The 56726-nt window shown below is 42.8% G+C and overlaps 1 pseudogene; it reads left to right on the forward strand.

Moving 5' to 3' along the window:
• Window positions 1-31302: 31302 nt before the first annotated feature.
• Window positions 31303-31871, forward strand: LOC116555820 (annotated as a pseudogene).
• The last annotated feature ends 24855 nt before the right edge of the window (window positions 31872-56726 follow it).

Here is a 56726-nt window from a genome sequence, read left to right on the forward strand (position 1 = left end):
TCAATGTTTTAACTTGGCAAAATTAAAAGTTGTCAAAAAAAAAAATAGCAATTCCTTGTCAGTCCTCAAAACTTCTTTAGAATTATAGAGGTCTATGAAATTGAAAAGATTGGAACCACCGGGTTGGATGGTCTCTAAGCTCCCTCTGGCTGGAATTCTCACTGTGTCGGATTGCCACACTTGTTGGTGGGAAGTCCAACACTGCCCTTACTAAGAAAAGTAGTTGTCAGTTTTTCTGTTTTTTACTGGTTCTCAACTATGGCTGCACCTAGATTCACATAGCAGCCTTTAAAATGATATTGAATCCCCAGCACCCCTCACCCAAATAAATGGGATGGGAGTCCCTAAGATTGCAGTCCAGGAATGGGCACTTTGCTAAAATCTCTCCAGGTAGTCATACAAATGTGCAGCTAGGCATAAGAACCACTGACTGACAGCTGGGCATCGTGGCTCACGCCTGTAAGCCCAGCACTTTGGGAAGCCAAGGTGGATGGATCACCTGAGGTCAGGAGTTTAAGACAAGGCTGGCCAACATGGTGAAACCCCGTCTCTACTAAAAATGCAAAAATTAGACAGGTGCAGTGGTGTGTGCCTGTATTACAAGCTACTACTTGGGAGGCTGGGTCAGGAGAATCACTAGAACCTGGGAGGTGGAGGTTGCAGTGAGCTGAGATCATGCCACTGTACTCCAGCCTGGGTGACAGAGAGAGACTCTGTCTCAAAAACCAAGAAGCACTGACTGCGATGTTCACAGGCCTGAATGTATAATAGAATAACTTGAGGTAATTTTATAAAAATTCAGATTTCTAGGCTCTACTCCAGACTTACTAAGTCAGAAACTCTGGGGCCCAAGGAATCTCCATGTTCACAAGGTTCCCAAATAAATTTATTGCAGTCAGGCCTTAGACTGGTATTTAGAAATCACAGGTAGCTGCTACATGTTAAGTTGAGGGGTCCCAGGAAGACTCACTGCTCCTCTATGCTTTTTTTCTGACAAAAGGGTCACATCTGAAATATCAACATCTAAGAGTTTTTCATTTCCACACAGCATCCTCCATAGGAATGTCTCTGTCCGGGAGTCCAATAACTTCATCCAGTCCATTTCATCTGAATGAATTTAAATTGAAGAAAGGATGACTAGGTAATGCAGAAAGAGGTGGAAAAATGCCAAAAACACAGGTTTCTCTGCCCGCTGTCTTGCCCTGCCTGGCTCTGGATATGCCACATATTTGAGCTGCTTTTCAGGAATGGCAGCCATGACATAGACTATCCACAAACCTTCTTTAACAGATCCGCAGGTCCCCTAGCACAATACAGATAGGTCACTGGCCATCAAGGATAGAGGTGACCTCCCCATGAGAGCATTTATGTTAGACCATTGCTCTGCATACCCAGAAGTGAAATGTTCAGCACTGTTCCAGCTGTCTACAATTCACATTTTTATCAGCTTAAGCCTTCCTTTGAGATGCTGAGAACTGTGTTTGCTATGTTCCTAAGCAAAGCCCAAAGGAGTTGGAAACCTTCACAAAATAATATTAAGCATCCAAAGGCTTTTGCATGAATGAAATGGTTGAGACAAGATCTACTATAAAATAGACTAGTGATAAACGACAGCAAATAAATGCACCCAGAACACGAAGACTGTGCTTGTGCCTCCAAATCTCCATGAAATGCTCATGAAAATAGCCAGGGTTGGAATCCAGGAGGAATTACTACATCCAAAAGCTTCCATCTAAAGCATCAGCCCTGCATGTCTGCCCTTCCTTAGCCCAGCCTCCCAGCCCAAATTTAAGACACGGTTGTTTTTGAAAGGGAGTAACAGATTGGAGGACACTGAGCTAGTCCCTGAGAGGATAAGTGTTAAATTGATGCATTCATTCATTCATTCATTTAGTTAATAATAATGGTAATAATCAATATTTATTGAGCCCTTATTGTATAAAAGACACTATTCTAATCACTTTTTTACTTTTTATTTAATTTTAAAAATAAAGACTAGGTCTCTCTCTGCCACCAGGTCTGGAGTGCAGTGGCATGACAATAGCTCACTGCGGCCTCAAACTCCTGGGCTCCAAGGATCCTCCCACCTCAGCCTCCTGAGTGGCTGGGACTACAGGTGTGTACAACTATGCCTGGATAATTTTTTTTAAACATTTATATTTGTAGAAATCGGGGGGGTCTCACTTTGTTGCTGAAGCTGGTCTCAAACTCCTGGCCTCAAATGATCCTCACACCTGGACCTCTCAAAGTGCTGCGATACAAAGATTCTCTTTTTTTTTTTTTTTTTTTTTGAGGTGGAGACTCACTCTATCACTAGGCTGGAGTGCAGTGGCACAATCTTGGCTCACTGCAACCTCCGCCTCCCAGGTGTAAGTGATTCTCCTACCTCAGCCTCCTAAGTAGCCGGGATTACAAGCATGTGCCACGAAGCCCAGCTAATTTTTGCATTTTTAGTAGAGATGGGGCTTCACCATGTTGGCCAGGATGGTCTCAACCTCCTGACCTTGTGATCTGCCCCACCTCGGCCTCCCCAAGTGCTGAGATTACAGGCATGAGCCACCGTGCCCGGTCAGATTCTTTAAAATAGGTGCCATGATTCACTACATTTAGTAGGTAAAGAAACTGAGACACAGATGGCTAAGTCACTTCTACAGGAACACATAAGAAGTACCTGTAAGAGTCAGGACTCAAACCTAGACAGCCTGGCTCCAGGAACATGTGCCAGGCACTGGGCTAGACATTTGGGGAATGTGTAGAGTGCTAGGATGGTGAAAGGTTAAGTTTGAGGCTAGGAAGGCTGTGGGAGGGTTGTGGGAGGTAGATCTCCCACTGATCCACCAGTGGCTTTTCCCCTCTGTAGGCTGTTCCCCTGTCTGTAAAATGTAAGGATGACCTAAATATTCTCTAAGACATCCATAGATCAAAAAGGATCAAAAACATAAAGTAGTGGACTAGGCTGAGAAACACAGTGGATAGGAGTTTCTGTATGTGTAGAGAAGGAGTGTTTTAAAGAGGGCAAGCAAGCCCCTGAAAAAAGATGGAAACACCCATTCTGTCCTGCTCTATAATCTGGGGGATGGGGGCGGAGGAGGCGGAGAAGGAACCACCCAAAGCCTCCTGCTCTATAATCTAGGAAGCTTGTGCATAACCAACGAGAGAGGGCAAAGTGGAAAAAAAAAAAAAAAAAAAAACAAGAATAGCTTTTCCTCTGCTCCCTAGTGAGTTTTCCTTTAAATGATGTATCAGCTGTCACTATAAAGGGAATTAGAGACACAGGGAGTTTGAGACAGGAACTTTGCTGGTCATTTCAGTGTACATGTTTCCAACAACCAACAGCATCAAATATTCATCCCCATCTGAAAGCAACCCTGCCAAGTCATCAGAACAGTGTATTTGCTAAATACCTAAACATCTGGACAGCAGGCTTTCCAGAGGAATCGGAGCCAGAGAGAGCAGAGCCACAGAGCTCAAAGTGACAGAGTAACTAGCTTAAGCAGACGAAAGGACAAAGGTAGCCAGGGCTGCCATTGAGTGGGGCGGGCTGGTACGAGAAGAGCCTTGGCAATGAGTCCCTGGTTTACAGCAATGGCCTTGGCTAACAAACAAAATGTGTTGGTCTCTCCATCTTGCTCCAAGGTCAAAAATGAACCTCCTGTTCCGTCTTTATCCCAATCAAACAATCTGATTCTAGGCCACTCTTTGAGCTTGGCAAAGCACAACCAACACCCTTGATGATGTGCTGCACTTCTGCAGATTAATTTGGATCTGCTCCCATGACGGCAATCAGCCTGGGACCTGATGCTTTTGACTGAGCATACTTTACAGCTCCCAGTAGCACCAACAATATGAACCTCCCTCTCTTCCCCTCTCTGTCTTTCTTTTTGTTTCCTCTCTCTCTCATAAAGCTACCACGAATTTCTTTAAAATGAATACATTTTAAAATGCTGTGCTCTAAAAGGTAAGCATAGTATTACCATATGATCCAGCAACTCCTTTCCCAGGTGTATATACCCTCCAAAATGGAAAACACATGCCCATACAAAAACTTGTGCTCAAGGGTTCATAGCAGCATTCATCTATTAAAATAGCCAAAGAGGGAAAACGACCCAGATGACCATTGACGGATGAAGAAATAACAAAATGCAGTAATTCCATACAATGGAATATTATTCAGCCATAAAAAGAAATGAGTTACTGATACATGCTACAACATGGATGAACCTTGAAAACATTATGCCGAGTGAAAAAAGCCAGTTCCAAAAGACCACATATTGTATGATTCCGTTTGCATGAAATGCACAGAATGGGTAAACCTACAGAGGCAGAAAGTAGATTTGTGGTTGCTTAGGGTTGGGGTGATGGTATGGGGGAGTGACTAACTGCTAATGCATATGGGGTTTCTTTTAAATGAGATAAAGATGTTCTAAAATTAGATTGTGATAGTGGTTGCACAACCCTGTGAATATACTAAAAAACATTAAATCATATACTTTAAATGGGTGAATTGTATGGTGTATGAATCATATCTCAATAAAGCTGTTTTAAAATGAATATATTCCTTAAATATGCTTTATAATGCAATATCATAAAGCTCAGGAGGTATTTAAGTGGACTACATTTTAACACAGCCCTAGAGAAAGTGGAAGTGAAAGTTTTGATGATCTCCTTCCTCCTTTTCTTACTGCAGAGAGATATTCTCACAGAAGTGGGAAATAATTGCCTACTACCTTTCACCTCACATTCCAGTCTCAAGCAGATGTAAATCAGGTGTTTTTAGAGCTACAGCGGTCCTGGAAAAGGATAATGCTTTAGCCAAAAACAAGAATGATGGAAATTGGAATATACCAAAAAGGTTTTTTCTTTTTTGACATGATGTGATAAAATAAAAATGCAATCAACTATAGAAGTCTCACCCCTAAAGAACAATGGAAAACAGGAGACAATCTTTGGTCGTGTATTGTTAGACAATTGCCTGCCGAGAGGCAGAGAATGTGTCCTAAATATTCTTCTCTTCTAGTCACACTTCCCTCAGGCAGGGACAAAGGGTTCAGCTGGCCTCCCACAGCTACTGAAATGGACAATGCCGGGGACCTAGAAGACCCTTGGGTTCTGTCTTCATTGTGACTCCTATATTCCCTGGCAGGATTGCTTTCTGGGCCATTTGCAGGGCCATTTGGTGCCATTGGTGCTATAGAGCCTTGGCTGTGTGACTCTAGGCAGGTTGTTTGACTTTGGCGGTGCTCAACTTCTTAACAGGAAATTACTTCCTGCCATGCCACCTCTGAGGTTTGTTCTGAAAATTAAGTGAAATCATGATGGGAAATGCTTTGAAGACTGTAATATACTCTTCACATGTAAAAGTCGGTTCTAACTAAGCTCCATCTTTGAAACAATGCGAGTACTAGCCATAGGGCATTAACTCTCAGACCTGAGGATATCTGTGGTCACATGGAGGCCATGCTACTGCAATGTGGGGAAGACCCATCACTATTCAGAAAACCATAGCCTCTTAGAATCAAAGAATATTGAAATCAAGAGGAACTTAGAAAGCATCTGAATCAGGGGTCCCCAAGCCCTGGGCCATGGATTGGTACCAGTTTGTGTCCTGTTAGGAAGCAGACCACATAGTAGGAGGTGAGTGGCAGGCAAGCAAGGAAAGCCAGGTTCCACCTCCAGTCAGATGAGAAGTTGCATTAAGTTTTCATAGGAGCACAAACCCTATTGTGAACTGTGCATGCTAGGGATCTAGGTTGCACGCTCCTTTTGAGAATCTAATGCCTGATGATCTGTCACTGCCTCCCATCACCCCCAGATAGGAACCATCTAGTTGTAGGAAAACAAGCTCAGGGCTCCCACTGATTCTACATTATGGTGAGTATGTAATAGTAATAGAAATGAAGTGCATGATAATGTAATGCATTTGAATCGTCCCAAAACCATCCCCCACCCCTGCACCATCCATAGAAAAACTGTCTTCCACAAAACCAGTCCCTGGTGCCAAAAAGGTTGAGAACTGCTGATCTAGATAGTATAATAGAATTCCTTATTGGTACTTAAATCTTCTCCATAACTATGATGACAAATAATTCAGAGTCAAATCCGTGGACTTTGTGCTCTGATCAACGTAAGCACAATTTTTTCTACTTAAGAGGTAGATCCCAGCAGACCCACCTGAGAGACTCAACTAAATTAAATCCAACAAATCATTTGTGTCCAGACTTGGGCTAGAAATTGTAGGTAGATACCTGCCATGTTGGAGCTTTGAATCTGGTTGGAGAAATAAACTTCCCATATTTTAGTCAATCAGAAGACAATTCGAGGCAGTGTTTAAGTCAAACACCAGACGGCAAGTAGAGTCCCTGTATTAGTTTCCTATGGCTGTTGTAACAAATTACCGCAAACTCGGTTGCTTAAAACAACACAAATGTATTCTCTTACAGTTCTGGAGGCTAGGAGTAAAAAATATGTTTTATAAGGCTAAAGTCAAGGAATTGGCAGGGCTCGTTCTTTCTATACGCTTTGGGGAGAGAATCTGTTCCTTGCCTCTTTCAGCTTCTCGTAGCTGCCAGCCTTCCTTGGTTTATGGAGGCATCATTCCAATCGCTGCTTCCCTAGTCACACTGCCTTCTCCACTTCTGCAGTCACAGCTCTCTCCGCCTACCTCTTCTAAGGACATTCACGATTACATATAGCACCACTCAGATAATCCAAGATAATCTCATCATCTCAAGATTCTTAATTTAATCACATTTGCAATGTCCCTTATGCTATATAAGGTAACATTTGCAGGTTTGGAAGATAAGGACCTGGATATTTTTGGATGCCACAATTCAGCTAACCACAGTCCTCAAAAGCACCAATGGTTGTGGTGGGGAGGGGCAGTGGGGATAAATCAATTTTGGCTAGGAAACATGGCTTGAAGATAACAGACTTAGAATCAACTTAAACGTGGATAGAATTTGATCAGGAAGAAAGAAAGACGAGCACTACAATGATCAATAAAAAGAATAAAAATAATCAATTAGTCTCATTAAACATCATTTATGAGCTCATATTTGTGCTAAGTTCTTCCATCTGTAGGGAAATCAAATTCCCAAACACATGGTCTCTGTCTCAAGAAGCCTTTAATGTATTAGGAAAAGAAACATATATGTGCACAAGGCAGTGGATACACCACTCAGTGCTTTCCACTGGGAAAAGGAGTTCAGTGTCAGCTGTGGTCAGGGAAGCCTCACTAGGAGAAGGGGGCCCTACATGGGTCACCCACTCTTTCAAACTGCCAGTAGGGATGGGGATGGGCAGAAAAGGATGAAGGCTGACACAGGCCAGGAAGCTCGGCAAGAGGCTGCTCACCCGAAACCAGCACAGTTACAGTAGAACAGCAGGACCGAAGCCAGGCTCCAGCAAATCAGGAGAGAATGGATGGGTAAGAATTGGAGGCACAGCAAGAGAGAAGGGGAGAAAAATAAGAAGAAATGGTCATTAGAAAGAGTGACTGGTCAGAAAAAGTCAGGTTTTGTTTGGTTTTGTTCAAGAGAAGAGAAATCTGATCATACTTGAAAGAGAAAAAGAGGAGGAAAGGGCAAAATCAGAAATCCTGGAGAACGAGGTGATACTCGTGAACTGCAACTTGTAAAAACGTCTTTGGTCTGGCACACTGTTCTCAGGAATAGGAAAGTAGCTGAGGACACAGCTCCAGGGTCAGCCCTGAGGCCACCCCTCCCTTCTTCATTGGTCTGCTGGTGAGAGTAGAAAGCTGCATCCTGCTGGGTTACTTTGACATTTCCCTAAAGTTTGCAGGGTTTATTTAGAAACACTTTTTAGCTGGCAATAGAAGTAGGGGAGGTAAAAATTATCCCTCCAACCATTTCGGGCCGCATTCCAGTACTAATGAGGTGTCAAATCATTAACAGGTGGAGAAGCTTGTCAGCCTTGGCTTTAAGTTTTTGTAGATAGTAAAATACTACCCTTAAGCATTCTGTCCCATTTGTTAGCAATGTCCATCTTTTTCAGTTCTCTCTAGGAGACATGAAGGCATGGTCTCAGAGGTAGAGAAGAAGAGAAGTGAACTAGAGGGCAGACAGGAAGGTAGGTGTCCTATGATCTCTGCTGAAAGGATGAAACCTAAATATAGGACCCCTAAACCTTTAGCTCTCAGGTCATGAGAATATTTCAACACAATTCAACAAGGAGTTATTGGGACCTGCTGTGTGCCTGCCACTCTGCTGGATGTTGACACAAACATGGTTAGGATTTATTTCCTGGCCCTTAGGGAGGTCATGCCTTTTGGAGGAGGTAGAGTGAAAACAACTACATCCATCAGAATTTTATTCTTCTGTATGCAACACAATTCTGAAAAATAGGGAGAGATAATCAGGGCTATTTGCAAAGAATTCTGAAGAAAATCAGGATTTGTAGCATGAAGAGAGACAGGAAGAACACAGATTTAGATGGACAACTAACCAGGCTGCCAGAACAACCAACTCTAATACAGTTTGGTGGGGGACTGTACCCAAAATATGAATCAAGTGATATGGAAGCATAAAAAATGGAGAGATTAATGATCACACAGCGGTGGATGGGAGCACCTAATATGGTTGGCAGAGACTTTTTTTTCACCATGGAAAGTAGACTTGAGCTAGATATGAAGAATGATCAAGCTTTCACCAGGTTAGAGAAGAGGATGCCCCCTGCATTTGGAGCCAGGAGCACTGAGGTGGGGAAGCGCCTGACAGATTTGGTGAATGGCAAATATAGGAAGAAAAGAGGTGGTGGGGGCTGTGGCATATGAGGGTGGAGAGGAATTTGAAGGGTATGCAATGCCATGCCAAGGAGTTTTCATTGTATCCTGCATAAAATAGAGGGTCGTAGAAGATTTTTTTAAGTAAACTAATGGGACAGTAAATATATCAGTTAGCTATTGCTGCCTAACAAATTACTCCAAAAGCTCAGTAGCTTAAAGCAAAAATAATATACTATACTTGAGTTTGCAAATCAGCTGGGACACTGCTCAAGGCTACATTTGCTGATCTAGTCTCAGCTGGGCTCGCTTATGCATCTGCTGGTTGACTGGATCACTGCTCTAGGCCAGGCTTAGTTAGGGCATGTTAGGGAGGTTCTGCTCCATGTGTCTCTCATTTTCCTAGAACCCATGGGCTAGCCAAGGCATGTTCCTCTCCTAGCAATAGCAGAAACACATGTAAACAAGAAGGGAATGCCCCTTCTTAAAGCCTAGGCTGGGAACTAGCACATCATCACTTTCACCCCATTCTGATAGCTAAAACAAGTCACATGGTCAGTCCCAAAATCAAGCAGTGAGTAATATTCTCCTCCCTCTTTTTGGTAGGACCTGCAAAGGCTGAGGCAAAGGGTGTAGGTTCAGGGAGAGGTGAAAAGATGGGGACATTAATGCAATCTTCCAAGTGTGTCTTTAAAAAGATGTGTCTTAAAACATAGGCAGTCATGTAAGAAGTGACTGGGAGGAAGAAGAAAATATAAGTAGAGAAACTAGCTTGGATTATGGTTATAATTCATTCAGAAGATGACAAAAGCACGAACTACAGCAGTGGGACTTAGTGGAGGAGAGAACAGACTGAAGATGTCTTAACTGCTTCTCCTTTCAGAGAGTTTCGACTTTGAGAAAGAACTAGATGAAAACCCATCAATGAACATTGCTTGGTGATACCAATTGAGCTGTGTTGGGCTATCAATTCCTAACATTTCTTTCTCCGTTTACAAGACATGACTATTTATCTTTTATCTTTGAAACTAGGCAGGATTATACTGGGGTTTTTTTGTTTGTTTTGTTTTGGTTTTTTTTGAGACAGAGTCTTGCTCTGTCACCCAGGCTGTAGTGCAATATCGCCATCTCGGCTCACTGCAGCCTCCACCTCCCAGTTCAAGCAATTCTCCTGCCTCAGCCTCCCAAGTAGCTGGGATTCCAGGTGTATGCCACTATCTCCGGCTAATTTTTTGTATTTTTAATAGAGATGGGGTTTCACCGTGTTAGCCAGGATGGTCTCGGTCTCCTGGCCTCATGATCCTCCCACCTAGGCCTCCCAAAGTGCTGGGATTATAGGCATGAGCCACCGCCCCCGCCTGGCAAGATGATTATTTGCTAGAAAAGAAAAGTCTAAGAGAAAAGGTTCCACCTGCAGGTGGCCATGCAGCAAGTATTATGCCAGAGCTGCTGCTGAGGTCAGAGGCTATGCCTCAATTCCTTTGATTCTTCCTTGATCACTTTTACTGACAGGTGTCAGTCGCAACCATACTCTTGACATTGATTATTTTCTTCCTCATTTTCTCATTGTCTGTGGGCAAACCTGGTCTCATCAAGTATCTTAGCTTCCTCTGTTACACAGACGCCTGCTTCTCTTGTTAGACACACAGTGTAAGTACAATAAAGATTTCTTGCCTTGATTATCATCTGTCGCTCCAGTTACCCTGACTGTATCATAAGGTCAAGTGTTATTTACTAATTTCTCCCACCTATGGAGCACCTGTTAGGAATTAGATTCAGCAGCCAGAATGTCTTGGAGAAACAGCAATAGGCCCCCGTGCTCCCTGGGAAAACCATGTTCATCAGCCTGCCTTGGTGTTTCTGAGACCTGCTGTTTAATTTATTAACTACTCTTCAGTTTGGTGATGGGGAAGAAAGTAAAATTAGTAGGTTCACTCCCTATAACTGATTTTACACCTTTCTAAATGGGTTGGGATCAATTTAACAGCAGGTTTGGAGAGGGGTTCCAATCCTTACCAGGCCACTTAGTAGCAATAAGATACTGACGTCACTTAATATTATTGAACTATTTGTGTGTGTGTGTAAAATGGGGATAATGATAATTTGCACTACACAGTGGCTGTTGGAGTCAAATCAGATGAAGTGATGTAAATGATTTGTAAATAGTACTATGCACAGGATCATTATCAATGTTTTCCAGGAAACCTATGGCCTTTCCCCATATCCTAATTCCTTATTCCTTAAATCTCAATCATAATGATGATCATCAAAAAAGGTCTTCTCAACAAGTCGAATCCAATCTAGTCTCACTGCAGTGTACTCATATTTCTTGTTCTTTCTAAAGCAAGAAAAATAAGATTTCAGGTTATGCTTCTTTCAAAAGCAGAAGTTTATATTTTATATGGTTTTCCATTCCCAACTCCACAGCATATGAGAGGGATATTGATAGAGAATCAATTTAGAGGAAAGGGTTCAAGATGGCATAGATGAGTGCATTGAAAGAGCAGAGAAAACTAGTAAAAAAGAACATTATTTTGCAAGAGGTACAATGATAGCTAAGGTCAGTTTCTGAAAGGACCACTATGAACCCGAAGGGTCATTTTTTTTTTTCTATAGGCCCTTGTCTTAACTCAAGTTTCCTAGGAAACAGAGAGCCTGAGGTAAGGTTTAAGGGTTGAGATTCTATTTGAGAGGTGCAATCCCAGGGCAATGAGAGAGGAGGAAAGAGGAAGTGATTGCTGTCTGAAATGTTAATATGCTATGTGTTACCACATATCATGAGCCATAGAGAGACACAGCTGATCACTTGTTCAATCCACATGCTTCGTCACACCGAATCTTTTCTTTTCTTTTCTATCATCTTTGAGATGGAATCTCACACTATCTCTTGGGTTGCAGTGGTGCAATCTCGGCTCACTGCAACCTTTACCTCCCGGGTTCAAGAGATTCACTTGCCTCAGCCTCCCGAATAGCTGGAATTACAGGCACCTGCCACCACGCCCAGCTAATGTTTTGTGTTCATAGTAGAGACAGGGTTTCACCATGTTGGCCAGGCTGGTCTTGAACTCCTGACCTCGTGATTTGCCCCCCTTCAGCCTCCCAAAGTGCTGGGATTAGAGGCATGAGCCACTGTGCCCAGCCAGATCTTTTCAAACAGAGATGATGGCAAAAGTGTGCCTTGAAACGGTCTGTGAGAGGAAGCAACAGAAGGATATTTACCATCCTATCATCTGTTTGCATTGGTCAAAATTTGACCATAAGGGGAATTAAGTCCCCTGCATGTCCAGGTTGCATCATGCAGCCCCTCAGCAGGTATTTGGGATGTCAGATCCCACACCTTATGGTAGAGCATTTCACCTAAGACTGGAAGGGGTAGGAGTAGCCAAAACTCTAGATGTGTAACTGGTTGGTCAGGCTACAAAGCAACAGCAAAAGGAGATGGGGCCACTTCCTGGACAAGCGACTGGTGGGCCCCAGGATATGAAACCATATACACCATGCTGACTCAGCTGCTGTAGCAGTCATTCTCAGAGTGGCCTCTACTATGAGTGGTCTCTCAGAGAAGGGCAGACACAGTGGTGGCTGAGATGGACAAGCAGCTGAGGGTCCGGAGACTAGGGCAGTAAGCGATCTGAAGAGGTACAAAAGAGACATTCTATACAGGCTCCTCTGTTCAATATCTTTTGGTGCCCACTATGTACCAGGAACTTGCTAGACCCTGAGACGACAAAATAAATTAACAAATCTCACTAAGTCACAGCTGCTTCCTCAAAGGCGTGCCCAGCTCAGTAGACGCCACAGAGACATGAGCAAATTATGGCAATATAAAATGATAAGCATGGTACATAGAAGGCATAATAAAGAGACACGCTAGGCCAGGCGCGGTGGCTCACACCTATAATCCCAGCACTTTGGGAGGCTGAGGCAGGCAGATCACAAGGTCAGGAGATCGAGCCCATCCTGGCCAACATGATGAAACCCCATCTCTACTAAAAATATAAAAAATTAGCCGGGCATGGTGGCACGTGCCTGTAGTCCCAACTACTCAGGAGGCTAAGGCAGGAGAATCGCTTGAACCAGGGAGACAGAGGTTGCCAAGACAGTGAGCCAAGATTGCACCACTGCACTCCAGCCTGGGCAATAGAGCGAGACTCTGTCTCAAAATTAATAAAAATAATAATAAAGAGAAATGCTAGAACATTATTATTATCTAGCATTGTTCTTTATTATTATTTTTTAAATATTATTATTTTAAAAATAATAATAAAGAACAATGCTAGAACGCTATTGTTCAAGCAGAAGGGGAAAGAACCTAGAGAGCTGTACAGATGTGGATTGGGCTGCTTCACAAAGCAGTGGATTTCCTGTCCCTGAAGTGTTCAAACACCAGCTGGCCAGTCACCAAGCTAATATGCCATATGGAAGACAAAATCATCCAGTAGATGAACTAGATGAGGCTTGAGACCACTCCAGTTCTGGAGCGCTATATTCTTATGGTAGATTTATACTTGACATCTGTAGCCAGACAGTTCCATTGGTTAGAAACTTTCCTTAAATATCTACATTTGAGGGTTCCATATAACCTGGTAGTTTTGTTTCAGTTTTGTCCAGATCACACCCTGAGCCCCATCTGCTTGTGTCATAAACACATGTCTTTGGTCACCAACGGGGCAGGATGAGAGAATATGACAGATTGCCTACTGCTTCTAGTACAAAAATAAAATAGTTTATACCAGGAACTGCCAACTAGAAAATATGGTAGAACATACAATAGACAATATAGCAGCAAAGCTATAAATATCTCTAAACTAATCCTACAAAGAATACATGGAATACACAGAGTTTTCGTGTATTCCAAAAATTTAAACAATTAAAGGTGTTAAAGAAGACATGAAAAAAGTAAAGAGCTACTCCACATTATTAGATGGAGCGACTTAGTGTAGAAATGTCATTTCTCACTAAATTGATCTATAAATTCAATGCAATTCCAATAAACATTCCAGCAGAATATTCTGAGAAACTTGAAGACTTGGCTGTAACATTTATATGAAAGAATAATGGTGCACAAATAGCAAAATCTATTCTGAGAGCAAAGAGAAGGTATCTGCTCTATATGATAGTAAGATACACTGCAAGTCAAAACATGTTTTCATAAAAGGTGCTAGTGACACAGTGGCAAAGAAAGAGATCAATAGAGCAGAATAAAGAACTCTGAAAAAAAATCATATAAAATAGGGAAGCATCTCAAACCAGTGAGAAAAGGATGGGATGTTTGTTCAATGTTGTTGAGAAAACTGACTGATTCCATGAAGAAAAATTAAATGAGGTCCCTGCTTCACACCACACATAAAAATAGTCTCAGACATGTTAAGAACCTAAATGTGAAAAGTAAGATTATTAAAATAATACAAATAAATGTAGGGAATATTTTTGTGACTTTGAGGTGGAAAAGGACTTTTTCAACAAGATTCTCAAATCATAAAACATATTCAAATTTGATGCATTCGACTATATCAATGAAATTATACTTGACTAACAACCCCACAAAGTTGATAAATACATGGCAGAGTGGAAGTTTTTTTATCGTTTAGAAAATATATGGCAATCTACACTATAAATAAAGAAGAAAATAGAAAATGCAATAAAAAACAACAAAGAATATAAATAAATAAGCGATAGAGGGGTAGGGTAGCCATATCATTTATTAACTTAACCGGGAGACCTTAACAGCAAAAAAGGGCACTTTGAATAACTTCGCTAGGGCAACAGCCAAAAACCTGGACTGTACCAAGCAAACCAGGACCTGTAGCCACTGGATAGAAAAGGAAACTGTAATAGCTCATAGCAGAGAGATAAAGAGATGCTTAGCCTTATTAGTAATAATATAATTAAATAAATGCAAAATAAAATAACAATGAGATACCACTTTCTACCCATTAAGGCTGCAAAATTTAGAAAACCATTCAATACCAAGTTTTGGCTAAGATGGGTACCATTGGCCAGCATTAAGTAACGTAATTTATCTAGCAAACAATCTGACAGTACAAAATGTGATTAAGTCGATTTACATTCTACCACCCAGTAATTTCCTTCTTGTATATATGCCCTGGAAACATGTACAAAAGACCAAAAGTAGAGATGTGCAAGGATGTTCTTTTGGAGCACTGTGATAACATGCTGTTAGAGGCTACCTCAGTGTCGATCACAAGGGGAACAGGTAGCAAAAAGTAATAGATGCGTATGGTAGAATCAGATGCTTCAGAATGAAGCCATGACCTGGATGTGTATACAGCAACACAGATGTCAAAACCATAATGTTGAGTGAAACACAGTCAATACAGAATGAGATTAACACGAGGACATTTGTGGAAATATAAATACATACATAAACAAAACAACAGTGTGTTTTCAAGCGATATTCCAGGTCATATATAAAACACATTACAGTGGTTGCCTGAGAAGAAGAAAGGACGAGGAAGTATGGAATGTGAATTGGAAACAAAAGGGTGAAAATGCTAAAAGAAAAAAGAAGAGGATTTTTTATCTTTGCCCATCATAAACTGAAGAGTATGATTAACTTAACAATCAGCTGCTGAGTTAAATAACCAGCCAACAAAAACAAAAATCTGTTTCTCCCCCATTGAGGATAGGTCCAGCATGTCACTTTTTAAGATAAAGTCCCTGGGTCCCCAGTGAATCTTATCTTCTTTAAACCTTCATTAGTCCTAATCCTCCAATTTCTCTTTCTCAGTCAGAGTTCTTTGTCTGCATAGGAGATGAATTCTTTCAGTCTAGGATTAGGAAAAATATGACAGCTTAGAAGAAGTGTACAGGAAATCTATCTCACCAAACTCAAGGGCATGCAAAATGCCAGACAGGCTCACAAATGACAGTGACATGGGGCCTACGTTATTCTCCCCAGGACTGTGTAGTCAAGCTCCCTGTCTACACAGTTGCCTTATTTGCTCTCTGCAAACTGGTTTTCTCTGCCCCTCAAAGACATATACCCGTCTTTGCTATGGCTTCTACATGTACATGTTATCCTTTCAAGAGACCAACTAGGCATGACTCTGTCCCAAACCAACATCTGAAGGAGAGAGTATCCAGTTGGTCCAGCTTAGTCCAATCCACTAGTCAGGCACACAAGACTGCATAGGGTCTAATCCTTTGAGTGATGGGGATGAAGGGCAGTGTTCAGGAAAGAGGCTGTCGGGGGAAGCTGAGGCGGGTGGATCATGAGGTCAAGAGATCGAGACCATCATGGCCAACATGGTGAAACCCCATCTCTACTAAAAATACAAAAGTTAGCTGGGTGTGGTGGCACATGCCTGTAGTCCCAGCTACTTGGGAGGCTGAGGCAGGAGACTCGCTTGAACCAGGGAGGTAGAGGTTGCAGTGAGCCGAGATCATGCCATTGTACATTGTCAGCCTGGCAACAGAGCAAGACTCTGTCTCAAAAAAAAAAAAAAAGAAGAAGAAGAAGAAGGCTCATATACTCTCTTTGTAGATATCCCATCACACAACCAGAGGAAACAGGTTTTGATCAGGTTAGCAGAAGAGGAATTGATGAAAGTGATGTCATCTGAGGTTCCATTGATCTTTCCATCCGTTGCATATCTTAGAGGGTTTAATTAAAGAAAAATTAGAAACTTAGAGATCATTTAGTCTCAGCCTATCATTTGCAGGTTAGATCGCTGAGCCTTGATGGTATTAAAAAGCAGTTCAAGGTCAAGAACATGGACCCACCAGCTGGATCTCAGACTCCTAGTCCCAGGGTTTTCATCTCACCTTGAAATCACAGTATTAGCCTAGAGTATCTTTCATCCAACAAACAAAATAGACATCAAGCCCCTTGAATAGGAATTAAAATCAATACAATATTTCTATATACAGATATATGCTGTATCTGTAGTCTTCATCACTATTATGTCCTGAGGTTCATGACATATTTAAAGAGTCCCTCAAGGTTATAACCCTAGTCTGGTGGACTGAAAAAATTCAGCTAATGCTTTGGCTGAATCCCAGTGGAGGTGATTATAATCACCTGCCCTCCAAGCCCAAGAGAGCCTCTCCTGTGTGCATCCCCTCTTCTCTAATCATGTGCTTCCTTCCCACCCTGCAACCAAGGGTGTCTTCACTAATAGGTGCATTGGGTGCAACGTTACAGTTGGAACATTTTAGAGTTGCAATTTAGAGTTGGGAGGGTACTTAGAGGTCATCAATCAAGCTCTCTGAAATTTACAGATGGTGAAATTGAGGTTCAAAAAGAAAGAATCAGAGGCCCAATGGCACAGAAAAAGCTGTGAAAACATAAGAAAAATATATCATTTCTCTATGGTGCCATTTCTATGACTGCACCCAATCTGTTTCTCTCCTATTTCGGCAGACAATTCCCTTATCAGCAGCCAAGGACCCAAATGAATAAAAGCAAAACTGTGGGGTCTTGAGTGGTTTCAGGTGATCCACAAATTTGACACAAAACCAAAACCAAAAAAGCTTATAAAGGAAGGACACTATGTGGCAAATGCTGTTAATTCCCCACCCTCCCAATACCCTTCAGGATGCACCAGCCTACGTCCAGTTGCCAGGACCTGTACCTTTCTCCAGCTGCCTTACTCCAAGGCACCATCAGTCCCCAGTGCTGGGGCAGTAAACTTCCACTCCCAACAGCCCTCAAACAATGACTTACAGAAGGTGATGTATACATACCCCAGTCCCCTAGCCCCTCAATGGGACAACTAGGAGGCGTTTCTACACTGGTTCAGTTTCCTTGCAGGATCAAGCTCCTCCTTCACAGAGGTAGCTGTTCTTATAAACGCCCTGTACTGGCTCATTTCCTTTTCCATCTCACTCTCTCTCTCCTACTGGTGTTTCCTACACCTCCCAAACAACTACTTGTACTTGATTATTCCTTGTCTTGAGGTCTGTTTCTAGGGAACCCAAACTAAGAAAGCTTCATAAAAGATGCATTCTTGGCTGGGCATAGTGTCTCATGCTTGTAATCCCACCACTTTGGGAGACTAAGGCAGGAGGATTGCTTGAGAAGTTCAAGACCAGCCTGGGAAACATAGCAAGACCCCATCTCTACAAAAAAATTCAAAAGCTAGTCAGTTGTGGTGGTGCACAACTGTAGTCCCAGCTACCCAGGAAGCTGAGACAGGAAGATCGCTTCAGCCCAGGAGTTAGAGATTATAGTGAGCCATGATTACGCCACTGTACTCCAGGCTGGGCAAAAGAATAAGACCTCATCTCTAAATAAATAAGTACATACATAGATAGATAGGTAAAGTGCATTCTCTCTGGCCTGGAAAACAAAGTGCATTATCAGAATAGGCTAGTTTATATTACTGTAACAGAAATAACTTCAGTGACTTAACACAAAGTTTATTTCTCCAGTCAAAGAAGATTTGGTAACTCTTCTCAGGCAGCTCTCCTTCCAGTGGCGACTCAGGGATCTCTGCCAGGTCCATGTGTGGCTCTAGTATCTTGAAGCCCTTCTCCTCCAGCCTTGTGGAGGATGGAAAGAGGGAGGATGGAAAATTACAAGATGTTTTAAGGGGCAAGCTTGGAAGTATTCTACATCATTTCCACCTACGTTCAGAGTTTAGTCACACGATTTTACCTAAATACCTTTTGTGTGTCTGGGGGAAAGTAAAGGGGTCAATGAAAGCATCCCACTGTCTTCTCCATACAGATATACAGGGCATCTGGCTGGATTCTAGAATGGGAGAATCCTGACTTCCAGGCCATAGCCCTGGTCAAGGAAAAGGTATTGGCCATCAGCAGCAACCTCTACTTGGCCTTTGTCTTCCCTAGCTCCTGAAGCTTCATCTCCTACTGATCCCACCTGCAGACCTTGGCTGGCTTCCGCCATTCATTTAACACACAGTGTGTGAGCACCTACTGTGTGCCATACATTATGCTATGCACTGGAGATAAGCTGGTTCCTGAAGCACTGGTCTTGGCCACAGCAATAGGTGTTTCAATAGCCGTCACCCATTGTTCAGTGGGAACTTAGCATCTGTGTTATTCAACCAGATTCCCTGGAGCCAGCCCTTGCAGGGCAGATCTGAGGTTCCAGGGATCCTCCAGCACTGCACATCATCTCACCCCCACCAGTTCTCTAAATCGGGCTGTTTAGGAGCCTGAACTTCTGTTGAGCTTCCCTCTCTGGGGTTTGCCAATTTCCCCAGTCTCCTCTAAGATGGCAGTTCTCAATCTGGGACCTACAAACCTCGATGGTAAACAAGGGTTGCATTTTTATTCTCCTACCCTCTAACTCATGGGTTGGCACATCATAGCCCATAAGCCAAATCTGGTTGGCTCGCCACCTATGTTTTCTTAGCCTGTGAGCTATGTGTGTCTTTTACATTTTCAAATGGTTGGAAAACAAAATCAAAAGAGAAATAATATTTCATGACGTATAAAACTTGTATGAAATTCAACTTTCACTGTCCATAAATAAAGTTTTATGGGAACAGAGCCATGCTCATTCATTTACATATTATCTGTGGCTGCTTTCAAGCTATATCAGCAGAGTTGAATAGGTGCCGACAGAGACCATATGGCTCACAAAGCCTAAAATATTTACTATCTGGCCCTTTACAGAAAAGTTTGCTGACCTCTGCTATAACTGAATGTTACCGTTTTCTTCAATTAGCAATAAAGGCAACAACCAGAGTGGTATTCACAGTATCTATGACATTGTTACCAATAGAATTCACAGATATTTTCATAACATTGCATTGTTACCTATTTTGAAATATCATATATACTCATCATTATTTCAGAATTAGAGCAGTTATTAGGCCCATGATTTTATCTTGTCATTTTAAAGCATTTAAAATGAAACACATATATTACTATGTCACATAATTGTGGGATTTTAAATTTTTTTGATAGCTATATTTCATTATAATTGTGATCTTATGTATTTTGATTTAGGTATTTTAAAACATTATTTTGAAAGGGGTCTATGGGCTTCATCAAACTGCCAGAAAATTTACAACACAAAAAGGGTAAAAGTCCCAGTTCCAGAAGAAAGAGGACCCATCTGGCAAAGTCCGGATTTCCCACCCAGCTCTGGCCAGCTCTCTTATGCAGAGGGTTGGAGCCACCTCCCTGCATCCCATCCCATCAACTCACTGGGAGCGGAGAGGTCCCAGACAAACAGGGAGTTTGTATTGCTTTCCTGGCCCCCTGTTAGCACTTGACGCCTGAATCCTCGGCAGCCCTTCTTTCTTTCCCCAGTATTGCCTGACCAGCAGTGCCTTTGCCACGCCTATGGGGCCTGCATCTTGAGCTGCCCAGCCACCCTTACCCAGCCAGCCTTAGGATGGCTTCAACGTCAAGGCCCAAGGACTCTATTAGAAACCTTGGAGGTTCAGTTTCAGGATGGAGGCTGGGGAGGGATGGCAATGCCAGGGGCCAGGGACTAATAGCCCAAGAGGACCCTCTTGCTCTTTCCCACTCCTGTTTCCTGCCAGAATGTCGTCTTTATTAAGTTAGCTCCATGTTTCCTGCCCACCCAAGAAAGATGGGGGAGCTCATGTTGCTTCATACAGGAAGCACCACATTGGACGTTGTATGGAGAGACCACATTTACTGCCCTTAAAGTCTCAGCATCTATAGGTCCTTGATCCGACACAGGCTTTGAATCTAAAATTTCCACTTGGGAATTTGGGAGAGTTTAAGGCACTATCCTGAAAAGGCTACATGACTTTTGACTAAGCCATATACACGTGGAAATCTCCAGAATAAATATGGAAGACATGACCGGGTTCCACACCATGCTCCAATTGGGAATATGGATAAGATCTTCAACATTTATATTTTTCATGAAATGTACCTGAACTTTCCAAGCAAGAGAACATGACCACATAACTATGTGTGTGTGGCCCACATATGTGGGATGGAGCCAGGGCCCTGAAGGAGATATCTGAAAGCAGACACTGCCAGCCTGAGGAAGGTAGGTTGCTGTTGAAGGTTAACTTCCCAATCCCCACATTCTTCAGGTAATCTCCTCACAAAGTCTACAAAGTTCTCTTTCTCCAGGCCTTTCTGAAAAGAAAAAGCTCCCAGAATGGTCTCGGTGATGGGAAGTTAGGCTCAGGGACCACCAAGGATTCCAACATTCATACATCATCCACTAAACATTAACATATTAACCAAGAATCTCCCAGTGAACCCATCAGTGAACGAGGCCTGAGAAAACTATCCACAGTTTGCCTGGGCTTGCTCGGTCCAGGGAGGGTGCGGCTATGGAGCACAGCTTCAGAAATGGGTGACCAGCCAACTCGTTTTCCAAGAAAGCCCCAGGAAAACTGGAACAAGTTGGTCACCCTACAAGAGACCTTCAATTCTGTCTTCTAGATCTTGCCAGTTGTCTCACTGGGTGACTTCGAGCAAGTCTTAATTTCTTCATGTATGATATGGCAGCCTGTCATCTTATTAAAACCAAGCAGCTAAACATGCTATTGAGTCTGTTGGTTTGTACTCCAGGGTCGATATTTATGAAGAACAAAGCTGGTTTATATCACTGCTTTGATATACACCATCATTATTGCCTCTTGCATTTCTCTACTGCATCTCCTTCCAAAGGATATTCACAAGCTGTGAATATAGTTTCATTTTATCCTAACAGCTTCATAAAAGACAAAAGATAAGAAGGAGAGATCTAAACTATAGTGATTCCCATTCTACAGATGCACAAACAGGATCCCAGAAAGAAGTGACTTTCTCAAGGCCACCCAGTGAGTAGGCACATGGTTCTGTTCTCTGGATAGCCGCCCAGTTCCTTTCCTTACATCCTCACACTTGAGCAACTCTGCATGCTGATGATATTCAACCCCACAATGTCTCATGTACCACCTACCCTAGTTCTTGCCTCTCTTGTGAGAATAGGTCCAGTGTTTCACGGATATCACAGACTTACAATCACAAAATGGGGTATTGCTATGAGGGATATTGATGAGACTTTAAAGATGGAATAATTGGATGATAAGATAATGAGCCTTAAAGTAGATAATAACATTGAGCTCTAAAGGGGATATTAGTATTGATCCACCTCATCAGGCCTGTTGGGAGAATTAGCTCACTGGCAATTGTAAGAAACTTTGCAATGAAGGAGCACAAATTTTAGCACATTTGAGACTCACCTTATCCCCTTTGGGATGCCTCTCCCTAGAGTGGTTTAAGTAGTCATCTGGATGCCATAGCAACCAAGCCCTGCCTGATGGAACCCTTCATCCCTATGCTTCCTGTGCACTTCTGTATCCCTTAACTCAACCATAAGGTGAAGACTTGCCTTTCTTCATAAAACAAGAGTGCAGCAAAAAGCACTTGATTTTTGGCTCCTAAAAGAAGCAGGGGCATGGCAAAAATGTAGGATGCTTTTAAGAACTCCAACTAGATGCAATACTCTTATCTGTAACCACAGAAGTCATGGGTGGAAGAGTCATGCTTAGAACAATCAAAGATGGCCAAAGGGGCTTTGCCAAGTAGGGGCTCAAGAGAGGCCATATAGAAGGCATTGATTTTGTGGTTCTGATCTGGAGTTCTCTTTACTGCCGTTTGGGAAACATTAGCTCTCTCTCACCTGCTCCTGAGCCAGCCCATGTGGAAAGAGGTCTCTGGGTTGTTTTCATAATGTCATTATTATAGTAATACTGGTTTCAGGGTAGGTGTTTAATAAATGCTGACTGGTTGATGTTCTGGTGTTTGTGTGTGCATTATGTGCTTACTCACAAGCAAGCTTTTCCAATTTTGTCTTTGCTTTGCACTGAACCACATGCTTTTCGTCCCAAGCACCTTGTTAAAAAATAAATGAATGAAGAAGTGATTTGCTCAAGGTCATGTAGCTTAAAAATGACAGAACAAAGGTGTCCCCAGAGATTTTGACACCAAGCCTAGAGCTTCTTCTATTCTGTTCTCCTGTCCTCCATAACCATGCTGCAATCCAATCACAAGCCCTCAAGGGGAAGGGACTTCCAGCCTACGCTTGTTTTTATTTTCTCTGTGCTCTAACCAGCTAAGTGTCCACTCAGCAACAGTCAGTCATCAAGGAAGGCCATTGTGCAGGGGTTTCTATTGACTGTGCTAGGAGCAGCCCAGCCTCCCCACTGCCCCAAGAATACCTCTACAGGACATCTGCAACCCTTCTTTAGCACAGAAAAGTAGTGAAGTTTGCCTTGGTATTGGAGATGCCTTCATTTTCCCCCCATCCTCTCTATTCCTCCTATCTCAAAAGTACTTTCAAGAAAAATATTTAAAATTGCTTGGAAATTGAAGCAAGATTTCCTGGTTATTGATTCAAATTCTGGCAGGCCTGACTCAAAGCTGTCTCACTTGCTACTGTCACCAATTCCGATGGCTAAAGAGGAATCCTAAGGAGTTGGGCTGAACCAAACGATCCAGGAATCCCTCCATCCCCCACCCCACCTCCATTTAGGAATTTAATATTTCCATTCCAGCTGAGGTCTATTGCAGGATGTTAACTGGGATTTCAGTTGGTCCCTCTCACTCTGGGCTTTTGCTTAAACTAATATTTTTGGTTCTTTGTTCGTGTATCTTAACAGCAGGCAGGAAACAACCTCTGAATAGCCACAGAATGACAAGAGCTGGGTTTATCCAGCAATTTGGCAGATAAACACAATAACAGTAGCCTTCGAATCACTGATCCTGGGAATGTGACAGGGACTGTGTTGTGGCAGAGCAATCCTATATTTTGTGTCATCCTCTGCAAAGAAAAAGAATCTGGGTCTCTTGCATCTTATAAGAAAAAAGATATTAGAGAGACAATAAGATAATAGTAATAACAGTCTGCTTATATGCTAAAAGGGTTTGAGACACAATAATACAGACCTGAATCTACTTATTTTTTAGGCTTCCTTTAGCAAATTTTCTTTGCTTGGTTTCTATGGAAACTGGAGATTGCACATGAGCTAGAGACACTCAGTAGTCTTTCCTGGCAGATGTGTCCATTTCAGATTTCTCTGATTTAAGAGATGTCATGCTTTAACCACAAAGATTAAAAAAAAAAAGTAATACTAATCCATTTGTTGTGCTCATGTAATTACTGCTGAGAAAGTCTATGTTGATAGCTACCATTTATTGAGCACTAGATGTGTTCCAGGACATATTCTAAGCAATTATATATCTTAGCTCACTTAATCTTCCCAGTAGCCCCATTGGTTTGGTATCTGTAATAATCAAGGTCCAGCCAGGAAAACAGAAACCACTCTAGGTCTCTCAGATAGAAGGAACTGAATACAAGGAATTAGTTATGAATGCAATGAAAAAGCTCACAGGCCAAACAAGGGGCTGTGAGGCAGCTCAGAGAGTAGCAAAAATAGGAAGCTACTCTAAACCCTGGTGGGGGGAGAGAGTAGAGGGAAGAGGTCATGTTTCCTGTGCCCAAAAGTTGAGATGGAATGGCATGAACTAGAACTATCATGAGGAATACATGTAGGAGCTGAGACCAAGTTTCCAGTTAAGCATGTTTTTAGAGCTATACTGGTAGAGGTTGAGAAAGCTGACACCAGATTTTCTTTCCCTATTTCAGGGAAAGAAAAACATGCTCACCGGCGTAGTGGGGTATCAAAGCCCTTTCTGGAGGGTGAGGTAATCCGACAACAGTGGAACACTAACCTCTGTTTACCCAACCCTGTGTCATGGCCACCAAGCCCAGGGCATGGGTCAGTGGTTATGAGAACACTGGCGCTGTGGCCTGGAGCCTCCTTCTGACGGGCAAGAACTATCTGGTGGACACTAAACCTATAAGACTACTAGCAGGACATCACAGGATAAGAGAGAAAGGGGGAGGAATGCCTGACTTCTCTCTGTCTCCTGCCCTCAGACCTTCTGTCAAGTTCTCCTGTTCGCTTGAATCTGGGGCCAGAAGTCAAAGGATTCTGGGAAATGAGTTCCCCTGTGATACAGAGAAGAGCAGAGGAAGTACAGAGAGGAACGTGAGAGCAACAAGCAGTTGGTTTGTGGAGATTACTATGCCCATTTTATAAATAAGAAAACTGAGGCACAGAAAGATTATTTTCCAAAGACAAACATTAGCAAGTACAATAACTTGTTATCTGGTTAAATCCACACCCTTAACCACTTTATAATATCTTCTGTGGAGGGAAAAAAAAGACTTCACACACTTGAAAATCCTATATCACACACCCATCACCCAAGTAGGCCTGGTTGATTATGAAAATGTTCAATGGTGGGAGTCTGCCCATCTTAAATTTGCCCATTTGGGGGTCCTGAATATTTATTTAATGTGTGCTTATAATTCCAGGTGATTCAGCTTGACTACATATTCATGCCTTGAGTCATAAAAATATGAAAAGGACCGGGCGCAGTGGCTCACGCCTTTAATCCCAGCACTTTGGGAGGCCGAGGCGGGTGGATCACAAGGTCAATTGATCGAGACCATCCTGGTCAACAAGGTGAAACCCCGTCTCTACTAAAAATACAAAAATTAGCTGGGCATGGTGGCACACGCCTGTAGTCCCAGCTACTCGGGAGGCTGAAGCAGAAGAATTGCTTGAACCCGGGAGGTGGAGGTTGCGGTGAGCCAAGATAGCGCCATTGCACTCCAGCCTGGGTAGCAAGAGCAAAACTCCGTCTCAAAAAAAAAAAAAAAATATGAAAAGGGCATTGTCCTGACTAGTGACACAGACCTGGACGTAGAAGGGGATTGGACTGATGAGGAACCTCATTTTTCTCCTATTTGCTTTGATTCCATTTGGTTAGAGTGTCACAAAGAGGTGAGGGGGAAAGTAGGCAAAAATTCCCAGTTCCTATTTTCTCCCTTAATGTCTGACCATCTGCTGCTGCTAAAGTTGTTAGAGAAATCTATCAGAGGAAAGCTAAATGTCTACCTGAAAACTTCATCTACTCTCTGAACTGGGGGAAGAAGACCATTTAGCTGAGGGACACCTTGGCAAAAGTTGAAGAGAGTTGTTTCATCTGACAGTCAGGGCAGACCCTTCCTAGAGATAGTCATGTCTTCAGAGAGCTTATTTGAAAATCAAGAAACATTGCAATATAAGGATTTTCAGTTTCTAGCAATAAGAGAACATTTTGGTGAGCTTATTTTCCTTGTTTCCTTTTTAATGTATGCTTTATGTGAGGGAACTTCTGTTATTTGTAAGACTAGTCCTGCTTACGTCAGCAGACAAATCCATGGAAACGTGTGGATGCTTATCTTCCTTCCCAAAGGGCCCGAAGTACTTCCCTGGTTAAGGACCCCTGAAGGGGGATGCTTTTCTCCTACTGAATCCTCAAAGCCAGCCAGGGAAAGTGGTGGAATCGGTTCCTTGCAGGACAGCATATTCTTAATCCCAGGGAGAAAGCAACTTGTTGGAAACTGAAACCCACAGAGTATAATCCCTTCTGTCCCCCTCAAAAGATTTTTCCAGAGCTAATGAAATTTAAGGCCAGGTAGTGTAGCCTATGCCTGTAATTCCAGCATTGTGGGAGGCTGAGGCAGGAGAATCCCTTGAGACCAGGAGTTCAAGACCAGCCTGGACAGCATAGCAAGACCTCCAAAAAAATACAAAAATTAGCCAGATGTGATAGCATGTGCTGTAGTCCCAGCTACTCAGGAGACTGAGGCAGGAGGATCACTTGAGCCCAGGAATTGGAGGCTGTAGTGAGCTATGATCACACCATTGCACTCCAGCCTGGGCGACAGAGTGAGATCCTGTCTCTGAAAAAAAAAAAAAAATTAATTTAAAATAGCTTTGCCATTGGCAGCAATAAACATTTAATGGCCAGAAGCCTTAATATCTACTTTTTCATTACTGATATGAGATGAAATACATTTGCATAACAAAGAGTATCTGTTATTTTTCCAGATGCCTGACTAAAGACAAGAGAGAGAAATTCTATATCCTGAGACCTCCCTGAGTTTCCTTTAAGTCTGGATCCAGGCTATGTGGGGCCTGATACAATCCTAGGAGCCCTCCTTAAGAAAAAGAATGCAGAATTAGGAACATCAACTTAGGTATAAAAATGTTTATTCATTTAGAATGAGAAAAGAGATCATAACACATTAGGAAATTGTTAAAAGCCAGGAGATGCCAAAAACTTACAAAATCTAGAATGTAATGCTTTTGTGTTAATCCTTTTCCTACATTTTTCACACTTTTCAATTATCCCTTCATACAATAATCCTGTGATATCTCCTATCGAGACTAGAAAGAAAATTCAGCATTTTCTTCAACATAGTTGACCAAATTTCCTTTTTTATTTTTCATAGTTCAGAAACATTTATTTTGGCTTTACAACTCATTATTTATAGTGAGATGCCCATTTTTAGGACTGTGGTCAAATATGGAAAAAACTTCTAAGTGTTTTCTCTATATGAGCTAAGACTCAAGGGCATTTCAGGCTTTCTCATGAGGCAGCTAATCTTAAAAATACACTTTGAAAGGACAGCAGCCACTGATCACTTGGTGTTGATGTCCTTGTTTCTTTATACTGGGTTACTTGGCCTATAGGACACCAGCAGTATCCCTAAATGCCACTACTTAACTAGATCATGAGGTGACTGAATGACGCAGATGCGTACCCACTGAACCCAACATCCTCAATTCAACTTCCTCTTAGGGATTCCCTAAAGAGTCCCATAGCTAGTATAAAGCCATATAATACAAGGGGATGATGGCAGAGGGGAAGCTGGCCTGAAAAAATACACCAGTCTTAACTGATTGCAGTGAAAGGATTTTTCTAGTTGGCCATGGTGGTGCTCACTTGTGGTCCCAGCTACTCATGAAGCTGAGGCAGGAGGATCACTTGAGTTAGGAGTTGGAGGGTGCAGTGAGCTATGATCACACCAATGCACTCTAGCCTGGGCACCAGAGTGAGACCCTGTCTCCAAAAAAAAAAAGGAAAAAGAGAAAAAGATCTTTTCAGGTCCTTGAATGGGGATTATGTAAAGGAGGAACACTGAAATTTATAACCTAAGCTTTCTTTGTTTTGTGATAAATCTGTCTCTGGTTTTATTACCATCATCATCGTTATTACTCCTGTAACATGGGGCCCTTCTGGGGATTCCAATGAGATAATAAATGCAGACGTGGAACATAACAGGCTGTCAACTGTATTTATCATCATCATCACTGTACTTGGCTGTCAACAAGAGGTAAGGAAGGAAAGGGTGTCGTGGCCAAGAGGCTTTCTGGATGAGATGACCCTCCTGCTGGGTCTCAGAGGCTCTCTTTCTACTTATAACACCTGTGAGTACTCAATTCTTTACAGGTAAGGGCATGCATGCAGTAACCAATTTTCAGGACACAGCAATCTAGACAGAGCAGAGGATATTCAATGGGTTCATATTTGCTGCCATTTTTTCAGTCTGGACTAAAGTAAGAGCAATTGATTATTCAAGTTATTTTAAAATTGATTTTATCATCTTATTGAAACTCTAGGAGTATCAGAGTTTAAAAAAAAAAAGAAGGAAAGAAAGAATGACAAAGAACCTCAAATCTCTGTTCATTCAGGATGGTTTAGTTTGGAAAGATGTTGGTAAAGTGATCTACCTGTATCAAATTATTCTATAGAGAAAAGCTTTTCAGGGAGACACACGGGCTGGATCTTTCCTCTCCAGAACCAGCTAAAAATAGTTCTCTTCTTTATCTCACGAGAATCTGACCCATCTCAGCCCATTGGATTGGTACCAAGAAGTGGTACTGATGCGGGAAAGCCATGCTTCTATCTTCCCATGGAAAATTACAGTTGGTGGAAGGGGTGGGGCAGAGAGTAGATTCCTGCAGGAGGTGGCACACAGGCTCCCAGGAAGGTAGGCACCCTGCCAACCACCTCCTTCAGCAAGCAGAGCTGCTCTGCCCCCACCCGGACCCCGCCAAGCACAGCCACAGAGGCAATTCCTGCCTTGGCGTGGATGGAATACTGTGCCATGCGCCCTGTGCAGGGAGGTGGTGGCAAGTCTCCTGAGTCCCCATGTCAACAAATCCACCCATCTCCCCAGGCCTAAAACTACTCCTGCAGTCAGTCCCTCGAGTTAAGGATGGAAAGGTCCTCATACCATTAAGATACCAACGTGTAAAGCCCTCCTCCAGCCAGGCACTAGCACGGGAGCTGAGAGTGAACTCTCCAGAGGCCCAGCTGGACAGCACGGCTATGAAAGGAAGGGCCGCTCCAGCACCATGTTCAGGGCTCCCCACAGCAATTTGCAGGTCTAGGATGCCACTGTGATTCTCCGGACCTCTCCTTACTGGAGCTACCACAGCCACCACCAACCTCACACACTTTCCTTCCACTCCATTGTCCAAATCTCACCTCTCTGCCCATCTACAGCTCCCACAGAGCCTTTCCAGACCCCACCTGTAATGGTCACTCTTTCCTCTAACCTTTCATAGCTTTTCATTTATTTTAATAAGTGAATGACTTTTTACACTAACTCAGTTAGGCATGTCTTTATTTCCACTCTACTGGTTGCTGTGTTTCTACCACGCTTATAAGTGCTTGCTGAATAAATGAACAGATGACAGTCTGGAATCAGAGAAGGTGGTCCAGGCATAGATTTGTGGTGAGTGTGCCTGAGGAGGCCCAGGAAGGTTGCTGGGGAGCTTGGAGGGTGCCTCGGGATGCTGTGTGTTCTGGGGGTAGCAAAGGCCTTAGCAGGGAGAAGGAGGGGTTTCAAGCAAATCCTGACATCTGATAATGCCTGAGGGTCCCTGATGGGCAGTCAGGACCTTTTGGGTTGCAAGAGACAAGAGCTAGTTCAAATCAGCCTCAGCAAGAAGGGTATTCTCGGCTTTCTTGAATGGGAAGGATATTGAAATGGCTCACAGAATGAAAGGAAGAATTCCAGGAACCAAACCCAGGGTAGGAAGTGAAACCCACTAAGGACCTTCCTCTCGTCTCTTCCCTCTCCCTTTTTCCTTCTTCTCTGTCCCCTGTCCCGTCCCTTCTCCTTTCTCCCTTCTCCCCTCATTTCTCTCCCTCTCTTCCTTCTCTTTCTCTCTTTCCATCTCATTTTCACTGTGTCTCTATTTTAATAGCACTCTCTTTTACATCAGAAAAGTTCTCTCCACATGCCAGAGAAAATAGCTCCTAGCAACTCCAGATATAAACCCTTAATGATTTAAAACTAAGAAAAATTAGCTTTCCACATCCAATCAGAAGATTCCATGGGAGGCCCCCAACTGGCCTGGATTCTGTGCGTCCACCCCTTGGACGAGTCACTGTGTCCAGGGATGTGACACCATTCTTGGCCCAACTGTATGAAGAAGGAGGCCAGGCACCATGATTGACAGCCCCACTAGGGCCACATGGAGGAGTAAAACAAGAAAGTAAGAGGCTCGCTACACTAGCAGACAAGGTCTCTGGGACAGGGCTCTTGGAAGGGATGATGGGGTGGACTTAGAAATAACTTCAGGCAGGGATGCTGGTATCAAGACGAAGGATGTTTTTCCAGGCAGCAAAAGAGAGGCCCTCTGACACTCTGGGCTTTTGTCTCTTAGGGACATCCTGTTTAAAAAGATCTCAACCCAGCAGCTTCTTTGAACCCTACCTCTAGCCTGAGGGTTGAACCTCAAACAGCAACTCCAATTGTTTGGGGGGGGGTGCATTGTTTGTTTGTTTGTTTTTTTTTTTTTTTTTTTATTTTTATTGTTGTTTTTTGTTTTTTGAGACAGAATTTCACTCTGTCACCCAGGCTGGAGTGCAGTGGCACAAACATGGTTCACTGTAGCCTTGACCTCCTGGAATCAAGCAATCCTCCTGCCTCAGCCTCCCACATGGCTGGGACCACAGGCATGCACCACCATGCCTGGTTAATTTTTTAAGAATGTTTTGTACAGATGGAGTCTCACTTTGTTGCCCAGGCTGGTCTCAAACTCCTGGGCTCAAGCAATTCTCCCACCTTGGCCTCCCAAAACGCTGGGATTACAGATGTGAGCCACCATGCCCAGCCTGTAACTAACTCTGCTTCTTGTGACAATCAGCCTTGTGTCAATGGGCCTCTGAACCTTGCTGTGACGCATGGGAACCTCCAACCTTTCTCACCTAGCAAGCCTCACTGGATTAGGAATTAAGCACCCGATTTTGAGCTTTGGCTCCATTTCTTATTTATAAACTGAATGTGTGGATAATATCTGTACGGCCTTCTCTTAGAAGCTGTGAAAATCACACAATGGAATGTGTGAAAGGGCACAATGCAAACGGTAAAGTACCACGCAAATTTAAGAACTTGCTATGTAAAAGTTGTTCACCTCACCTCACACTTGAGGCTCCATATCACTCTCACTAAACTTTCTTGAGGGCCGGGTGCAGTGGTTCACGCCTATAATCCCAGCACTTTGGGAGGCGAAGGCAGGTAGATCACGAGATCAGGAGTTCAAGACCAGCCTGGCCAAGATGGTGAAACCCTGTCTCTACTAAAAATACAATAGCCAGGCACGGTGACAGGCACCTGTAATCCCAGCTACTCGGGAGGCTGAAGCAGGAGAATCGCTTGAACCTGGGGTGGCAGAGGTTGCAGTGAGCCGAGATTGTGCCATGGCACTCCAGCCTGGGCACGGAGTGAGACTCTCTCTCAACAACAACAACAAAAACTTTCTTTCATTTGCCTCTTGTGCCTGAATAAAAATAAAATTGAGCCCTTCCGCCACGGCCACCATTGGAGAGTTGCAGCCATCACTCTTTGCTACGCTGTGGCTGTGGGCCTCAACAAGGGCCACAAGATAACCAAGAACGTGAGCTAGCACAGGCACAGCCGTGGGCACGTTCGTGTAGGACGTGATCGGGGAGGTGTGTGGCTTCGCCCTGTACGAGCAGCATGCCATGGAGTTACTGAAGGTCTCCAAGGACAAACAGGCCCTCAAATTCATCAAGAAAAGGGTGGGGACACACATCCGTTACAAGAGGAAGAGGGAGGAACTGAGCAACGTCCTGGCCGCCATGAGGAAAGCCGTTGCAAGAAAGACTGAGCCGCACCGTTCCTGCCCTCCACCTGAAATAAACAGCTTGACCCCCAAAAAATAAATAAAATAAAATAATGCTTTCTAATTATTTTTAAATTAATTATGGTCCTTTATAAAAGTGATACACACACATAGTTCTCAAAGGCACTTAGCTTGACAAATACATGATTAAAACAGTAGTCTTCTGGTCACCTATAGAAATCCTAGATATTTAGCAAGGTGTGCTGTTTCACACCCATAGTCCCAGCTACTCTGGGATGCTGAGGCAAGAGGATGGCTTGAGCCCGGACTTTGGAAGCTGCAGTGAGGTATGTATGATAGTGCCACTGCACACCAGCCTGGCAGCAGACAAGATCCTGTCTCAAAAACAAACAGAAAACCAAAAAACAGATACATTCATCTTGTATCACAGTGATGCATCTTAAAATAGCATTCATGCTCACCACTACTTCAAAATTATAGTCATTCTGCCCCTGTTATTTAATGTGCTCATTAAAAAGCACATATATTACTATATCCCTATTTTGTTTTCTGATGTTTTGACAACTATATTTCAATGTGATTGGTTTCCTTTGTACTCCTATGAGTTTTATGTACTTTAAAATATTATTCTGTCTCCATTCCTCTCTTCCTCCTCCCCCCCCCCAATTTTCTACAAACCTTAAACTGCTCTAAAAATAAAGTCTATTAATAAAATAATTTTTTGAAACAACATTATTCTGAGAAGGAATCCACAGACCTCATCTGATTGTGGGTCTATAGCATAAACAATACTTTGAATCCTTGTTTTAGTTGAACGTCAGGTGCTGGACCTCCTGGTTTGATACTCTCATTGTGAAATCATATTCTGTATTTTGGTAATTTTCTTCCACTTTCTGCCTAATTTCCTGAGTTTGAACTTCCAACCCCATTCATGACTATTGTATTGCTGTTGCATTCCCTTTGATAACATCCTGGTCTTATTCCATAGCTGTTCTGTCTTCTCATCTCACTTAGGCCATCAAGTCTGGGGTGTGATTTACTTCTGCTGATTTTACACTGCTTGCTTGTGGAAAAGGCACTACAAAGTGATTGAGTGTTCTGTATCTAAGTGGGGGGCTTGCTGGCTGGTGGCTTCCCTGTGGGGCGATTGATCCATCACTAGGCATTTCATTGCAGGACCTCCACATGGCAGAATCTGTGGCTCTTTCCTCTTGGGGAAGTCCATGCCTTCAGGGAGAAATCTCCTAATTCCCTTCTTGGAGGGAGTGGGGATGTACTAGTCAGCATCCTGGGAATCACACAGCAGGAGAGGTCTGGACCTTATCCCTTGTTTTTCATTCAGCTAAGTGCTGTTCACAACTGTTTCCTGGCTATTCCCTCAACCTGAATTCTCTCTTGTTCAATTATCCAGGGATTAAATCTCCTGTTTCCCGCCGGAGCAAGGGAAAAACAGCTGGCGGTTGTTTGGACTGGGGAAAGGCATCCCCTGAGATAGATCTTTGACCCATCCTCCAGTGTTCCACCCAACCCACTCCCAGCTTTGAGCATTGGTTGGTGCCTTCAATTCCTTAGCCCCTCCGAGGTTCTTGGATGCGAGCTGGCTTGCTGCTTCTCAGCTTTCCCCTCTGCCAAGACAGTACTCAGCTTTCCACTTTTCATGTTCCAGAGTTTTGCTGATCTTTCTTGTCTGATATCTTTTTCTGTCCATTTTTCTTTGTTACTTAAGTTTATACCTTTTCTTTGTCATCATGTTAGTGCGGTTTGGGGAAGGAGCTGAGACTACAGGGCATACTCGGCCTGTCATGTTTAGTGCATGTCTTTTAGCTTTCAGTTTCTCACTTTAGCCCAAAGAAAAATACAAGGCACCATCAGTCTTTTATTGATATTTGTGGGGACTTTTATATCCAGCTTGATGTCGGGGCAACCTGATTTGACAGCAAGGCAGCAGCGCTCTTGAATCTTGGTTGCCAGCCACGGGACCCAAAGTGTCAGCACCCATCCCTAACAATAATTTAACTGAAACTACAGGAACTGAATTACAATATGATAAAACAAGGAGAAGTATCCAATATCCAACATAGCCACTTTCAGATGGAGTTGGGAATGTCCACTCCTCCAGGCAGATGACCACGCTAAGGAAACAGAGGTATGAATCCCCTTCCCTGCCCCAGCCTTATAACACATCTGACATTCCACTTAATATCCTCCTCATGATTAGTCCCAAAAATACTGCCCTATACTTCAATATGACAGAAAGATTTCCTGCCTTCTTTTTATGCATAGGCTCTGTGGTTGTTATTTTGTTGACAATGTATCCTTTTGGGGTGTTTGTATGTCTTCTGAGTGGCTATCTAAACTGTCTGTATTCAAGCACAAACTCCTGCAGTGTGGCCCAGCACAGCATGCCTTCTACAGCACTAGTGGAAAACAGAAATGGGCAGAAATGGTGTTTTGATGAGGAGATCCAATTAAGTTAAGAAAGACAGAAAGCTGACAGACTTCATTAAAAAAAAAAATGTACATATACAAGCATCTGAAGTAATGTGAGTCTCAGGTAAATGTATATGTTTCCTGAAAGTCAGAGAAAAACTTGTGTTTCTGTAGCACTTTTCTTCCCAGGCCATCAAAGCTCTTTTTTTTTTTTTTTCCCCTTAATTTCACAATTTCACAAAAGAAGACAAAGGCATAAGACATGAATACTGTGGCCCTGTGCAGCAAGCCCATGGCAGCTGAGCTGTTATTTAAAGACATGAAAACATGGCCGGGTGCGGTGGCTCAAGCCTGTAATCCCAGCACTTTGGGAGACCGAGGCGGGTGGATCACGAGGTCAAGAGATCGAGACCATCTTGGTCAACATGGTGAAACCCCGTCTCTACTAAAAATACAAAAAATTAGCTGGGCATGGTGGCGTGTGCCTGTAATCCCAGCTACTCAGGAGGCTGAGGCAGGAGAATTGCCTGAATCCAGGAGGCGGAGGTTGCGGTGAGCCGAGATCGCGCCATTGCACTCCAGCCTGGGTAACAAGAGTGAAACTCCGTCTCAAAAATAAATAAACAAATAAATAAATAAATAAAATAAAGACATGAAAACACAGATCCCTGGATAAACTGCAGCTAAGTACACTTCAAACGCTGGGTCTAGGAGTGGGGGAGGATTTCTTCCAAAGCCCCATGGCAAGCAGACCCCACCAGTGGGTTGCTGAGTAGCTTCAAATGACTGGCCCCAACACGTGCTCCTACAATCCCTCTCAGTTCCCACCCAGTGTTGGGGTTTAAGAGATAAAAGATGGACTGAATGAAGTAAGGTGAGAGAGACTGAGCCTAGACACAGTTCCTGTGAAGAGAGAAGAAAACAATATATCTAATTTGCCAGGGCTCTCATTGGATAGGATCTCTTTAAATAGGCATTATTATATTTTCTGGGATCTGATGAAAAATCAGATGTGAGGTTTGGGTTCAAGAGCACTTTTATAAATAATAGCCCAAGGTCTAAGATTGAAAAATGAAAATGTCCTGGCTATAGCTCCCTACTCTTCTGATGAGAAAGTCCAGCACTGGCCAAATCTAATCTGAGCCACAGGCCTCCCACTACACTATGGGAGCAAAATTCAGCAGAACTGGCCATACTGCCATGGAGAATGGCCAAGTTAATTACTTGGCCACACGCTGGTGTGTTGGGACCATTCTGAGAATGCTTTGCCTTAAAACAGAGAGGCCCAAGTATTAAAAATCACAGATCAGTGAGCATCATGGACAGAGCAGTGATCAGAGATGAAAATTCTTATGGGGGCAATACTTTTGGGATGTGTGCCCCCTCCGAATCTCATGTTGAAATGTGATCCCCAATCTTGGAGGTGTGGCCTAATGGGAGGTGTTTAGGTCATGAGGGTGGATCCCTCATGAATGGCTTACTGCCCTTCCCTGTGGTAATGAGTGAGTTCTCACTCTATTAGTTGACACAAGAGCTAGTTGTTTAAAAGAGCCTGGCATCTCTCTTGCTCCCTCTCTTGTCATGTGATGGCACCTGCTCCCCGTTTCCCTTTCATCATGATTGAAAGCTTCCTGAGGCCCTCGCCAGCAGCAGACACCAGCACAATGCTTCTTGTACAGACCGCAGATTCGTGAGCTAAATAAACAGGTATTCTTCCTTTATAGTAATGCACAATGGACCAATTCAGAGGGCAAAGTGTCTTACTTGAGAGATAAATTATAGGCTAAATTATTACAAAATTCTTTCCCTCCAAGAAATTCACTCTAAATACAAATTACACAAATACTTGGTTACTACTCATTGATGTGAATCAAAAGAAGAGGAAGGAGAAAAAAAAATGGGTATTATATTTCTCTTTCCTATATGTAGGTTTATCAAATTTCTACCCAAAATGTAGGAAGAAGTTCCCACAGGACCAGAGCTGCCATGTAAAGATGTGTACCTTGTGCAATGGACAGCTCCAGAGCATCCTCACATCTCAGGCTGTGGCCATATGTGAAACGTCCCAGGGCTTTCCCATTTCCAGATGCTATGGTCACAAAGAACCAGTTAAAGCTTTCACAGTGAACAACCAGGCAACACACTCACAACAGCCTGAGGCTCCACCCTCTGGGTCTCCGATTAACCATCATTCTAGACCAAGTTATTTTTGCCAGAAGTAGGGACTAAGTACTGTGGATACTGCAGAGTCTCTCCTAGCAGGCCTGTTTCTACTTTTCCTCAAGGACTGCAGCTTTCCCCATATCCTTCTCTGGGGACAACCTGGTCAGAATCTGTATGCTTCCTTCCTCATCTAATTAGGATACATTCTTTTTTTTTGAGACAGAGTCTCGCTCTGTCACCCAGGTTGGAGTGTAGTGGCATGATCTCAGCTCACTGCAACCTCCGCTTGTCAGGTTCAAGCTGTCCTCCCACCTCAGCCTCCTAAGAAGCTGGGATTACAGGAACGTGCCACCACGCCAGGCTAATTTTTTTTTTTTTTTGTATTTTTGTAAAGATGGGATTTCACTATATTGCCCAGCCTTGTCTCAAGCTCCAGAGCTCAAGTGATCTGCCTGCCTTGGCCTCCCAAAGTGCTAGGATTACAGGTGTGAGCCACCGCATCTAGCCTACGATATATTCTAACCACCCCCGCCCCACCGCCGCAACTGGAAGAGCACGGCTTTCTCTTCTAAGTGCAACACAGCTCTCTGACTTCTCCGAGCTGGTTCCCTCCCTGGTACCACTTACACGAATGTGCAGCTGACCATACTTGGGCTCTGAAGACACTGAAGAAGAACCTGGACTCTCCTCAGAGTTCCTCCCTACCCATCCCATTGTTTGAGGTTTGCCACTATTTCTGGCTGCATAGTTTAATACATGGACTAATCTTGTTCCTCCTGGTATCTGTACAAACCTTGTCACCAAAACCATAGGGAACTTGTCCTCAAAGAAGTACACCCTGTTCTTCACACAATAACAGACCATCCGCACGGCTTCCCAAACCTCTCCCTGGAGCACGGAGGGGCTTTATGAACACGGAATGCTTACAGCCCCAGTAGGCTTCATACATACATGATATAATGACCATGAAAATACACATTTACAATGACAGTGCATTATACAGAAGTGCCAAGCCTTAAAGGCACTAAAATGGGATCTTCTGATCAAAGCCTTTCAGATTCCAACATCTCCTTTTTTTGGCTGTAATCATTCTCCCACCATGCTACCTGTGGTATTCCATTTTCTTGCCCCCATCTTTGTTTTTGTGAAGATAAAAGCAGTTTGAAATGAGTACTTGAAGTTTCCTACATATTTGGATCACTCTGCTGGAAGTTGAAATCTCCTCTTTTTTCCCTCCCTATGTATAAATATATATTTGTCTTTTATGATCAAAGATAATGGTGATACTTCACCAAAAGACAAGTGAGAATGAAAGTAATAATCTATTCACGATCACAGCAAGTCTTTGTACTATTTTGGTCAGGTCAGTCTTAACTAATCTCTGAATACCTCTCTCAGGTAGCTAAAAGTGCCCAAATCTGCCCAGCCCTGGTCCCGGAAATTTGAGACTAGCCTGACCAACATGGAAAAACCCTATCTCTACTAAAAATACAACATTAGCTGTGTGTGGTGGTGCATGCCTGTAATCCCAGCTACTCTGGAGGCGAGGCAGGAGAATCGCTTAAACCCAGGAGGCAGAGGCTGCAGTGAGCTGAGATCATGCCACTGCACTGCAGCCTGGCCAACAAGAGGGAAACTTCATCTCAAATAAATAAATAAAAATAAACGGTTCATTTATTTAAGCATTTTCTGTGTACAAGCTCTGCTCTATATATTCATTTAATCCTCCTGAAATTCCTCTGAAGTAGGTATGACTAATATCCCCATTTTACAGGTGGAGAAACTAAACCACAAGAGATTTGAGTCACTTGCCTCAGGTTCCACAGCTGGTAAGGATCTGGACCTAAACAGTCTGGCTCCAGAGCACACAGGCAGAGCTCCAACACTCTGCTATACCATAAGACCATATGAATAGCTACAGCTCAGCTAAACTGGAGGAAAGCAATGAACAGCTCTTCACAGTTTATCCACAGATATCTCTTTAAAGATATAGGGTGTGTTCTTCCATTTGGGCTGCTATAATAAAATACAGACTGGGTAGTTTAAAACATGACAGAATTTTTTTTTAACCACAGTTCCAGTTCTGGAGGCTGGGAAGCCCAGGATCGAGGTGCTAGCAGATCTGATGTCTGTAAGAGCCCACTTCCTGGTTGATAGATTATCTCTTCTCACTTTCTCCTCACTTGGCAGAAGGGGCAAGGGAGCTCTCTCAGGCCTTTTTAATAAATGCACTAATTTCACTCATGAAGGCTCTACCTTCATATCTTCATTACCTCCCAAGGGTTCTACCTCCAAATACCATTACGCTGGGACTTGGGTTTGAACATAAAAATTTTGAAAGGTCACAGGCATTCAATCTATAGCATTCCACCCTTGACTCCCCAAAATTCATGTGCTTCTCACACACATTCTATCCCAGTAGCCCCAAAAGTTTTAATTTATTCCAGCATCAACTCAAAAGTCCAAAGTCCAACATCTTATCTTAATATCATCTAAATCATATATGAGACCCAAAGTATGATTCATCTGAAGGCAAATTCCCCTCCACCTATAAGATGTAAAACCAAAGAAGTTATTTGCTTCCAAAATACAATGGTGGGAAGAGATAGGATAGACAGTTCCATTGCAAAAGGGAGAAATAAGAAAGAAGATAGGAGTGACAGGTTCTGAGCAAGCCAAAACAGTGGAGCAAATTCCATTACATACTAATACTCAAGAATAATCCTGTTTGGCTTGATGTTCTGTTTTCCAGGCCCTCTAGGGTGGATGTCTCACCCTTGGGACCCATTGGGGTTGTGTTCCTGTCCCCAAAGATTTTCCATGCAAGGGTTGGACCCCCAAGTCTCTGGAAAGTGCTACCCCCAGGGTGGCTCTGTGCATGGACCCTACTGCCATAGTGGTTCTCTGCCTGGGCCTTGTGGCCCCCCAGGGCTGAAGTCCCAAGCCATAGGCTCTGCTTGGCACACTCGCACCACACTGGAGCCTGTCAGAGTCATATCTGGGGTGGCCAAGGAGCATGGCACCAGAGTAGGGGGAGTGAAGCCCATGATGTGAAGCAGTGCCAGGTAGGGTGTGCCAAGGTCTGTCAGGTACTGGTGGCTTCCCCTTTGAAACTGTTCTGCCCCTGGTGCCCTTACACTCTAGACCTATGATGGGAGGTGTGGGGAAGGGTGGCAGCTGATGATTTTTGCATTGCTTTTGGGTTCCTTCTACCATTGTCTTGAACAATAGCTCATGAATTCTGTTGAGATGACTAATCCATACGAAGAATGGCCAATCCATCCTTACCAGATGGTCACTTGGCCACACCCTTAGAGTTCTTACCTGACTACACTTTTTCATTTTAAACAATATGGATAGGCTGAGAATTTTCCAAATCTTCAAGTTCTGGTTTCCTTTTTATTAATTATTCCATTTTAAAATCAGTTTTTGCTTCTTGCCTTTTACTATAAGCAGCCAAAAGAAGCCAGGCCATGCTTTTGACACTTTGCTTAGAAATTTCTTCAGCCAAATATTCTATTTCATTGCTCACAAGTTCTACCTTCCACAAAACACTAGGACACAAAACAATTAAGCCAAGCTCTTTGCCACTTTATAACAAGATTGGTCTTCTTTCCATTATCCAATAACATGTTCCTCATTTCCATCTGAGATCTCATGAGAATGGTCCTTACTGCCTCTATTTCTACCAATATTATGCTCAGAATATTTCTACTGACATATTCCCCAAGAAGATTGAGATATTCCCTAAAGCTCTCCTTTTTCTTTTCTAAGTCTTCACCAGAATTTCCCTTAATCGTCTATTCATGGCAATGTAATCTTTTTGTAGCATACATCTTGAAACTCTTCCACCCTGTACCCTTTATCTAGTTCCAGATCCAATTCCACAATCTTAGGTGTTGGTTACATAAGCACCCCACTCCCAGTACCAATTTATATCACAGTATGTTTGGGCAACCATAACAAAATATCATAAACTGGGTGGCTTATAAACAACACAGATTTATTTTTTCACAGTTCTGGAGATTGCAAAATCCAAGTTCAAGGGGCCAGAAGATTTGGTGGCTTGTGAGGGCCCACTTCCTGGTTCATAGACAGCATCTTTTCACTGCATCCTTACATGATGGAAGGAAAAAGGGAGCTCTCTCAAGCCTATTTTCTACAGGCACTAACCTCATTCATGAGGACTCTGCTCTCATGACCTAATCACCTTCCAAAGGTCTGACCTCCAAATACCATCATATCAAACATTAGTACTTCACATAAATTCTGGAGGTACATAAACATTCAATCTATAGGATAGGGTCTCAAAAAAAAGTTCTGAACCTCACTGGGTTCCCCCCACCACCCGCTATGGTGACACTCTGCTGCTAGCCATGTTAGCACACCTTGGGATGACTTTCAAGTGAAATGTCCCTCTGAGATGTCCCAGTTTTCTCCGTCTAGTGCCCCCTCCACACCCTTCACTCCCACCTACTGATCTGTGAAACTTGGTGTGCTCATTTGATATAATGTTTCCAGGCAGCCCTTCAAGTTTTGACAGTCCACTGCCACTCTCTCCCTCACATTCTTAATCAGACCACACATCCCTATGCTAGTTGCCCTTTCCAAAGTTAACATTTCCAAATGGCAGGATAAGTTCAGAGTCATTTAAAAGAAAAATACATGTACTTGAAACATACCATGAAAATGCTGGGCTTTCTTTCTTTTTCTTTTTCTCTCTCCCTCTCTCTTTCTTTCTTCTTAAATCTCATCCTTATCCTCCCTGCAGACATAGTAAGCTCAAGCAGCCTCCTATATATCGTTTTTCCCAGGGAAGCCAATTTCAGTTCAGTTCCCACTGTTTCATAACACAGAGCTCAACTTACACACTTCCAAACAGAGGGATGGGTGCTCAGTTTTGTTTTCCTTTTCCCCCAAGAAAATGCCTCAATCTCAGTTTCAGGCTTAAACAGACTTAACAGCCATAAGCTTCATAAGCTCTGGCATGCCATAAATAGTCCTTTTCATCAGAAGCTGCAAAACACAATTCTACTGTAAAAACCAGAGCTACTCAGATAGCTAGCTGCCCACAGCACTGAGCATGGTGCCTTGCATTTAGTGGCATTTAATAAAGATTTGTTGATGGACCGATCCAGGTCTTCCATATCAGGTGTAGTCTGAGTTTCTTAGATATTTTTCAGGGAATTTAAAGTAAGTTGGGGTTTTGTTTGTTTGTTTTTGTTTTGTTTTGTTTTGTTTTTGAGACGGAGTCACGCTCTTGTCACCCAGGCTGGAGTACAGTGACACAATCTCAGCTCACTGCAACCTCTGCCTCCTGGGTTCAAGCAATTCTCCTGCTGCCTCAGCCTTTTGAGTAGCTGGGATTACAGGCACCTGCCACCACACCTGGATAATTTCTGTACTTTTAGTAGAGACGGGTTTTTGCCATGTTTGCCAGGCTGGTCTCGAACTCCTGACCTCAGGTGATCCACCCACCTCGGCCTCCCACAGTGCTGGGATTACAGGCATGAGCCACTTCGCCTGGCCTAAAGTAAGAGGTTTTTTTGTTTTTTTTTTAGATGGAGTCTCGCTCTGTCGCCAGGCTGGAGTACAGTGGCACAATCTCAGCTTACTGCAACCTCCGCCTCCTGGGTTCAAGCGACTCTCCTGCCTCAGCTTCCTGAGTAGCTGGGATTCCAGGCTCACTCCATCATGCACAGCTAACTTTTGTATTTTCAGTAGAGAGGGGGCTTCACCATGTTGGCGAGGATGGTCTCGATCTCTTGACCTCATGATATGCCTGCCTTGGCCTCCTAAAATGTTGGGATTACAGGCATGAGCCACCATACTCAGTCTAAAGTAAGATTTAAAACCAACTCATTATGCACCAACCTCTCAATTCTCATAATCCTTGAGCCTGGAATCTTAGAACCTATTTATAATGCATGAGTTTCAAAGCCCCTCTGGAAACCAGAGAGCAAAAGGAAAGGAAAGGCAATCTAGTAAAAGCCTCTACATTATCTGGACCATGGCACAGTGATAAGTGGTGTCCTCGTAGCTGCCTGGAGGAACTAAGAAAGCCTGAGGGGTGCTCTAGATTATAAGAAAAAAGCAAACTAGAAATTTCATTATGACAGTTGAAGGTTTTAGAGTAAAAAATCCTGACTTGACCATGTACCAGCCCTGTGGCCTTATGCAGGTTACTTAGCTTCTCTGAGCCTGCGGGGTATGGACCTAAACCAGTTTGTAGGACATCTGTCAGGACGGAAGGAGGAAGCATGTTAAGACCTTGAGACAGTGTGTAGCATGTAGAAAGCATGAATAGTGTTTAAGCAATTAGCTTAGCAATACAGTGAAGGAATGTGTACTGACTTTTAATTTTATGAAAATTGGGAGTTCATGCCAATTAATTGATTAATTCTGATTAATTGAATTGGTAACTCAGCTAACCAGAATATTCAATTAATCAGAACACTCTATACTCCCAACATGCCAAGTAGGTTGGGCTCACAGTACAGATGAAAGTATAGAAGAAGTAGAAACAAAGTAGGGATCTGTAATTAGTGGATTTAATCAGGATTATAAAACACCAGGAGTACTCAAATAAAATCATATGATAAATTTTTTAAAAGAAATTATTACTTTGGGAACAGGTATCCCGTAGGAGCTATTCCAAAATAGCGAGGGGGAGGAAAGGAAGCTGAATTGCTACACGCTTATTTTAGTCATCAGACTTTAGTAAGAAAAACGAAGGGGGAGGGGTAGACATATACAACTAAGAAAGTCATTAAGGCCTTGGAAACAGCTGTTCATAAAAACACAGGCAAGGGAATTTTTTAGAAAAATTATGTGTGGCAAATCAGCAGGTGGAGTGAAATGGATCCGTAGGCAGCAAAGAAACTTGTTAAAAAAAAAAAAAAAAAACTTGCTGAATCATGAAAGTAATAGTATTAACAGGAAATTCTGGATTAAGTCTTATAGGGAGCTTGGGACAGGGAGACCTTTTGGGCAGCTTGGTCGCTTCCCGGTAAAGAGGCACAGTGAGATGACAAAGGTAGCAGTGCAGGGAGTGTCCCTTGCTCGGCCCCCGTCAGTGGCTGGACATCATGTTAAGAAGATGGATTATGGTCAGAATTAGAATGACTAGGACTATAAAAAGAATCAAGGCCGGCCATGGTGGCTCATACCTCTAATCCTAGCACTTTGGGAGGTTGAGGCAGGCAGATCCCTTGAGGTTAGGAGTTCGAGAAGATCCTGGCCAACATGGCAAAACCCCATCTCTACTATAAATACAAAAATTAGCCAGGCATGGTGGCAGGCACCTATAATCCCAGCTACTCAGGAGGCCGAGGCAGGAGAATTGCTTGAACTTGAGAGGCAGAGGTTGCAGTGAACAGGGATCATGCCACTGCACTCCAGCCTGGGCAACAGAGTGAGACTCCATCTGAAAAAAAAAAGAAAAGAAAAGAAAAAGAATTAATTCTGCAAGTGTTCTTTATGCTCTTCCTATGTCCAAGGCAACTAGCCAAGTGGGAGATACAAAGATGATCAAGACTGGTTCTGGATCTCAGGAAACATTAGGACCATGAAGACAACAGCTATAAACACAGTAACCCAGGCAAACGTCCATCAGTGCCGGGACAGAATTTGCCCTGAGAGTATCAGGAAGGTTTCCTGTGGGAGGCAGCATTTGAGCTGACCTTGAAGGGATGGAAAAAAGAATAGGAGGCTGCGCATGGTGGTACACACCTGTAATCCCAGCACTTTGAGGGGTTGAGGCGGGTGAATCACTAGGTCAGGAGTTCAGAATCAGGCTGGACAACATGGTGAAACCCTGTCTCTGCTAAAAATCCAAAAAATTAGCCAGGCATGGTGGTGGGCACCTGCAATCCCAGCTATTTGGGAGGCTGAAGCAGGAGAATCTCTTGAACCTGGGAGGTGGAGGCTGCAGTGAGGCAAGATTGCGCCACTGCACTCCAGTCCGGGTGACAGAGTGAGACTCTGTCTGAGAGAAAGAGAGAAAAAGAAAGAAAGAAAGAAGAAAGAAAGAGAGAGAGAGAAAGAGAGAAAGAAAGAAAAAGAAAAGAAAGAAAGAACGAAAGAAAGAAAGAAAGAAAGAAAGAAAGAAAGAAAGAAAGAAAGAAAGAAAGAAAGAAAGAAAGAAAAGAAAGAAAGAAAGAAAGAAGGAAAGAAAGAAAGAAAGAAAGAAAAGAAAAGAAAGGAGGGAGGGAGGGAGGAAAGAGGAAGGAAGGGAGGAAGGAAGGAAGGAAGGAAGGAAGGAAGGAAGGAAGGAAGGAAGGGGAAAAGTGTTTCAGGCAGGAAAATGGCATTCATCCATCCAAGAATCCATACAATTAACAAATAGTTACTGGGCATTTACTTTCTGTCAGACACTGTGCTAGTAGCTGACAATAGAATTTCCAGTAAAAAGAGACAAAGTCCCTGACCTAGGGGAGCTCCTGGGAGGCAGATGTTAACCAAAGCATCAAACCTTCACATGTAACTTGCATGTAGCCGATGCCATGAGGGGCGCTCTGAGGTTCTATCCAAGGCCGTAACAGGGACATCTAGCCCAACAGAAAATTCAAAGTGGGCCCTTGCTGAGGATGGCAGAACAAGATCCAAAACATTCACGCAGAAAGAGGAGACAGCAGCTTTCTCCACTTGGGGAGCGACATGCTTCAAGGCGAGAAAGAAGCATGAGAGGAAGGGTCTGAAACAGGCCCAGAGGCTGGCGTGTGGCAAGTGGGAAATGGTGCATGAGAAACAGGACCACAGGGGCAGGTGGGGTCTTGAGGGTCTTGGTGAGAAGTCACCATCATTTATTCTAAGAACAATGGATAGTACTGGAAATATTTTTATTGGTGTCATTGTATGGAAAGGAGATAGGAGGTGGCAAGGTGAGAGTTTTATCTTGGAAAGATGGTCTACCTGAAGTGTGGAGACTAGATGAAGGCCAGAGTGGATGAACCCATCTGGCAAGAGATAGGGTGGTGGTCTGGACTGGGAGGGCAGCAGTGGAGTGGGGAAACATGATACCAAGATATCTGGGGTAGGTCACCAGAGTAGAAGGTAGATTTGGGGACTTTGGTAAGGAAAGGGAAGAGTTAAGGATACTCCTGGCATTGAGGACCACACAGATAGTAGTGCCAATCCCTGGGTAAGGAAAGGAGCTATTATGGTAGAGAGAGATGCACTATGCGGAGTCAGATGAGTGAAAATCTGGCTAATATTTTGTCTCCCCCTGTAGACTACAAGTTCCTTGAGGGCAGAGACAGGGACCCTGTTTCTTTTGGCTCAAATTGTGACCTCGGCAAGTAATTCAGTGTCTGACAAATAGCAAGTGCTCAGTAACTGCTTGTTAAGTGACTAGATGTTGGATGAATGATTCTGGTTTTGGACATGTAGAGTTTGAGGTGTTTTAAGACATCCAAGAGGAGATGCGAAGTAAAAAGCTAGATATATGAGATGCAGCTCAGGGGAGGAGTCAGGATGGGAGGTACAGATGCGTGATGGGCCAAGGGGAACAGAAAGAGGGAGAATCTCAACAGGCTCTGGAATCAGCCTTGAGGAATTCCAGCATGTCAGGTCCAGGAGTGGAGCGAAAGAGAACAAAGAAGAGAAAGGGAAAGAGCAGCCCAAGTCAGAGGGAGTGTTTCAAGACGGAGAGAGTGATCAACGGTGTCAATTGCAAGTAAGATGAGAACTGAAGAATGTCCTTTGGGCTTAGCAACACTGAGGTCATCAGTGACCTTTGTGGGAGCTGTTTTTGTGGAACGATGGGGTGGAAGCCAGATCGGAGGCGGTGAGGAGTGGGAGGTGATGAAACGCTGACAGGGAGTAGACGCAAGTCTTAGGAGAAGGAGAGAGGTGGGGCAGATGTTGAGCAAAGGCAGGAGTGTGCCGGGCACATTTGAGCAGTAAGAACAGGCTAGCATGTCTAGAACAGAGAAGTTCTCATGCATTTTTTTCCTGCCCCAATATCCCCTGATGAACAGACACTCCAGGTCATTAATGGAGGTCAGAGTATGAGGAGGAGGAGTTGATTGTGTTGGAGTGATAAGCTTGATTTGTGGAGATGTTCATTTTGCAGGGGGTTTGTGGAGCAGGCAAGGGTAGAGAGATGTCTGCAGGGTAGCTGGAAATGCAGGTCTGAGGTGGCATCTGCAAACTACAGCCACAAGCCAAATACAGCCTGCCGCCTGTTTTTGCATGGCCAGCCCACCAGCTAAGAATGTCTTCTACATTTTTAAATGGTTAAAAAAATTGAAAGAAGAATAATACTTGGTGACATGAAAATTGTATATCAAATTTGAATTTTGGTGTCCATAAATAAAGTTTTATTGGAACACAGCCACATTCATTCATTTCCATATTGTGCATGGCTCCTTTTGCACTACTACAACAGTTAAGAGTTGGGACAGAGACCATTGGCCTGCACAGCCTAAAATATTTACCATCTGGCTCTGCACAGTAAAAGTTTGCCAATCCTTGGTCCAGGGCACAGAAGAGCAACCAGAACAACTTCCTGTCAGTCCACATTTCAGAAAAGAGTTAAGTTCAAAGAATCAGACCACGCTGCACATTAAGGAACACAGGTGGCTGGCCATTTGTGGGGTGTGAAGGGGGTGGCAATGACTTGGTCTTTCTGGGTCTGTGATGGACATCTGCTGTTCCCAACATGTCCCCCTCTTGCTGATGTGATGAGCAGCCCCATCCCCCCAAGGCTAGGAATAACGGGTACATCTTCAAGGAAACAGTTCCCTTCCTTAAGTGATTTATCTGCTGTCTTAAACAAAACCTCTTTCCTTTCTCTTTATGGCACTTGTCACCATGGCAATTAAATAATTATTTGTAGAATTCTTGGGTTAATGCCTGTCTCGCCCACTGGACTGAGAAGCACTATGGTAATGACTTAAGACAGCAGGCTCTAAAAACGGGCTGCTTGGTTCCATCTGGCTCTGGTTACACTGGCTGGGTAACCATGGATTACTTACCCTCTCCTGGTCTGTTTCCTCATCAGTAAAATGTAGATAGTGAGAGTCTGTACCTTTTGGGGTTTTGAGGATTAAATGAGATAATAGAGGCAAAGTGCTAAGGGCGGTACCTGCAATAGATTAAGTGCTCAGTAAGTGTGTCACCATCAGTAGCCATTTGGATGGGGGGAGCATGGGAAAGGAGTGGGAGAAAACAAGGATGAAACCTGCACTTCAGGGCAGCTGCCAGATGGTGATGCCGTTTCCCGAGTCAGGGAACATAAGAAGAGGAGTGTGCTTGGGGGACTTGCCAAGACCTAGGTGCCTGGGGACACCCAAGTGGCGATGTGAGGTAGACAGGTGGGAATGGAACTCAGAGGGTTGCTGGGTACAGTAGAGGATTGTAGGTGTGTGGAGATGGCTTGAAATCACTGAGGGGGAAACATAAGATTGTTGGGCTGCTTTTGGTATAGGCAAAAATGCTCTAGTGTTTGTCATTGGTGCTGTGTGATTATCTGTCCACACCATAATGAATATAAGCTATTATGATGTTATGTTTCTTGGGAACTGGGGCTGGCTTGTCCTGTTGACTGCTAGATCCCCAGTACCAGTACTTGAGGCACAGCAGCTAGCATATATTAGATGCTCAATAAAAATTTATCAAAGAATAAGTAAAGGAATGAAGGGAAAAAGAGACACTACATATTAACTTGATATCCAGGATAGAGGTTACTTCAAATGTTGTGACCCACCCTGGACCATCATCAGCAATCCCCACACATGACAACAGCTTCCTACTTCAAATACAACACCTGTGTCTTACTGCCTGAGGAAGTCCCGGGTGATAGGAGCAGGCTGACCCCATGCCTGGAGCAGACCGGAAGTGCTGGGGAGTTAACATCTCAGAAGGAGCAAATCTCACCCACTGAGGGATGGCCCTTGGTGGAAAATAGCCAGTGCTCTCAGCCCTCAGCTGGATGTTTCTCTTGCCAAGGAATTGGCTCACACGTGTCCCCACTGGATCCAATGATCACCACACAGCAGCCAGAATTCAGGATCCAGGATCACAGGAGGGTGAAAGTGATGAAGTAGTCAAAGGGACTCCTAAACATCTGAACCCCAGCTCCTCAAAGCAAGATGAAGATGAGGAGATCAGCACTTGGGGCTTCTGCATGGACCACAGTCATCTGACCCTCCATGTCTGGACCCCACAGCTTCCTGGAAGCAGGCTGGCAGCTGACCAAGCACTGGTGAAGGTGTGCGACAGCTCTATGATGAAGGACCTGGTCATCACGGACAAACGACATCAGGGTCAGTCTCCTTATCTGCCCAAAAGGGGCAATTACCTATCTGCTTGCCACAGAGGTCCCAAGAGAGTAGAAGAGACAGTGCTTCTTAAGGTCAGAGATCTAAAGACACAGCGAGGAGAATGTTACCAAAGCATCTTTGGGTTCAATTTCCCCAAAAGCCTACCAGTGGACAAATCCAAGTTACTTGTGAATGCTGCTTTCCCTGACTTACCTGTCCCACCTGAGAGGCACTGAGGAAGTGGAGACTGCACAGGTATAACTGTTACCCCCCACCCCCACCAATAATCTTCTTTCTTGTGTAGTTTAGGAGTGAAAGGAACACAACCATAAAAGGAAGAAGCCAGTAAATTTGTACATTTCCTGCAGTTGGCCCTTTCCATATTCCTCTTTTGACCTTCCTAACAGCACTAAGAAGTAAAACATCCTTGCTTCAGGTGAGGAATCTGGGGTCTGAGGAGATGAAATAACTTGTCCAAGATCACACAGCTAACAAATGGCAGCGTGGGGATTTGAAAACAGGAATTTCTATGTGGCTTCCAAGCCCATGGTCTTTCTACTGTACCACATCCAGTTATGCCTGCATCTGGAGAATCCTCTCCAGTGATGTCATAAAATGTTACTGAACCTCAAAGGTCCTTCCCAGAAGACTCCAGCCAGTATCTCAAGAAATATGAATTTTCTCTATGAGTTAAATACAAATAGTCTAACCCAGCTCTTATAATTCCTTCCTTGATTCAACCCAATTTCTCCCTACCCTAACTCTGAACATACTCACTGTTTCTAGAGGGGCAACTGGGAAGTCCAGACATTCTGATCATTCAGACCACAGGGAGGTGAAACCAGGGTGAGGAAGGGAAAATGAAACTTGCAAAGATGCAGAATGAATAGGATGTGGCCATGGAAACCACAAGGTGAGGCATGGGCTATTTGATTCCTTTCCTAATCACACAGAAATATATGTGTGTCAACATTATCTTTCATTGAGGACACTAGAAATTGTCAGTGCTAGCACCTGGTACATTACAGGCATTCAAATTATGTAATGAATGAATCCACATGCTCATCCTTCCTTCCTTCTCCCTCTTCGACTTTTCAGCTATGAAGTCTTCCTGGGTTTGCTAATCATCTCCCACATCCTTTGCCCCTATCTTTCTATATCCAACATATTTCACTCCTATTAACATATAGGCCCAGCTGACCCTGGGCTTTCTGTTGGATTGCTGAGGCATTCGTGACCTGTAGTTAGAATAAATTCAGAGACCACACAATCACCAATCACACCTGAGGACAGACAACCACATGGCAGTGACTGGAGTCACCATACACTTGGCCGTGTGTGCACCTATTATAACGGTTCCTAGACACAATGATTAAGTCTTTGGTCTTGGAGCTGACAGAAAACACCTTATAGATATGATTGTCTATTTCCAAAGGAAGAGGTCCAATCTCTCCAGGGCTTTGATTCTTCAAAAAAATCCTTGTCCCAATGTTATGTTCTGTCCTAGAACATCAGCAAAACATCAGAGGTGGGCAGACCCTTGAGATTTCTCTAATTCTGTTTTGTGCTCAGTGCATAGTTTTAAAAAGGCACAAATAGAGAAGTTTGAAAAGTGACTCTTAGAATTCTGCTTCTGGTCATGATGGAATAACTGGTATCAACTGGTTCTACTATTACAAATGTTTATGTCACTAAACAAAATGTATGAAACAACTATTAATACTTTCAGATATTGTCAACACACATGACAGGTTTGTGATGCCTGTGAGAAGATAAACATTCAATGTGAGACACCCTGGATTTCTGCCTATACACTTTTACCAGACTCCAGGACAGAGGAGGAACCTAATCAGATAGGAAATTTCCGAAGGCAGCAAATCACACTGCCATGTGTGTTCCTATGCAACAATTTTGCATGTTCTTCACATGTACCCCAACACCTAAAATGCAATAAAATAAATAAATGGAAAAAAAATAAAATAAAATAAAATAATCATAAAAAAAAATCAATAGAACCACAAGTTGTTTTTTTGAAAAGACTAACAAAATAGATAGATTGCTAGCCAGACTAATAAAGAAGGAAAGAGAAAAGAATCAAATAGACACAATAAAAAATTATAAATGGGATATCATCACTGATCCCACAGATATACAATCTACCATCAGAGAATACTGTAAACACCTCTATGCAAATAAACTAGAAAATTTAGAAGAAATGGATAAATTCCTGGACACATATACCCTCCCAATAGTAAACCAGGAGGAAGTTGAATCCCTGAATATACCAATAACAAGTTCTGAAATCAAGGCAGTAATTAATAGCCTACCAGCCAAAAAAAGCCCATGAACAGACAGATTCACAGCCGAATTCTATCAGAGGTACAAAGAGGAGCTGGTACAATTCCTTCTGAAACTATTCTAAACAATAGAAAAAGAGAAACTCCTCCCTAACTTATGTTATGAGGCCAGCATCATCCTGATTCCAAAGTCTGGCAGAGACACAATGAAAAAGAAAATTTCTGGCCAGTATCTCTTAGGAACATCGATGTGAAAATCCTCAATAAAATACTGGCAAAAAAAAAAAAAAAGGAAATTTCCTGAGATGAAGAGACAAGGACCAAAGTTAAGGGAGGTTGAGGTGGCCGATATTTGAAGGACACTGTACCAAAGAAGTAGCTAAAAGGAGAAAGAGCGCCAGAGATCCTCATTGGGTGCCTTAGAGTATTTGTCTAAATATTAAGCCACATATTTGTAGGATAAGGCTCCATAAGATCACACAGAGAACAAGTATCAGAAAAAAAACAATTGCCAGTGAGACGTAAATTGAACAACTATGAGAATTTACACATGGTCCAGGGCATGGTGGCCCATGCCTGTAATCCCAGTGACTTTAGAGGCTGAGGTGGGAAGATCAATAACTTAACATTCACAATGTTCTGCATTCAATTAAAAAATTATTAGACATGAAAATAACCAGGAAAATGTAAGCTATAACAGAAAAATCAATCTTTGCAAGCAGATCAGAAATGACAGAGATGTTTGCAAGCAGATCAGAAATAGCAGCCAAGGAATTGAAAACAGTTATTATAGTTTCAAGGAGCTAAAGGAAAACATGAACCAAATGAGAAGAGAAATAGAAACTACTTTTTAAAAATCCAAATAGAACTTCTAGAGCTCAAAATACAATATCTGCAATAAAAAAGTAACTATATAGGACTAGGATCAGATTAGATACTGCAGAAGAAAAGATCAGTGAACTTAAGACAGGGCAATAAAAACTATTCAGTCTGACACACATGGGGGAAAAAGGCTGACTAAATGAAGAAAGACTAAGAGAACATGGCTATATTTAGTCACAATTCTGCAGCAGGACAGAACCAATGGGATATATATACATTTATTTATTTATTTATCATATATATACATATATATGTGGGGTGCGTGTGTGCCTGTGTGTGTGTGTAGGAATTTATTAGGGAGAGCCGGCTCACATAATTACAAAGACCAAGTCCCATGATAGGCTGACAGCAAGCTGGAGAATGAGGAAACCTAGTTGTGTGGCTCAGTCCAACTCTGGCAGCATCAAAATTAGGAAGGCCAGCAGTGCGGTCCCTGGGCCTGGGAACCCCAAGGAAGCGACTGGTGCAAGTCCTAGAGTCCAAAGATCAAAAAACCTGGAGTCTGATGTCCAAGGGCAGGAAAAGAAAAGGCATCTCACTCAGAAAGAGAGAGAGAGAGAGGAGGTAGGTTAGCTCTTCATCTAACTTACTTGTGCTTTCAGGGCCTGCTCAGCCCAATCACAAATATACTACTTCCATTCGATGATGGAATGCTGCTGTGCATGCCTGACCTATGGCTAGATGGGTCAGATAACACCTCCTTCATGATAGGGACCTTCCTCAGGTCGCATGGAAACTTGGTGGCCCGTGATCAAGCATTCAGTTTCCATTACAGTAAGGCCCAGTAGCAGGCTGAGATCTGTCTCTCAAAAAGAGAGTAGTTATCTACAGACGATGGTGAGACCTTGCTTCAAACTCTCAAGGCCTCATTTGTGATTCACCTGTATGGGCCTGCCACGGTTCCAAACAGCACCCCTATCTGCCACTGACACTTCAAGGACCATGGAATCTGCTTGATCATGTGGCCCAAGAAGCAGAGCAGCTTATGCAGCAGGCTGGATCTGTTGCAGAGCCTTCCCCTCTAATGGGCCCCACTCAAAACTGGCAGCTTTTCAGTCACCTGATCAATGGGCCAGAGTAGCTCATCCAAATGAGGAATGTGTTACCTCCCCATCCAGATAGACCCACTAGGTGTTGTGCCTATTTCCTGTTTGTAGGTGGGGCCAGATACAACAACTTCTCCTTCACCTTAGAAGGGATATCTTGACACGCCCACATCACTAGACCCCCCAGAATTTCACCGAAGTAGAAGGGACCAGAATTTTAGTTGGATTTAGTTCCCACTCTCTGAGATGCAAATATTTTACCAATAAGTCCATAGTCGTTGCTACTTCTTATTCACTAGGCTTAATGTCATCAATGTAATGGACTAGTGTGATAGCTTGTGGAAGGGAAAAGCAATCAAGATTCCCGGGAGCTAGATTATCACATACAGCTGGAGAGTTGATATACTCATGAGGTAGGACAGTGAAGGTGTATTGCTGACCTTGCCAGATGAGGACAAAATGCTTCTGGTGGGCCTTATGGACAGGTATGGAAAAAAACGCATCTGCCAGATTGAAAGCTGCATAGCAAGTACCAGGAGATGTGTTAATTTGCTTAAGTAAGGAAACTATGTCTGGCACAGCAGCTGCAATTGGAATTGCCACTTTATTAAGCTTACAATAATCCACTGTTACTCTCCAAGATCCATCTGTCTTCTGCATAGGCCAAATAGGAGAGTTGAACAAGGATGTGATGAGAATCACCACACTGCATCTTTCAAGTCCTTGATGGTGGCACCAATCTCTGTAATCCCTCCAAGGATGTGATATTTGTTTTTGATTTGCTATTTTCCCAGGTAAAGGCAGCTCTAATGGCTTCCATTTGGCTTTTCCCACCATAATATCCTTCATGCCCACAGGTTAGGGAACCAACGTGGAAATTCTGCCAGCTATGTCTATTCCAATTATTCCTATTCCAATTATCCATTCTGGAACTGGGGAAATACCTATAGGATGGGTTCAGGGACCTACTAGACCCATTGCAACTCCATTAATTAACCTAGCCCACATAATCCCCTACTTTAACTGGAGACCACAATGCTGTTTTGTGTCTCATTTTAAAAATTCCTTTAAGTGATCATTATCTAAAGCAAAGATAATAACAATGTATTGTGAAATTTATAACATGTAGAAATTAAATATGTAACAATAATAGCACACAGCACAGGAGGAGAAATTGAAGTATACTTTTAAGGGTTTTATATGTAAAATAGTATAGTTTTTGGAGATATACTTTGGTAGTTAAAGACACATATTGCAATCCCTAGAACAAACACATACACAGAAAAAGAGGAAATAAAATGAAATAATAGTAATATAAACAATAAATATATTAATAATAAATGAAAAATAGCAAAATTAAACAAAATATAAAAACATTCAATTATTATAATTCAAGAAAAGACAGGAACAGAACAAAAAATAAATGAGACAAATAGCAAGATAGTAGACTTAAAACCAACCATTTCAATAATTGCATTACATGTAAATGGACTAAACAAAGAAATTATAATGCAGCAATTGTCAAACTGGACAAAAAAGTAAGACCCAGCTATATTCTTCAAAAAACTAACATTATATTTACAAACATAGTTTAAAAGTAAGAGTATGGGGGAATGATACACCATGTACACACTATAGCCTGAAAAGCTATATTCATATCAAAATAGGCTTCAAGGCAAGGAATATCACCAGAGATAAAGGGAGACATTTAATAGTGATAAATAGGTCAAGGCAAAAAGATAGAACAAACCGAAATAGGTATTGGCCTAATAACAGCTTCAAAATACATGAAACACAAATGAACATAAATTAAAGAGTAAACAGACAAATTTAAATTATAGTTGAAGTTTTTCAACACTCTTTTTGCAATAATTTATAGGACAAGTAGACAGAAAATTAATAAAAATATAGATGGCTTGAACATCACTGTCAACCCACCTGACTTAAACAATATTCACTCACCAAGTACAAAATACAAATTCTTTTTAAAACTTGATATATAATAGATCTACATATTTTTTGGGTATATGTGGTAATATGTTACACCCATATAATACATAAAGATCAAACAGGATAATTGGAATATACACTAACTTCAATGTTTATCCTTTCCTTACATTAAGAATATTCTAATTATTCTCTTTTAGCTATTTTAAAATGTACAATAGATTATTATTCTTTTCAAGTGTACGTGGAACATTCAGCAAATAGGCCATATGCTGAACTAAATGTAAAAAACAAACTTATAAAGTTTCTTAGGAGAATATCTTCACAATCTTGGGGCAGACAAAGATTTCATAGACACAACAGAAAATACACTAACCATAAATTTAAAAATGATTAAAGTTGATAAACTGGATTTCATCAAAATTTAAAACTTCCTGTCTTCAAAAGGCAAGTGAAAAGTCAATCCACAGTCCAGAAGAAAATACTCACAATATGTTTATCTAGTAGGAAGTGCATACAAATATAAAAAGAACCCATAATGCAAAAATTAAAAAGACAAATTGAAAATTTTAAACTGGTAAATTTTTCAGCAGACACCTCGAAAAGAAAAGATATGAGTGGCCAATGAGCACATTAAAAGATGTTCAATGTCTTTGATCATCAGGGAAATGCAAAGTAAAACCATAATGAGATGCAACTACACACCCACTAAAATTTAAAACACGGACAGCATTGAGAGTTGGTGAGCATGTGGAAAAGCTGGAACACACTGCTAATAGGGGTGTGACATGGAATCATCACTTTGGAAAACAGTTTGGCAGTGTCAAAGTTGAACACATATTTGCTATATGACCTAAAAGTTTCACTCTGAGGTATGCAAACAAGAGAAATGAAACACATGCATAAAGATTTGTGTGTAAACATTCATAGCCACTATATTCATAATAGCCAAAAATGTGAAGCAGCCCGAAATTTAGTCAACATGGACAATCACATTGTAGTATAGGCTCTACCAGAGAATACAACTCAGCAATAACAACAACAAAAAAACACTATGGAGGAATCTCTAAAACATCGTGCTAACCAAAAGAGGCTGACACAAAAAACTACACTCTTTGTGACTGCATTTTTGTGTAGTTCAAGAGCCGGCAAAATTAATCTACAGCAATAGAAATCCAGCAAGTGGTTGCCTGGGTCGAGGGTGGACGGGTTGAGTACAAAGGAGCTCAGAAGTATTTCTGGGGTGATAGAAATGGTCCAGATCTTGGTTGTGATGGTGGTTACATGGGTGTATAGATTTGTCAAACCTTATCAAACCGAACACTTAAAACAGGTGCACTTTGGTGTATGTATGTTATACCTCAATAAAGTCAACTAGATTTTTTAACAAGAGGTTTTTGTCTTTCAGGAGGTGTCAATCTAGATGGAGAAACCATATTAGAAACCCAGGGGAACCACCCTCTGGTTCCACATAAGCCAGAAGGGCATTCTACGCTACTTTATGCCTTGCATACCTAGGTGCCATGAAGATCCAAGGAGAGGGAGGTGGGTGGGGGACTAGTCAGTGTAAGTCTCATGGGGAAGAAGGAATCTGATGCATGGAGAGAAGGCTTAGGAAAGAAATAGACTATAGGGTCTTGGAAGCAAGGCAAAGGATTTCCAAGGCTGAAAATGGGCATTCTTGGAGTCCTGAGTTGGACAATGGCAGTCTAAGAGTGCTATGGGTGGGGAATCCGAGAGCAAGAGTCCAGGAAGGAGGCTCTAGAAGGTGGGTAAACTCCAACTGATGGAGGTTTTCTCTAGTGAGGTACAAAGGGAGGAATGGACCCAAGAACCATTCCAATGAGCACGAGCCCTTGGGAGATGCTGGCTGCCTCTTATAGGACTTTCTGAACCATGGAGAGGATGGAGCTGAGACTCTGAAGTCTATAGGCCTACCTCCTCCAAGCTGGCTCCACCATCAAAAAAAAAAACTTTGGGAAAATTTCTTTTTTTTTTTTTTTTTTTGAGACGGAGTT

The sequence above is a fragment of the Sapajus apella genome, unplaced genomic scaffold (assembly GCF_009761245.1).
Source record: "Sapajus apella isolate SASKATOON/1434 unplaced genomic scaffold, GSC_monkey_1.0 scaffold15, whole genome shotgun sequence".
Classification (NCBI taxonomy): Eukaryota; Metazoa; Chordata; class Mammalia; order Primates; family Cebidae; genus Sapajus; species Sapajus apella.